Raw genomic sequence first — 72,089 nt, forward strand, 5'->3', positions numbered from 1 at the left:
ACTTGGTTGGCCATGTCGTCAGTCTCAAGCATGAGCAGAACTTGATTGGTCATGACGTCAGCTTCAGGCATGAGCAGAACATGGTTTTCCTTGTCAGCAGACTCAGGCATGAGCAAAACTTGGTTGTCCGTGTCAGCGACCTTGGACTGGAACTTAGCATGGAAGGTCACATCGTCGATCTCAGACTGGAACTTGGCATGGAAGGTCACCTCGTCAATCTCAGACTGGAACTTGGAGTGGAAGGTCACCTTGTCAACCTTTAGCTGGAACTTGGCATGGAAGGTCACATCGTTGATCTCAGACTGGAACTTGGCGGGGAAGGTCACATCATCGATCTCAGACTGGACCTTGGCATGGAAGGTCACCTCATCGATCTCAGACTGGAACTTGGCGTGGGAGGCAGTATCCTTGACCTCAGACAGGAATTTGGCTTGGGAGGCCGTTTCTTCGACCTCAGACAGGAACTTGGCTTGGGAGGCCGTTTCGTCGACCTCAGACAGGAACTGGGCTTGAGAGGCCATCTTTTCGACTTCGGACAGGAACTTGGCTTGAGAGGCCATTTCTGCAACCTCGGGCAGGAATTTGGCTTGAGAGGTCATCTCGTCGACCTTGGACATGAAATTGAGTTTATGCTGGAGCTCTGGAGATGAGACAACTTTATGGGTCTCGAGCTGGGGCTCTGGGGAGAAGGTCGTCATGTTGACCTTTGACTGAGGCTCTGGAGCTGAAACTACCTCATGGGTCTCGTGCTTGAGCTCTGGAGATGAAGTCCCCATGTTGACCTCCAACTGGGGCTCTGGAGCTGAGATTACTTTGTGAGTCTTGTGCTGGAACTCTGCAGATGAAACCACCTTGTGGCTCTCAGGTTGGAGCTCTGGAGATGAGGTCACCACATTGACCTCTGGCCGGAGTTCTGTAGATGAGACCAACTCATGGAATTCATGCTGGAGCTCTGTGGAGGAGGTCACCACGTTGACCTCCGGCTGGAGTGCTGCAGGTGATACCACCTCGTGGGTCTCAGGTTGGAGCTCTGGAGATGAGGTCACCATGTTGACCTCTGGCTGGAGACCTGCAGGGGAGACCACCTCGTGGATCTCAGACTGGAGCTCGGGGGCCGAGGTCACCACGTTGACCTCTGACTGCCACCCTGTTTGTCTGCATAGTGAATGGCAGGGCAGGTTTATCTGCCAGGCTGTCACCCCCCAAAAAAAGATGTTCCAGGTGGGCCTTGGATTCTGGACTCCCGAACACTGTCACAAATAATCCCACAAACTGAGTTTCATTTTCAAGTCCACTGGATCCCGTGGCCACTAAAATCTGCACCCACTGGCAGGCTGGGCTGAAGAACCAGGACAACATGAACCTTATCCATTGCTTCTCATTGGGCTTTGGGTCTTCTAGGCTCGCAAAATAGAACTGGCATGAAAATATTCCGGATAGCCAAAAAAAACATTATACAGATCCGGGAGATCTATGCCAGTCCACTGGGGAAACTTGGATCGAAACCAAAGCTGGGACAGTTGCTTGGTTTCCCTAGTGTGACATCTCCTCTGTCTTCCTGCTGCATCCATGGTGAGGTGAAGCATTCTGTCACGTAATTCGCGTAATGGAGGTTAGGACAGATGCAATTGCAAATAAGAGCTTTATTTAAAAAGAGACAGGCAGACAAATCCAAATCATGAGACAAAAACATGGTCAAAAAACAGGCAATGGGTCAGACGATCTGCAAATGGGCATAAAACAGGCAAGGCAAAAGCATTTAACGAGAAACAAGAAACAAGATCAAAGACTATGAAACAAACCGCAAACAGGGTACAAATTTTTGGTATGGTGATAACACTCGATACTTCACAAAGAGTGAATGCCTCGAAAATCCTTTTTAACTGTGATGTGACTGTGTGTGAAATTGGAGGCAGGTGTGCATGATTAGAATGAAAGTCAGTGTTCTAGGAATTGCGGTGAATGGTGCCATGTTTGTAGGCCACAGTGCAGGATGGGAAATGTAGTCACTGGTTTGCTGTGATATGACAGCTGGTATATGCTGGGTGAATATGATAGATACCACCTGTGCTGGATGGATTCTTTTGGTGGCTGGATTGTTGGAGGTCTTCAGTCTCATCTGGTTATATGATCAATATAAATTTTTTTTAATGATTTGTTGTTTAAAAGAACTTATGACTTTGCACTGATCAGTTTAATTCAGAGCTGATATACTGCTTTCAGGTGGAAACCGGTTCATCCAAGACATTGAAATGATGATTGGGACCAAGAGCACCCGCTTCTGGATGTGGTAGAGGACTTGCTGGTTTTTCATCACTCCTGCCGTTCTCCTTGTGTGTATAATATGCAACCTATAGAAAGTATTATTCAAATGTTAATAATAATAATGTTTTAGAAGATTGTCAAGTTTGCCTGAGATAAAACATGTACTGCTTCATATCCTCCAGGTCATTCTAGTCCAGTCAGTGTACACATTCACTGCTCCCACATATGGCTCAGTGGAATATCCACAGTGGGGCATTGCTCTGCACTGGTGTATGACTGCCTTCTGCCTCATGTGGATCCCAATTGTGGCTGTCTGTAAGATAATGAAATCCAGTGTCAGCTTTTGGCAGGTAGGACAGGAACTTCTTGTGTGTGTTTGAAAATGAGGATGCAAGAGTACTCCAAATAGTATTAATAACAACAACAACAACAACAACAATAATAATAATAATAATTATAATAATAATAATAATAATAATAATAATAAAACTGTATCACTTTAAAAGCCATATGTGGTAGCTCTAGTACTAAACTATATCTGATAAATATAATACACTAGAATACTATTGTCAACATCATGTAAAGCAGTACAACTGAGCTCTATCTTAGATACCAGAAAGATATTTGAAGTATAAGAGTATTTCCTTACAGTGGCTCAAATTAACATCCTCACCCACTGAAGACTGGGATCCTTACCTGGAATGCCACAGGACTGACCGCTATGTTCGCAGACAGATAAAAGACACAAATGTCTTTGTAATCTCAAACCAAAACACAACCAGATTATAAGATAGTTAAATTTTGCATGTTTTTCAGTCAGTTACATCTATATGTTAACGTTAAATTGGCAATGCTTTGTGGATGGTACAGTATCATTAGACCTTAAAGCACAGTAGTGCTCACTGCCAATTTATCACAGCCACATCTACACATGTCCATCAGTGGAATGGGACCGCCACAGGACCATCTTTAGCCCTTCATCAATGTTCAGTTTATGACATCAGGACTGTTGTCAGGTGGATATTTTTGTTTGGCAGGTTATGCTGCATCGCCTGATCGACACCAACATCCACTAACATGCCACCACCATTTTAACGTCTGTGCTATGTTGAGGGTGCTCCACCACCCACATAATATCTGCTCATCAGAAACAAATCTGTACATCAGAAACAAATCTTTACCTAATATATACCCCTACAGTATATGGTAGTCTTATCTAATAAACTGACAAGTGAGTGTATTCATCATTAATAATTCCTCTAATTTGGGACTATAATTGTGTTAGTAAGGAATCAAATACAACAGCTTTACCTCTGTTAAACACTGATACTGGAGACTCCTTCCATAAATGTTGAATAAATGTCTCCAAGCTTAATCTTAGCAATGATGAGACTTTTTCTTTGATAAATAGCAACACATCTTTTCAGTACACAAATCAGTGTGACAAATCAGAAACTGTTACTTTAGAAACAATCTGTGAGTTGCTTTTCAGATGGAAATACTGTCAGAGCCATGTTTTTATTAAGTTAATCAAAACCTTCTGAACAAGCTGATCAGATTCAAGAATAAAGTTTTATCATGTTTAAGTACAATTAATCATAAAAACATCCGATATTCATTAATGAGTTTTAGTTCTGGAATTGAATGTTTTCATGGTGTTAAATCTGTTTAGTGTCATTTCTGTTTTGAATCATTAGCATAAAAACACTATAATTTGCCTTTTGTAATAAAATTGTAACAAATTTGTTTCTTTCATTTGCATTGGATATGACCTATATGAAATCAAGTCCTATAGTCTCCTTCAGAATCTGAACTCTAGACTCATTAGTGTATGTGTACAAGTATTCATTTTGGTGACAAGCATGTTTGATCACAATTAAAAGCTTTGGTGGAAGAAATGTTATTGCAAGCTCCTTGAGGATCCTTTTCTAATGTGGGCTATGCTGCATCACTCTTCACTGCATAGATTAATCTGATGGCTGTGAATGGCAAGTAATACACATGCCATTAGAAATCAGGGCTTCATCCCAAAACACACTGTACACACTTTGTTCTGACATACTATTTAGTATGGTAATACATGGCATGTGAATCGTTATACCAGTCGCTGATGCGATGATCTGCAAGATCAAAACACAGTACAAAGGGGATGATAGAGAGCTAGCTGTCTAATAGCTATGACACAAGGCTCTGTTGAAGTGTAAAGGTGCATCTTTGCTATTATCTGTCAGCATGCTGATCACTCAGGCCTGCTCTGTTCATCTCTAAGACCGATAGTAGCTAATAACAGGATTTTCATTCTGACTCATAGCAGCTTTTTTCCTTTCTTTTTTTTTTGACCAAACAGATGAAACCACAAGTGCAGTTTATTTTGCTGGTTTATTTTTTATTTCAGAATATCAATGAACATGACTAAAGACCACTCAGATCAATCAAGACAAGAGCAGTTCATAGGCACTCAGATTTATGAACTTGGATTTAAGACCAGTTGCAGCAAGAGCAGCTAGCATCAAAGACCAGGCCAGTGGCACAATGCTCCAAGTAGGCCTTGCCACTGTCGCAGTTGTAGAACTGGTTCGTATTGCTGGGGTCGGGGTAAAGTCCATTAGCCTTGCCAGCACAGAAGCCGCTGCCACTGCTTGAGCCACTGCTGCTACCACCACTGCTACCCCCACTAGGAGGAGCAGGGGCAGCAGTAGCTGGGGCAGGAGTGACAGGGGGTAGAGGCTGGGCAGGAGCTGAGCAACCTAGAAGAGGAAGAGCATCAGATAAATTAATGAGATTGCATGTCGGCTAGTGTGTGTGTGTGTGTGTGTGTGTGTGTGTGTGTGTGTGTGTGTGTGTGTGTGTGAGAGAGAGAGAGAGAGAGAGAGAGAGAGAGAAAGAGAGAGAGACAGAGAGAGAGAGAGAGAGAGAGAGAGAGAGAGAGAGAGAGAGAGAGAGAGAGAGAGAGAGAGAGAGAGAGAGATTCAGTATTCTTTACTAGATTTTAGTAGTAATATATGTAGAGCCCAGGTTGGGGGTACAGGATGTGCAGAAACAGGGTTACTGCATGAGTTAAATTGACTCTAATTAGAAAAATAGTTAGACTTGTTCAACTCACTCTGTCCAGTTCCCAGGCCACTCTTGATAGTGTTGATCAGAGGGTATTTTCCCTGGTTGCAGAAGGTGCCACTGAAGTCATCCAGGTCCAGAGACCACACCATAGCACCTCCAAAGTTGTTTTTCTTCAACCAGTCAATCTATAGGATTTTGAAAATGTATTCACCAACCATGTATGATCCAAAACTTCCTTTGACAACTCTGTCGACGTTTAGAGCCATGTGAATAGAAAATACCTTGATCTGGAAACTCTTGATGTTGTCATAGCCAACCCAAACGTTCTGGCTGTTGTAGGCATATGGCACATCCTGAGGGGTATCCCAAGCCTGAGTGGCTCCTTGAGACAGGAAGGTACAGATCTGGAAATAGAGGATTAGATTAAAATCTGAGATCAAGCCAAATCTGTAATTGTAGGATAGAATGTCAAAGCACTTTACAAGATTTCTTGATTCTCACCTCATAGTAAGCCCAGAATCCACTTTGCCTGGAGTAAGGTCCAGCAGGTCCAGGTCCAGCAGTGGGGGCTCCCACACCAGTATTGGCAGAGCTAGCCAGCATGAAGGTGTGTCCATAGGTGGGGAATCCAACCAGCAGCTTCTCGGCAGGAGCACCATTGCTCTTCCAGTAGTTCATAGCATAGTCCTGAAGTGGTAGAAAAAGGAATTTAGATCTCACCAGAAATCAGACATATTACTATTTAATGGGTTCGGTATTGAGGTACACTTACCACATTGAAGTAGATGTAAGATCCCTGGTCAGCTGGTCCACTGTACAGAGGGCTGTTCTCTCCAGTCTGCTGCTCCCAAGACCCATGGAAGTCATAGGTCATGACATGGAAGTAGTCCAGGACCCTGTGGAAGACAGATATAGAGGTCAACATCCATGAGAAACTGTTGATTCTCTGTCAAAATAACTAAAAGAACTGTATACGAACTGGCCAATCTGGGCAATCTGGTATCCAGAGTCGATGGTACCCTTGCCAGCGGAGACAGCAGCAGTCAACAAAAGACGAGGACGGTTGGTCTTTGTGCCCTCAGCCACAAAGGCAGCCATCATTTCCTATTGAAAACAGATTTGGCAATGTCAGTAAACAGCAAGGAGAAAGGAGAGCAAAAACAGTCTCATATGAGATTGGTAAGATAACAGAAATCTATTGGCCGGAAACTAATCCAAAACGACTATAACTTTTAAATAGAGCAATATAAATAGATTTATATGAATCTGTCTGGTTAAAGCCCAAGAGCTTCTCACATTGAAACCTACATGTTTGTGGGCTGTATTACATGCCAGTGAATACCTGAACCAGGGTGGTGTAGAGCTGTTTGTCCTGAGGAGGACTACCACGGGAACCAGGATACTCCCAGTCAATGTCCAGACCATCAAACTCATACTGCCTCAGGAAGGTAATCACAGAGCTGATGAAAGTCTGACGGGTAGCAGAGGTGGCCACCATAGCAGAGAACCTAAAATAATAAAGAATTGAGTAAGTGACCGAGCTGCCTTTTACATTGTTTGAATTGTGTCACAAGACTTTACATACTTGGCAGTGCCAAAGTTCCAGCCGCCGATAGCCAGAAGGGTTTTCAGGTTGCTATTCCTGTTGAGAACATAAGGAACATTTAAGTTTCCTATCTTAAGCAAAACATGTATGTACACAGCAGGGGAAAAAATGCTTTAACTTTTAGAATTAGAAATACTTAAGTTTAACCAAACAGCCCAGCTGGATATCAAATCAAAATAAATCAACATACTGGTTCTTCAAAGCCTGGAACTCTCCGTAAAGCTTCACATCATCCCACTCATAGGTTGCAATCTCGTTGTTGTTCATACCAGCAAAAGCATAGATCAGATGGTCACACAGGCATGGGTCAACGTTGGTGGGGAAGTACTTTCCTGCTCCAGGTCTGTACTGTCCCCAATTGGTGAAGTAACATGACAGGATGTAGGAGGATCCTAGGTAAAAATAATAATACTACTACTACTACTACTACTAATAATAATAATAATAATAATAATAATAATAATAATAATTAGATGGTAAGGGATTTTTGGAGTTGTTAGATTTACCATATATAAAGAGAAAATTACGTATCTGGATGCTTACCTAGCTGCACGTGCAGCAGGAGAGCCAGTCCTGGAAATAAAATTAAGACACTTTACATCTCAACATATTCTATAATTCTTCCACATATTGTATGCTGTGAAATATATCAATAGGGTAAAAACATAGGTAGCAATAAATTGACACTAGAGTAAGGGTAATATTATAATTTTCTTTATTTGTCTATGTTGTACTGTATAATTGTGAGCAATATTCAAGCCTACTATCTCTAAATAAGAAAATACAGAGATATAATATAAATATATTATATAGAGATATACTATAGATACAGCATAAATCTTGCATCTGAGTATATATGTTAGGTTTGACAACATTAGAAGCAACAAAAAGTTTTATATCTGTGCCATTTATTTTTCTAGATATTTCAATCATAAATATTCTATTTTAAAATGTTGTGGTAAAGAAAGAAAAGGCATGCTGAGGGTCCAACTCACCAACACAAATCAGAAGCTTGCCCATGGTGCCTATGTACAGTTCACAAGAAGGATCTACTCCTTTATATACCCCCAACCAACACTACTTTACTCATTTCAATCTCTTTGACTTGTTTGCCTAGACTGAAATGTAATAGCCGTCAGCACTTTGGTAGAGATTAAACAAAGATAAGTTGTTCAAAATTTCTTTATCTGCCTTTTTGTTCAAGTACTGTGTATTAAATGTTAACTGTTTTAATATAGCCACTCATGAGTACATAGAAGGTCACAAATACATTCTAATGTAGTTTATTTTCCATGTCATACAGAAAGAAAATTAACCTACCCTGACTAGATTCTGTTCTACTACTTCGCAGTCATAATTATCTTTTTTCTCCCTCTCTCCTTTCGCCGAGCTCCACACGAATTTATGGAGATATTAGAGATCCAGATCCTTTCTGCCTCTGGATGGAGCTCAAATCTTCTTTAATTCCAGACTGCTGGGACTACAGCTGCTCCTAACGCCATACAGATTTCATATAAGTCAATAATGAACTTTTTCACATTATCTGTTGTTGCCCAGATGAGGATGGGTTCCCTTCTGAGTTGGGTTGCTCTCAAGGTTTCTTCCTCTTAAAACATCTTAGGGAGTTTTTCCTTACCACCGTCGCCACTCAGTGGCTTGCTCAGTTGGGATAAATTCACAACTTTAATATCTGTATACCATGTTGATATTTCTGTAAAGCTGCTTTGAGACAATGTCTATTGTAAAAAGCATTATACAAATAAAATTAAATTGAATTGAATTGAACCTGCAATTCAAATGTGTATTTGTGCAATTCAAAGTTCTTTACCAGCACTGATTTTAAAAAGCAAAAAAAAACTTTATTGTCAAAACTAACTGATATACTGTAAGACAATATGAGGACTTAAAAAAAATCTATGTTTTGATTTTGGGTGTTAAATATTGATTTACTTCTTTAAAAATACTGAAAGTAAAAAAAGACCATGAAAAACACATTTTAAAGTCTCTTCTATATAAAACAGACATTAATTATAAAGATGCTAGGTCACGATTTATACATTGTCATACTATTCTCATTTTATGATGAGAATTCTTACTTGCATGTACAATATTTTGCTCATTGCGTTCCTCTTTCTCTTCCCTTCTTTGTTTCATATCTGTTCAAATAATCTTATTTATTTACAGTGATTTCAGAAAGTATTCAGACATTTACATGTTTTAAACTTTATTGTGTTATGGATTTGATAATTGACATTTTTACCCATCAGTACACATACTGTAGTCTCTCCTAATGATGAAGGGAAAACATGTTTTTAGTGATTTTCAAAAATGTATTAAAAATATCAAACACTGAATTCTCTTATTCACAAAAGAATTCAGACCCTTTATTCAATACTTTGTAGAAGCTCGTTTGAAAGCAACGACAGCTACAGGTCTTCGTGGATACATCTCTACAAGCCTGGATTTGGTCAGTTCTTTGAGATCCTCTCAAGCTTCATCAGATTGGATGGCGAGTGTCTGTGAACTGCCCTTCAGGTCTCTCCACAGATGGTAGATGGAATTTAACTCTGGGCTTTGGCTGGGCTACTCAAGGGCATTCAGAGACTTGCCCCAAAGGCACTTCAGTGTTGCTTTTCTGTATGCTTAGGGTCATTGTTTTGTTGAAAGGTAAACTGTTGCCCCAGTCTGAGTTTGCGTGTGATCTGGAGGAGGTTTTCTTCAAGGATGTTCCTGCATTTGGCCGCATTGATCTGTCCCTCAATTGTTACCAGAATCCCTGTCCCTGCCATTGAGAAGCACCCTCATAGCATGATGCTGCCACAACCATGTTTCACTCTAGGGATGGTATTATCCAGGTGATGTGTCGTGCTTGTTCTTCACCAGACATAGTTTGGTGTTCTGCCCAAAGAGTTTAATTTTCATTTTATCAGACCAGAGAATCTTTTTCCACAGGTTGCATGTCCTTTATCCTGTCATATGCCTTTTACTCAACAGTGGCTTCTGTCTTGCCATGCTGCCATGAACACCCAATTTATGGAGTGCTACAGAGATGGTTGTTTGTCCAACAGGTTCTCCCATCTCTGCACAAGACTTTTGGCACTCTTTTAGAGTGATTGTTGGGTTCTTTCTTATCTCTCTGACCAAGACCCTTCTTTCCTAGATGCCCAATTTTCACCTCTAGAAAGGTTCAAGGTTATGCCACACTTCTTCGATTTCAAAATTATTGAGGCCACTGTGGTCCTGGGAACACTCAAAGCCTTAGAAATTGATTTATTTCCTTTCCCTGGTTATGCCTTGCCCCAATTTGATTGCGGCGATCCACAGACAGTTTGTTGGACTTCATAGGTTGGTTTTTGTCCCAACAGTACAGTGTATATTGTGGACCCTTTTAGACTCTGGTGTATGCCTTTCCAAACGATGTCAAATCAATTCATATTGCATCAGCTGGATTCCACTTGGGTTCTAGACACATATCAAGGATAATTACAGCAAACAGGACGTTTTTTACACCATGCATGCATTTAATGTAAACTAAGTAGAAATACATTTAATTTAATTTAAATTAATACATAAATTTAATGCAAATAAAGTAAATTTAGAACTACTACTTATTTGTACTTTGTGTACACTACGACATTTTGTATATTAAAGGTCATTGTGCTGTAAAACCACACATGTATAAACCCGGAAATGATAAACTGATCCATTAAAGATTAAGTGTTTTAAATATCAGCTTATCAAATTATGAAAGTGCTTAAAATTATACAGCAGGTCTGACTTATGCACTGAGTAAATAAAAGGTAAATGTGTAATCTAAAATGATAAAATGCATATCTAAATATGGAAAAGTATAGTCACTAAAAATGTAAAGTAAATGCAAGCAGATTTGTATCCAAAATGTATATATTTATATAACGTTGCTTTGTGATAATGTCCACTGTTAAAGTGCTATACAGTACAAATAAAATGTAATTGAATTGAATCAGATTTAATTTAAGAAAATACAGAGACTTAAAAAAAAAAGTCTGTCACACATACTGGGCTCTGAGGACTACAGGTTTTGATGTAAACAAATGCATGGTTATTTTTATTTTATAAATTACCTAAGGATAAAAGGTTCATGAGAAGTATAATTATTTAGGAAATAAAAATACAGACAGGTGAAAAATTAAAGCAAAAAACAGTGGCTCTGTTATGCTTTGGGAGATATTTTGCTGGTATGGTTTGGGTTCACTTAGAGAGAAGAATTACTAAAAATCAATACAAAGTTCTTCTGATTACATTTATTCTGTGATGAAACAGTTCTGTCCTGATGGGAGTCATCACTTCCAGCATGACTCCACCCCCATTCACAATACATGAGGGTTCATTAAATGGTTTAATGAGGATGAAAATGATTCAAATCATATGTTATAGCCTTCACAATAACCAGATTACAACCATATTGAACACGTATTGGAGATTTCCAGCTGAACTGTTAGACTGCAATCTATACCTCCATCATCAAAATATCACTTGAGGGAATATCTTTTGGAAGAATGGTGTTCATCACACCAGTATTGTTCCAGACATTTGTAGAATACACGGCAAGGATCATGAAGCTCTGCTGGTTGCTTGTGGTGGCCCAAACACTTTAATAAGACACTTTATGTTGGTTTCCCTTTAATTTGTCTAGTTTTTGTTGTTGTTGTTGTTGGTTGGGTTTTTTGCTTGGCTAAAAATGAATGTTCAATTGCCATAGCAAATGTACTGTGGTATTTATTATTTTTTTAAATTTAGAGGGAACAGAGGGAAGGAACCAGATATTTAAATAAATCTTGGTCTATGACTGGAGCTCTACTCTTTGTGTATACTGTAGCTACATAATTTTACCCTGGAAAACAATTATGGCTTAGGAATGTCCAGTCATGTCCATAAGTATTCGGACATTGACTACATTCTTTCATTTTTGTCTCTGTACACCACCACAATGTATTTGAAATGAAGAAATTAAGATGTGCTTGAAGTGTATATTTTTAGTTTTAATTCAAGGGGTTTAACAAAAAAAAAATGCATTAACCCTTTAGGAATTACTGCCTTTTTTTTTTTTACAGAGTCCCTCCATTTTCATATGCTCAAAATATTTGAACAGTTGTCATGTTTCCTTGTTATTTCATGACAAATTAAGGAGATAAAAGGTCTGGAGTTGGTTCCAAGCATTGAATTTGCATTTCGTAGCTGTTCATGGGAACTCTCAATATGCAGTCCAAAGAGTTGTTGATGCGAGTGAAGGAGGCCATCATTAGGTTGAAAAAACAAAGCAGGCCCATCAGAGACATAGAAACTTTAGGAGTGGCCAAATCAACAATTTGGAACATTCTTAAAAAGAAGGAATGCATTGGCGAGCTCAGCAACACCAAAAGGTCTGGAAGACCACAAAAGACAACAAGTGGATGATCGCAGAATTCTTTCCTTGTTGAAGAAAAACCCCTTCACAACATCCAGCCAAGTCAAGAACACACTTTGTTCAATTACTTTTGAGCCTGTAAAAATGTAGGGACTCTAAAACAATGGCTTGCATGCATACATGCTCTCCTCATGTCCACTTGAGTTTCCTCTGGGATCTCTGTTTCCTCCCACCTCCCAAAACATGCTGATAGATATAGTGACTGAGCTAAATTTCTTTAGGTATGAATGAGTGTGTGAATCTATGAGGGTGTATTCCCACCTCATGCAGAGTGTTCCCAGGATTGCTTTGGATCCACCTCAACCATGACTTGGATAAAGCAGTAACCGAAGAGTTACATTCATGAATGAATGAATGAATGAATGAATGAATGAATTATAACTTGACCCATGCTATGGGTTTGTAGAAAATAAAGTGGCATCATTTTGTAGTTTCAGTGACTCGCTCCACACTGTATGATGAACTCAACTTGAAATATCTGTTTAGCGTTATCCAAACATTTGATGAAAATGTGTGTCTACTTTACTATGTTTAAAACAATTATTTTCTTTTTAATTTTATCATGCTTTGGAGAAAAATGTCAAAGCAAATATAATGGTCATTTAAAATGGATAGTAATGGCAAAGCCATATGTTCTTATGTTCGGGTCAAACTCTAAAGTCCAATTTAGTGGAAATAATACTTTTTTTCCTTGCAACTTTATTTGCTTTACTCAATTTTTCTAAAGAACTTGAAAATGTATACATTTATAATAAAGTTTCATTTCAGTCAAGAGCCAAAACTGCATCCAAAATGATTGGACTTTGCACTATGGCTACCAAACTGTAAGCAATCTTATGATTTGTCAGTGAACAATGTGAACATTCAGCAAAAGATTTTCACTGATATTCAGTAAGCAGCTCTAGTGTTGTAAGGAACTTCCAGAACAGGGAGCCAAGCCAGTTTTCCTCTTGCCCAAGTTAACGTAATTATAAACTGCAGACTGAAATCACTAATGAACTGAACTCAAGAAAAAAGATGTGAGCATTTGTGAAATTCACATCTGTAATGATCCGGCATATTAGGATTTCTGTATGGAAACAGGAAATCACATGTGACTCAATAATTGTTACTTAGGTGGATGTGGCAAATGCTGCATTAAGGCCTACAGAATAAATATATCCTGGATGTCTAACTGAATCTACAATTCTGTTAGACTATTGGGAACCACTAAAATCATTCAATCCTTTTCTGAAAATGTTGAAGCCATTAGTTCAATGCAACTTTTTTCCCACCAGGTAGATGAAAAGGACTAAATAAATGAAATGTTCAAACAGACCATTTTAATTAAAAGCATTTTCACATGTAGCTGCCAATTTACCAGACTCTACCTAATGATGATTCTTCCATACTTCATACAACTACACAGGCATACAGTACTACTACAAGATTTGGTTTCCAAAAGATAACTCACTGAAAAGCTATAAAGTATGTTTTCCACAAGATGGCAATGAGGACCAGTCACCTACTCATAACCTACTGTACTGTAGATAGAAAGCAGAAAGGAAAGAATTCCTTTTAAAAGTTTGAGAGAACATGTTATTACATAAAATACATTTTACAGAGAAGTTTAGGAGAACAGTGTGTCTCGTGTAGCTGGTATATTCCGGTATCTAAAATGTAGTAAGTTGTTTGATGTTTTTTTTTTAAATCAACTATTTATAATTTGTTTTTGTTTTTTATCCAGCAAGTGGTGGTAATACACCAATCTGGTGTTTACCAACCTCCGGAAAACTTGAAAAGAAGAAGAAAAAGAAGAGGAAGAAGAAGAAGATGATGATGATGATGATGATGATCCCATAGAGTCCAAATATATGGATTATCCATAATTTCATTCTGCATTGTAGATTCTACCCAGTTAACCACTTCCTCAAAAAAACTACAGTAATGGCATTGACATAAAGTGTTCTTTCTCTGATTCACACCCTGAAACTATTACTTGTCAGTACACACATAAACTGTGGGAAGACATTAACACATTCATAGACTTCTCCCTTTACTTCAAATGCATTACATTTGGTTACTACTCATATCACAATACAAAATATAATACTGTTTCCTTATAAATTTGATTCTATACATAAGTAAATTGAATATCCATAAATGTAAATTCACAAACAACAAACAAACATTTTTTATGAAAGAAATAGTAATTTACATTCATAAAACATCTATAAAAAAAATTTTTTTTAAAAACTTTACACATACCTCACCATGTCACAGCCAGTAGCTGCATTGGCTTCCCAGCCATGCTCGTATTGATCTTAAAACTCTCATTTTAACATATAAAGCAGTTCATGGCATTGCACCAGAGTATATATTCAGTGTTGTTGTACCCTACACTCTTTGTTCTTCCAATTCATTTGCACTTCACCAACCCTCCTGCAAACTTAAGTCTATGGGGGAAAGAGCTTTCTCTTTCAGAGGCCCTAAGCTATGGAATGCTGTTCTTTTACTATTAGAAATGCCCCAGCCTTGGATTGTTTTAAGAAGTTACCTAAGACCCATTTATTTAAGGTAGTTTTAAAATATTTATTAATATTAGTTTTATCTGTGGTTGCTGTTGTATGTTGTATTTTGTGTTAAATCTTTTATTTTTTACATTTTTGGTATGGTGGTTGCTGTTGTATGTTATGTGTTTATTAAATCTTATAGCACTTTGAGTGTAATAAAAGCACATTATAAATAAAATGTATTATTAAAACTTTAGCAGTCTACATGTGTTTTCTTTTTTTATAAATACAATTTTTTCTGTGTGTATTTATTGTGTGTTTGATTAATGAATGGAATGCATCACTCTGGACTGTCCTTGTTGCATAAATGATAATAATAATAATAATAATAATAATAATAATAATAATAATAATAATAATTAGTAGTAGTAGTAGTAGTAGTAGAAGAAGAAGAAGAAGAAGAAGAAGAAGAAGAAGAAGAAGAAGAAGAAGAAATTCAGAAAGGAAATTTCATTTTAAAACTTTAACAGAACAACGTATGCTACACTATATGCCCAAACATTTATGGACACCTGAGAATCACACCTGTATTTGCTTGTTGAACATCCTATTCAACATTTAATACCCACTTTGCTGTAATAACCTCCACTCTTCTGGTAGGTTTTCCACTAGATTTTGGAACTTGGCTGTGGGGATTTGTGATCATTCAGACACAAGAGCATTAGTGAGATCAGGCACTGATGTTGGGCGTGGAGGTCTGGTGTGCAGTCAGCATTCAAATTCATCCCAAAGGTATTCAGTGAGGTCGACGTCCTAGCTCTGTGCAGGCCGCTCAAGCTTTTCCATTACGACCTTGGCAAACCATGTCTTGTCTTGTCTTGGACTTCGCTTTGTGCTCAAGGGCACTGTCTTGCTGGAACAGGTTTGGTCCTCTTAGTTCCAGTGAAGTGAAATTGTAATGCTTCAGCATACAAAGACATCCTATCTTCCCTAATAATGTGCTTCCAACTTTCCGACTACAGTTTGGGTAAGAACCACGTACGGGTGTGATGGTCAGGTGGTTTCGCCACATAGTGTACACCAGTGGTCACCAACCCTGTTCCTGGAGATCTACCTTCCTGAAGACTTTAGCTCCAACCATAATCGTGCCCATCTAACCATTGCTTGAAGAAGTTCTTGATCAACTAAAACAGGTATGTTAGATTTTGATTGGAGATTAAATTTTGAGGAAGGTAGATCTCAAGGAAGAATGTTGGTGTACATTATAACATGAAAGATATTTTACAGAGAATGGCAAGAGAACAAAAAGTCCCGGATATACTCCAATAGCCTATCTTGGAGAAATTTTGTTATGTAGGTAGTTAGTTAGTTTCACTTTTCCGTTTGTTTTTTTTAGTTAAAAAAAAATGCTTGGTCACTCTCTACACTAGGTGGCGGTAATGAGCGAATCTAGTGTTTGCTAACCGCCTTGAAACTAGAAGAAGGAGAAGCAGAAGAAAAGATTCAGTCGTCAGCAAAGTGACTCGGTCTAAAATGAACAATTTGGACAGTTTGAATACGTTTTTGACAGATCGCTTAATGACAGTCGCTGGAGAGATATTCCAAGTGTTTAAAGACGCGTTTAGTGAATATCAGTGTGAAATAGAGCGAATGAAAGAGGAGAACCGGTGTCTAAGAGAAGCGCTGGCTGAAATATACAACAGTGTTCAAGAGCGAGCAGGTACACACTTATTATAACTAATTATAGTGATATACAACACGAGGCAGGATTTTAACATTTGTTCATAAAACCCATAATTCACCTTAAACATCTTTAATAACTAAATGAATCTGTATTTACCTTCTATATCAACTCTTTGCTCATGTTCATCTTGCCTGTTAATAGTAAATGATCTCTGTTTGTATGCAGAGAAGCACAGTTTAAACCAGAGAGCCCTGAACACTGACACCTGCGACATACAAGTGAAACTGGAAGTAGAAGCTAGTCCATCTGATCCACAACAGTCTCAGAGTCACCCACCCAGAGGCACACCAAAGCATGATCATACTGTTCATGATCTGGACCCAGAATCGAGTTTTTCAGAGAAAACTGGGCTCAGGGATGAAAACGAGGACAGCAGCAGCAGCAGCAGCAGCAGCCTACACACAGGCTCATCGGTCACGGTCAAGGCAGAGCCGTGTGCATCTCAAAATGTCTGCTTTGCAGAAGTTAAAAACGAAGCTGAAGGCGATCAGGCAAGAGACCAAGAAGAACCTCTTTCCTGCACTTATTGCGACCAAACATTCACTGAGGTTCCTCAGCTAGCGTCACACGTGCAGAGTCACATGGCGTTGTTTACCTGTGAGGTCTGCAGAAAGTCCTTCAAGCAGAAAGGAACGCTGAAAACGCACATGATCGTGCACCAGAAAGAAAGACCTTTTGCCTGTGGGTATTGTATAAAGCGGTTCAAGCTGAAAAGTCACCTGAAAGAGCACGAGAGGATACACACGGGTGAAAAACCTTTCAGCTGCCCGGTGTGCATGATGTCTTTTACTCGCTCCAATCCTATGAAGATACACCTTCGGAATCATCATCGGGAACAGATATTACTCGATCAGTAGTGCAAGAATCAAGGCTGGAAAATATTAGACGTGTGGATAAATTCCACTGTTAGTTCATCTGTTGTTTCTTTTGTTACATTGACGGCCTTTACTAAGGCACCTCAGTGGCTAAATTTAATATCCTCATAGTTCTGCTGAATATAACAGAAGTACTAATTATTTGTTCTACAAGCTTAACTACTGGTTATTCGTTCATTATTCTGATTATTGTCTGCTTTCCCCCACACTAAATAAATACCAGTCTTATTTACTATCTGAGTCTGAATTCTACTGATCAACATATTTTATCCTGGAGACTGAACTTTTACACATTTTGTATTGTTTTTATAGAGAATTGAAAGTGGATGATGTACATTAGTGGTCACTAACCCTGTTCCTGGAGATCTGCCTTCCTGAAGACTTTAGATCCAACCATAATCGTGTCCAGCTGACCATCTGAACATTGCCTTAAGAAGTTCTTGATCAACTAAAACAGGTTTGTTTGATTTTGGTTGGAGATGAAACCTGCAGGAAGGTAGATCTCAAGGAAGAGGGTTGGTGACCATGGGTGTACACTTTATTAAATATTAAACCAATGTGTGATTTTTTTAATTTATTATTTTTAGTAATGAATAGAGGATTTTATTTTAAATGTGATTTCTGTTGCTTTAGTAAGTACATTCTTTTCATTGGTGACAATGGAGTATGATGCTCCAAAAGTACAAATACAAAATGTATGCAGTTCGCATGATGTATGTAAAATAGAGGGTATGATTTAAAAACAAATATGAAAAAAGGAAGCATTTAACCATTATTTAAACTGAAATAAATCATTCAACAAGTCAAATCTTTGTGTTTCATTACAAATGAATTTACTATGCTGAGTCATTGGGATCAAGAAAACAGCTATCCACTGTCAAATATTCACAGGCATGAAAAAGGATAGCAATAGATATCAAAGTGGTTAATAAATACATACTCAGACCAACTGTACAAACAGAGATTTGAAAAAGTTGGGGAGAAAATCTGAAACGATCATCTGGATTCATCCTTGAAATAAAAACGGATTCAAGTCCAAATTTATTGTAGTCACAAATGTAATTTTGACTGTTTCACTGTTTATATCTACAATATTTGTGTGCATTTTTTGTTTAACTGTGATAATAAAGCAGCTTCTACAAAACCCAGTTCAGATTAAATGTAGTTATTTTCTTGACTGGTAAGAGGATTTTAAATTAATGATTTACTGTACACTTCACTGAATGAACCCCATGTGCGCTGCTTCGCGTTTCCGACAGGTGGCGATCTAACGACGCCTTCTACTGTTTATTATCACTAAAGGGGCGAAAAACAGAAGAAGACGCAAAGTAGCACTTTTATACGAGTCTACACTGGAAAAATGGCTCATTTGGAGACGCTGAATTCGTTTTTCTGTGATCGTTTAATGGCTGCAGCAGCAGAAATATTCCAAGTAGTTAAGGACACTGTTTCTCAGTATCAGGAAGAAATAGACCGCTCCACACAGGAGAATATTTATCTGAGGAAAATGCTAGCGGAAGTTAGCATCAACAATGGACCAGGTGAATGAGCCGCTCAGTTTCTGATGCAACGTTGGCATAGTTTGTTTCATCTATGCAACTGTTGATGTGCTCTTGGTTGTTTATTACGGATTACGTTTTTAATAAATAAAATAATAATAATATTAATGTGTGACCACGACTTAGTAACCCGAGATAACGAGCTCATTAAGTCGTGACTACAGCTTCACAAGTTGTGATCACTGTGTTGTGTATAATTGCCTAAATATCAATAGAATTATAGTGATATCAATTATAATTATTAGTAGTATTATTTATTTGGCATTGTCCAACTGTGTGGTTTATAGCCATAAAAATAACGAACGAATCCTGTTAAAACAGCAACAAAAACATTAGTAGTTAAATGTCACTAAATCAAATGAAAATAATTATACAAGTTAATACAATATACAAGTTAAATTAAGAGTACATGATAATTTATAAATGAATAAATAAATGTAGATAAATATTTTTTTGCCAAGCACTGTGGTATGGTAAGAGTAGGTATAGATTTTAAGGAGCATATGGACTAATGATGACGTTTACATGCACATCAGTATTCTGATATTAATTGGAATGATATTGGCAGTGTTGTAATTAGTACTGAGTCATGTAAACGACGCAATCTGATTGCCCGATTCAGATTAAGACGATATTCGGATTCCCCAAATTCTGATTCTCACCCCAGTAATATACCTGTTTTAATTGGAAATTTGTTGCATGTCGACACATTCAGAAAATCCACTGAAAGGAGATCTATGCGCATGCTCAGTTTGCAAGGAATTGTGGGTGCTAACACATGCTTAGCTGTAGGCTTGGTATTTAAGAATGGCAACTCAGGAATACTTACAATAACCATGTATAGAGGAATATTCCGATGCCTGTACACATATAAACACTGTATTCAGAACATGGCTGCAACCCAAATATAGACCTTAAACATAATGTACATGTAGTCACGGATTCCATGAACAACACATTGTGTTGTCCTTGAAGCGATCTCCTTGTGAGCGACCGATCGCTCACACATGATCTGTGACTAGCCCAATCTGTGGCTATTACTTATTGATCTCAGGTGAATAAGTCATGGCCATACCTTAATTATCACATTCTCTTCACTTCATGATCTAGTTCCCATGCTTTGTGACAGGGTTTCCAAACCAGGAGGTTCAGGAGACTGATGGAAATGACTGACAATTTACGTTCCATTTTAATAATACTTTTTTTTTTTTTACAAGTTAAAAAAAATTAAATGAATTAAACCCATTCATATATAATGGTAACCTTATACGTAAAATGCGATAGAAGTTCATTGAATAACTCATGGGCCATGTCACGAGATAATAGGTCATACTCTATGAGAGTTAAGCGTAAATCATTCCTGATGGTTAAAAGCGTTTTAGCCTTTTACAACTCCTTAAACCCGCTTAAATGGACAGGTATGAAAGGCAATGTCAGCAACCGAAAATCACAAAAGGATGAAAATCCAAGCACAAGTTAGATGACAAAATCTCCAAAGCACGAAACGATCTGTAAGTACTAGCGATGAATATTTAAAGTTTGGGTTCACGTGCATGGCCAAACTGTTCTGTATGTGTGTGATCTGTTCGAAGCGGCTTTCATAAAAAGACATTTGGAAACAACACATGAAAACCTGGCTACAAAACCCTATTTTAAAGCAATCTTGCTGAGATTAAAACAGCAAGAAAAAAACTGTAAATAAGTAAAACAAACTTTTTCAACAAGAAGTTTCACTGCTTAACACCATGCTTAACATCTCCTGGGGTATTTCAGTCCATCCAGGATTTTGCAATTGGGATTGGGCCAAGACACGTCATGTGACATCATCACAACGCGTTGAACACAAATACAGCTAAAAGGTCTCATTCACCAACAAAATGAAAGACCCTGCAGAACCATTTTGTGCAATTGCAATTTTGGCAATTCAAGTAGTTTTCCACAAAAAAAAGCACAAAAAACTCCACAAATTGCATTGTAAATTTTGGAAAAATCTGCAACAAAATCAAACATTTTTTAGCCGCAACAATACCTCCCCCCCAAAAAAACTCTGTAAAAGCCTGTACGGACTCGTATTTGGTACAAATAATTTAGGTTGAAGGGTTTCAGTTTCTAAAAAAAAAAGTTGGGAATCCCTGCTTTACTAAGTCATGGTGATGCATTAGTATACTGTTCCTAGTTGTTAATAAGGCATAGCCACTTATTAATTATAAGAATGGCTGTCACGGGTAGCTTCTAATACTTAATAACACAATGAATTAAATGAATGGAGATAATCCTTGCTGCAGAACTAAATGTCCAGTGGGTGGAGCAGGACCTGATCCAACTCCTTCTAACTCTAACCCACAAGATGCTATGCAACACACCCTGGATATTTGGTTTGACTCTGCCCAGGTAGGAGGAGCTGGATCAGGTCTGACTCCACCCACTGGACCTTTAGCTCTGCAACAAGGGGTATTTGAATGTTCCTCACATATCATGAGCACCATCCAGGATTTCCAGTTGTTTACCTGAGCTCTGGGTTGAAATGGGATATCTTCTTTTTCAAGCTGTTTTCTCTGATGTGTTTCATAGTCATGCTTTGCTGCAGTTTCTACAGGTGCACAGACTAGCCGGACAGTTGGATTTCCTCCAGATCAGCAGAGCAGTAATGAAGAGGTGGTGGACTCGGAAACCTCACTAATACAGGTGAAGCTGGAGCTTAGCACCATGCAGCAGGATCTCAGCATCGAAGAGCAGGATGTCGAAGCCCAGCAGCCGGCGAGGAATGCACCTACATGCCATGTCCCTTCAGACCCTGCTGAGGACGTGACGGTCAAGCTCGAGGACGGTGACGCAGAGGTGGATTGCAGTGACGAGTTAACCACTGAAAGTCAGTTCGAACCAAACCCCCAGTCATTCTCTCAGCATGACTTCTCGAACCTACCATTTCACTTGCAAAGCCCGGCTGCGGAAAGACTCTTTCGTTCCAAGGTGCGCCGCAAACCTCTCAGGAGCGATGGGAATTCGAAGGGGCGCAAGCTTGCGCGCTGCAAAGAGAAAAAACTCCGCTGCGATCTGTGCGGGAAGTGGTACAGCACTCCTCACTCACTCAAAATCCACCTGAGGACGCATACGGGAGAGAGGCCGTTTCCCTGCAAGTTCTGCGTGAAGACTTTCCACCAGAAAGCGCACTTAAAGGAACACGAGAGGACACACACTGGGGAAAAACCTTACAGCTGTTCAGCTTGTGCGAAACGTTTCAGTCGGGCTCAGCAGGTCAGAGTACACATACACTATCATCATCAACACCAAGCGGCTACGATTATTAAAAACCAACAGTGTACGTGATCATTTTTAGGAGATTAGAACAGTTCTCTGATTTTTTTCTTTTTGCTTGTGAAATATTTATAGCTTGCCTTTACATGCCGTGTGTGTGTGTGCGCAAATAACATTTTATTCCTGTTAGCAGAATGTGTATTCTACCAGATTTTCACTGCTGAAATTATTAACAGAGAGATTAGACTTTTTAAAGTTGTTTTATGTTTTTTTTGTAAGTTGGTGTGAGTTATTACGGTTACTGACTGCTACATAACTGAAAAAAGACATACAGTATTTTGTACTGACTAGACATTCAAGAACAAAAATCCACTCTGAACAAGTTAAATATTATTATTGCCAAATAACATGATCATCTTCATTTATTTTATTTGAAAATTGTTCATCGACGTGGCAGTTTTCACTTTGGTCATCAATGCCGTTCAACTACCTGCTGGTCCTAGTGCCAGTTGGATTTAGCCCTCGTTCATCTCGACTTAAAGAGAGTGATGCAGCAGCGCTTTAGTCCTTTAATTTATCCAGGTCTCGCACATTCTCATCTGTACTTTCTGCTCAAACAGATCAACTACCAAAGCTTCGAGTTATAATGCGGTGTCTAAATGATGGCACGTCAGAACAACACCTCTCCGTCTATCTGGTGTCCAAGTTAAACTGTACATTTCATGCTCAGCGATGCTAAATACACTGGCGAGCTCCGTTTCTCTTTAAAACTTCCTGCCGTCGGTGTGATCACTGTCATGGTTGGTGTCTCGAATAAAAATCCCTCACAGTACATTCAAAAATATTTACTAATCTAGAAAATCCTGAAGGTTCGCAAAACAGACCCTTCGGTGGGTTTAAGAGGTTTCTAAAATCCAAACACTAACTGTAATTAATTAGTGTTTATAGTACTAATACTAACGGTTAATTAATTAACCGTTAGCGTTAGTACTAAATAGCAGTCTAGAATAGTGCATAAGTGTGTGATTTGAGACTCTGTGTTAGTTTATTTAATTGCGGACACAGTGTCACATGGTGCTATACTGCCTCCGCTATTTACGTTGGACTTCGTGGATGTGTCACATTAATTTGGGCAGTGGTAGCTTCAGTGTTGAAGTCATTGGGTTACTGATCGAAAGGTCATGAGTTCAGTCCCCAAGCTGCCACTCTTGGGCCCTTGAGCAACCCTGAACTGCTCAGACGTATGAATGAAATAAAAATGTACACCGCTCTTGATAAGGGTGTCTGCCAAATGGCGTAAATCTAATTTGTGAGTATGCACACAAGCGATGTGCCAAACGGCCAGAGGATACGCACGGCAGCCATCTTGCGTACAGTCTAGCGTTTAGCCGAGTCTCTGCTGAACATCAGCACAAATGCGTTCTCTAACTCTGAGTCCAGCGTTTGCTCTCTCCACTACATCTACATTGGATTTCTCCAATGGAAAATGGTGTGCGAGAAAGGAAGCTCTTTTATTGATTAATCCTCTCATAATAATAAAAAATACAGCACCATCCAACCGCTTAGCACCAGAATCACTAAGCATCTCAGTTATTTCAATATAAACATGTCAGGTTGTTTCAGGGTGAAATTTCCCTTTCAGTGTGTTAGGATGTTCCCTGAGCGTTAAGATAACTTGTCTTAAGTTCGGATTGTTGTCTTGTTGCAAGATATACCAACGTTTTATTTTTAAACATTTTGAAATGAAGTTCAAATGACCCATTCACAAATAAGAGGATGCAAAATTTTGCTCTCAACTGTATATTTAGATGTGCACTGCTGATAAGGAAATTGTTTATATGGAAGCTACATAACCACATCAGTTTCATTCTTATAACAGTTTTTTTTTTTTTTGCTTACCATCCGCTTTGTAAATCACATTCGTTCTGGATGATCGTTTTGTGAAATACAAAATAAACTAAATGTTCGAGGTCTACAGTGCATTGTGGTCTGCTTGTCCTGACTCATCATCTTTAATACCATTTCTCAGAAGTAATAGGGGCTGTCAACATTTTACAGTTCCTCAGAAAATATCTGTCTAGAACATGTTATTCAGACACCAAACAAAATGGAGGCTCTTCACAAATGCAGCACAGCGCTGATTGTTTCTACGTTACTACTTAAGGGAGACCTTATAGTTAATAGTACATGATTGCGGGGGTGTCTTAGTGACACTTATGAGCTCTGTATTCAGCAACCAAAAATTTTAACCCAGTCACTTAAATGCATTAACTTCTCATTCAGGCAACATCTCTTCAAGGAGACGGTCCTCCCTGCTCATCAGTTCTTCATCTGCACAAGCAGCCCATAAAAGATTATACTAGACATAAGCAGGAAGCAAGGCACTAGCCTGATGGGACAGGAGATAAGTCTAGCATTATGACAGAGTTATGGTTATATCCGAGTGAATTCGATAAACGTCTGACCACACAAGGAAATATTTGCCTTTAATTATTAGCCTCTGACTTTATGAACTAGCATTATGCTTCTTTATATTTATCTCTGACTCTTTAACAGTGTTAAATATGATTCACATCTCTGAATATGTCCTATTTCTCATTCCCTTGTGTCTCAGTATGTTGTGTCTCAGGTCAAAGGTTTGAAGATCAAACCTGTCTCCTGACTGGTCTCCCAACTGAATTCCTAACACCAGGGTCCCAGTTCCACTGTTGCTTAGCATGCGTTACACTACAAAACAGTCTAAGAAATTAGATATATAGAAAGGAAATGGGGCTAACCAAGAGCGAAGTGGCTTTTCAGCTCTGCAAAGAATTTTAGATGGCTTGAAAATGATGTGGAGTTTGCTTTGCTTCGGCTTGAGAAGTAATTATATTCTTCGGTAAGTTCTGGTGTCATTTAATAAATCAAACCAAGCTTTTTCCAGATTAAAGTCTAGAATAAACCACTATATCACTACTACTACTACTAGTACTATTACTAATAATAAGGTAAGAAGCTATATATATATATATATATATATATATATATATATATATATATATATATATATATATATAACAAGAATGTTGTAGCAGCCATAGACGTTTTATGAACATTAACTCCAACAAACCATATTCCTGTTGTCATGCCGTTTTTTCAGAGTCCTTTTGTGTCATAATTACTGCTAGAAGTAATAAGCAAGCAGTAGTGACTATGAGTCTGTATTCAGAAAAATGGGTAAAACCATGAAAAATTAAGAAAAGAAGTCAGTCTTCACAACCCCAGTGATCAAATGGTGTTTGATGGCATCAGTTGTTTTCCTGTAATTCAGGACCAAAATTTGTATATTTCCTCATTTATCCTGGTGTACATCACTACCAGGTACCTTAAAGAAGCTTGTATAGAGGGGTCTGAAAGAGTGCAAAAAATAAAGTGCACTGTTACTAAAGCGTCTATTAAAGTTGTTTATTTATTTTTTTGTTTTTTTTTAAATAAAAGCTTCAATGAGGTAAACAAACAAGTATACAAATAAAGCACAAAATTATCCTAACAAAAAACAGATGCAATGCTGCAATGGCGGTCCTGTGCGCAATTCTCAAAACGCCCACAAGAGGGCGCCATTCATAGATGGATCCGATTCTGGAAAGATGCTTAAATATTGGGAAAAATATCGGTAAAACGATTATCGATCGATCTCTACTATCAACTAAACTTAGCTACACTAGTAAAGAAATTTTACTTTGTCTAGATTTAGATATTACAATAAGACAAGGTTTTGAACAATTAGTTGTCCTTTAAAACAGTAAACTTGTCTGCAGAACTACTGCTTGCCACATTCGAGACTCTGTGAAGGTAACTGTAATACTTTTACCACACAAAGTGAATCCTGTCACACTGAACACTGCATTTCAGCAGGGCACGACTGCAACGTACTGATGAATAGTGCGAAAAAAAAGCCATCAAGCGCCTCAGGGGCCTACTACAGGCCGCTCTGTTCTGCACTACATTTCGTCACGGGTCTTTTATTTTGAAATCCGATGTGACGAGCGGCTCTGTACACACACACACACATACACACATATAGCAGAATCTAAAGGTTATTTCGACATGGCGTCTACTACTCAAAAGCCTAAAATTGACTCGCTGAATGCTTTTATCCACCAGCGTTTGACGAACATCGCAGGAGAGATCTGTCAGCTTTTTCAGGAGACTCTGGCCGCGTACCAGGAGGAAATAAACCACTCCAAACAGGAAAATGTTTATCTCAGGAAAATGCTGGCTGAAATCACACTCGACAGAACAGACAGGCTGGGTGTGTAGCTTAGCTTAGCTTAGCTTAGCTTAGCTTAGCTTAGCTTAGTTTACTGATGACTAACATAACATGCGGTTTTATGTTTTCAAACCTGATTAATAAGCTATTTATAAACAGATGATCAACAGTTGAGCTTCTATCACTGGGCTTTACCTAGCAGGCTAAGAACGCGCTGGGTTGCTAGCTAATGCTGTCGATAAGCGTAATGTTGCATTCAAGCGCCACCTTAATTAATAAAGTAAATACGAGTTTCCGACCTAAAACGTATTAATCATCATGAATATGGAGGGTATGTTTTAGTGCTCGGTGGTTAATCATTCTTTTAATGAATAGATAGATATGTAAGACGACATTACAATAGATCAGACTTGCTAGCTAGCAGACAATAACAGCGCATTTGAGTAATTGGTACTTCATAATGACTGCCTCCCAAGTGGGAAACACTAGAACTGAAGAAGAATTTGACGGCAGCATTAATCTCTCTCTCTCTGTCGCTCTCCTTATTTTGTCATTGTGGTTTTATGTATACTCTTCTTTGGTTTTATCCATACCACTGAAATTACATGAACAGATTCCTTTACATACAAATGTATCAAGTTAGATATATCTGGAAAACTTGCACTTGGTGCTGTTGTGACAATCAGGAAGCTTTCTTGAACTGGGTTTTGGGTAAGGAAATGAACAAAACACTTAGGCCCTGATCACAGGGAAATCCTTTTCCAGTTTAGGAAGTTTTACAGCTGAAATTAAAAACTGTAACCTTGGTGTTTTTTTTATTTTTTTTTATTAAATCTATACAGATCTATTTGCATTTCCATTGTATTTGCAGATGCACAGACCAGCCAAGCAGATGGATTTCCTCCAGAGAAGCAGAACTCCAGCCAAGCACCAATGGACCCCGAGACGTCAGTAATACAAGTGAAACTGGAGCTTAGTACCACGCAGCAGGATCTTGAACTACCAAAAGAGTCATGTGCTACTCATGCTTGCAGCCCTGAACAGTCTCACAGAGCTGAAGAACCACATCACGATATCTCAGGTAAAAGATTGAGGTGCTTGCATACATTCATATATACTCATGTAGTACAGTCAAATTAGAGCAAGGTGAGTTACGTTTGACCCAGGCATGTCTACAAATTGCATTGTAAGAGAGAAACATGAGCTCCCTTCTTTTCCAGACAACACCTGACATGGTTTCACTCATCATGCGTATTTGAAAACTTCATTACAGGAACCTCGTTCGTTTACAAGGTTCGTGTTAAGTGATTCTCAAATGTGCTATTGAAAATCCACGTTGAAGCACAAACAAATTCCAACAGAAACAGTTGTGAATTTTGTGGAAACTGTTCAAGCCACAAACATTTTTAACATTCACCTCGGAGCTCTTACAGTGGAGAGACGAAAGACTCACTGCTGCATGGCATGTAGAGAGAATTTCCATCAGATGTACCTAGTCAAACTTTTCTTTAAGCAGTATCACCCTCGGCTGCTCAGCTTATGGACTGAGATGATTTTTTTCATTCACTATGATCAGCTTTGTCAAACAAAACCCCTTTCATTTTAAAATCAGTTTTATTTAAAAAGTTCAAAACATATTAACATGCACATCTTTTACGATAAGGACCAGCAGATCGTTTCCATGAAGAAACAAAGCATGAATATTTCTGTTTCTTTATTATGGCTTGGAAGTTAAGGCTACTCTTTCTCTCTCTCTCTATCTCTCTCTATCTATCTATCTATCTCTCTCCAAGATACGTTCTTTTCATTTTAATTCATGATGTTAAAACAGTTCTGAGAGCCTAGTTACATGGAATTAGCTTTGAGTGGTTTTGTCCATTTAATGTAAATGAGTAACCAGAGTATCCCCTGGTTTAGTAGTACATCTTTTTACATTGCAGAGTATTTAGAAAGCGAATATCCATATCATCTTACCCCAAGCTTGTTGTAAATGTTTAGTGGGGAAATTTGTCTGTTTTACTTTTAGAATTGAAATCTTAATCTGCAGCATTTGATATCATGCATGTAATAAATTCAGATCTGGAAAAAATGGAAATGTATCCCATTTTATTTTTGTTTCACGTTGAGATCTCTGAGAACTCCACTTATTATGTCTGTGTCACTCACTCGCAGTGTCTCTGCTTAGGAAAGTTTCACGATTCACATGTGGGGAAAATATTAGCTCATATTGGAGCCAATGACCTCAACCATCCTGACCATGCGGGCAAAACTTGACCATACCCACATTGAAAGTTCACATAGAGATGCTCACAAACAAACAAAAGCAGACAGAGAGGAAACACTTTCCCACAAAAAAACCTAATGTATTCAATTCACAGAGACTAATGCTTGTGTATTCACAGATTGCAGTTCACAAGTTGGTGTGAAACAAAAGTAACCACTCCCAGACACAAGTGCACCTCTTTCACATTCTGTGTACATTCCCCTTCAGTGAATTGGCTGTTTTTGTCAGGCAAATTTTGTTCTCGTTTGGTCTAACTGCTGCCTTCGCTAAAAACGGAGCAAAACAGAACACACAGTAGTAAGGGCCCAAAAGCTGTTAAACTATAGATGTTGGAGATCTCTGAGAGAGTTCTGCTTGGATATTAGTCTCTAGAGGACTTTATGACTATAATATTAATGCAGTGAGCATTAATAGATGTCCATGAAGGATCATTTGGATGAGGACCTCCTCATCCAAATGAAATAATGTGAAATAACGTGATGTCTAGTACTGTAGAATCTACATGTCATTAAAAAATGTATTCTGTGCTCCTGACAGATGAACAGCGAAGTCACACTGATGGAGTTCCTGTTCCTCTTAAACAGCCAAACTTCACCCAGGAGCCACAAGATTGCAATCCCTCACAAATCCAAGTGAAGCTGGAACCTTTGACGGGACATGAGAAGGCTGAGTCACAAGAGCAACTGCGTGATGCTTCTTCATTCAGTTCCTCCCCTGTAAGGACTGCCAGTAGACAGGGGCAGTCTCACGCTTTCTCTGTTAAAATGGTGAATGTTCTGGCAAAAAAGGGTCATTGTTCAAACACAGCCTCACCCATAGCAGTCTCAAGCAAACCAGAAACGTGGAACTGTACAGGATTGTCCTCCGATATCTCATCTACACCTGGGAAAAGTGAAATTCTGTTAGAGCCTTCTATAAAAGACGAGCCCGTTTCCCAGCCCTCTTCTCAATACGAGAAACCGCCGAATGACTTCTCTCGTCTGAAATCTCGCTTGCAGAGTCACGTTCCTTACAGGCCGCTCTACTGTGACGTGTGCAGAAAGACTTTTCAGAACGAATGGCAATTGAAAAGGCATTTGCTCAAGCACCAGAACAAGAGACCGAACTGCTGCGAGTTGTGCGGGAAGTGCTACAGTACACCACACGTGCTCAAAATCCACCTCCGAACTCACACGGGAGAGAGACCGTATCACTGCAAGTTCTGCGAAAAGACTTTTAGTCAGATAGGTCACTTGAAGGGGCATGAAAGGATTCACACTGGAGAAAAAATTTACAGCTGCTCAGTATGTGGGAAATGTTTCACTTGGTTGAGTCAAGCCAAAGAGCACATTCGGAGCCATCCTGGTCAGCCGGCTAGAGTTCAGAGAAAAATCAACCAGTGATGGAAAAAATGCGGAATACATATTGCCGATGCTTAACTGTGAATGGAAACAGGAATGATTATGAGAGAGAAAACTGGTTAAAAGTCCTGTAGCTCAAAAGAGATTAAAGTTAAAAGATTATTAAGAAAATACCTCTGCTCATGTATCTCAGCTTCCAATCAGTCCATACAGGATTTCACAGACTTTTTTGTGATAATTGCGGCCAAAAATGCTTGATTTTGCTGTGTCTTTTTCTTTCTTTTTTTTTTTTTTAATTTGAGATGCAGCTTCCCGAGTATTTTGAGCTTTTTTAAGCGGAAAACTACTTGAATTGGCGAAATTCCAATTGCATGAATAGTCTTTCGCAGTGATGTTTGTTGGTAAATGAGACCTTTTAGCTGTACTCATGTTCCACACACACATGAACCAAAGAGGGCTTTGACTGAATGTGCGTCGTGATGTCACACGACACAGCTTGGACCAAATCTGAGGTAATTTTAGAAAAATCTCAAGATCCTCTGAGTTTTGCGGAGTTTGTTTGATTTTGCGTTAATTTACGCGATCATGAAATCCAGGCGAGAATGTCCGATGGTTTATTCGTTATAAGTATAACGAATAAAAGACAGCAGGGCATGCTGTTATATCAAAGTGATCAACAGAGGGCTGGTGTTGTGGAAGCGGGGTTACTGTTACCATCCCGAAGCTGATTATTTTCCACATAACAACTCGTCCTGAAGTATTTTGTTCCTCTTATACCACACTGATTGAAAAATTGTATAATTTCTAATTTGTTAGTCATAGTGTCATAATTTTTACCCGTTCATAGTTACATTAAGTGTTGTGTAACATCTGCAAGACAAATTCATTCTTGTTATCATGACCTGCATTATAGCAGCTATAAACAACCATTCTGTCACCAGGTAGTAAGACAAAAAAAATGTAGAGAAAGCAGAAAGAGTAAACCGCTGAAAGACTTTATGGTTTATTGTTGCATCTGATTTAACTATGCTGTTTTGGAAATAAGGACACAGTGCTTCCCGAATATTTTAATTGATCAGTCTGCACAGGATTTGGCAGCTTTTATCGTGATTGTTGCAGCCAGAAATTATTGATATTGCTGCAGCTTTTTTTCAAAGTTTGTGATGCAACTTGCAAAAAAAGCACAACTTGTGCTTTTTTTTTTTAGGTGGAAAACTACTTGAATTGGCAAAAATGCAATTGCAGAAAATTGTTTTGCACGTCCTTTCACAGTGGTTTGTTGGTGAATGGGACCTTTTAGCTGTACTCCTGTTCGGTGCACGTGATTCGAAGAGGGCTTTGCCTGAATGTGCGTCGTGATGACGTTACATGCCACGTCTTGACCCGAACCTGCAGAAAATCTGCAATAATTTTGAGAAATTGCAAGCTCCGCCGAATATTGCGGAGTTTGTTTGATTTTGCGTTCATTTCTGTAATCGTGAAATCCTGGAGGGACTGACTGATGTATAATTGACTCATCAATGCTATGTCCTTAAGCCTGTGACCTGGAAATCAAATATAATGTCCACCATCTTTAAGGTTGTATCACTTTGTTAAAAGCACTCAGAGGAATGGAGAGAGATGAGGATTTCTGGGACAGAATAAATAAGTGCTTTCGGATGAGGAGTTTATTTATTTATTTATTTATTACACTGTCATGTAAACCTATGTTGTAACTTTTCCACTTCTTCCAAATAATAGTCTTACCAATAGGAAGAAGAGGAAGAATTAACAGTAGGTACAAAAAAAAGTCACGTGATAAGTAGAATCTTGTATTCCCTAAAACTAAAAGTCTCCCTTTATGCATGTGGTGTACACATGCATAAATATTTTGATTGTTAATTGAGTGTGTAATAAGACTCTTATGTATGTGCTATGCTCTGTCAGTTGAGATGCCTGTGGAAGTCACTGATGAGTGAGAAATTGATGGGTCTCGTTTAGCAACACTAAAATTGACAACACTAAACTTGTGATCATATGAACATCTTTATCAGAATATAATGCCAAACTATGACTTTTAACATGCATAATACTTTATTCATTAAGATGATGATAATAAATTTATTTTCCTTATTAGTATATTGGCTATTTTCCTTTTTGTTTGTTTGTTTTTGCTTGCGTTATTAAGTCATGATATTAAGTAATTATGAGTCATAGAAAATTATGTGGCAATAGAAAGTGTTTTGCTATCAGACAGTAATAAGTGCATGTATAACATCATGTCAGAATCAGCAAGTGTGAAGACACAGCTAGATGTTAGTACTTGAATGGATCTGCTTCTCGCTTAAGGTAGGTATCACTCGAACATCTCTTCAGATCTACAGTGACAGCAATGGCACATTGAACCGATTCTGCAGGTCTGGAAGATTTGCTGAATATAAATAAACCGTGGTAATAAGACAAAAGGAATGAGTAGCTGGATTAGGACTGAAGCCCATCAAGGAGGACAGACAAGTTACAGTTAAATTAAAGGGGACAAAACCACGGATGTCAAAATGAATTACTATTAACAGCCTATGAATATTATTGTATTCCTTTTAATTTTTCTAAAAAAGGTAATTATGTAATCAATGTCACCCTTTGTCAAAACCCATCTCTCCTGCTTAATCCTGTTAGGTCCTGTGTATTCAAGCATCAGTATGAGAGAATAAAATAAAATGTGACAAAGCACAAGAATTCATAACATACTAGAAAGAAAATGCTACTAAAACAAACATTTTTAAAAAAATAAAAATAAAATGTTCATTCTTTCCTGCATATTGGAGAGCAAGAAACAAAGTCCCATCTGTATCTCTTTGTTGCAAGAAAAGCATCTCACTACAAGAAAAAGATATTATGAGATAATAAAAAGTTATGAGAAAACCATCTTGGTAGTATGAAAACCTTTATAAAACATTTATATTAACTTAATTACTACAGTAACTGGCAGTTATCTTTGGATTGATTTTAAGTGAGTATACAAATGATCACTGGTGAAGATCCATGATGAATGGCACCATTTAATGCAGATATGCAGATGGTTTTTTTTGTTCTTGCTGAAAAAAACAATAGAAACCCTCATAGAATTTGTATTGGTTTTAATGGAAACTAATGGTCCCTGTGGGTCTCTACTGGTAATTTATTGCCTTCTACTGGTGGCATGTTATGTCTAGTGGTTACCATTAAGGACCAGTAATGATGATGGTAATGGTTTTAGTGGTTCTAATGGGAACTGGATTGGTTTTAATGGAAACTCTAATATTCCCTGTGGATCTCTACTGGTAATTTATTGCCTTCTGCTGGTGGTATGTTATGTCTTGTGGATACCATTAAGGACCAGTAAGGATGATGGTAATGGTTTTAGTGGTTCTAATGGGAATTGGATTGGTTTTAATGGAAACTCTAATATTCCCTGTGGGTCTCTACTGGTAATTTATTGCCTTCTACTGGTGGAATGTTATGTCTAGTGGATACCATTAAGAACCAGTTAGGATAATGGTAATGGTTTTAATGGTTAGCTAAAGGTTTGTAATGGTATTTGTAGTGAAAACCATTAGAATTTCTGATGACAGCGTGTATTGTTTTCCCCCGCATTGTTGTCTTGTGATCTCCAGACAAATTCAGAAACGCTGTTTTGCCCTACCACTAGGTGTCAGTAATGTGTCAGATAAAGTGTTGTTGTTGTTCTTCACAAGCTTTAAACGAAGAAGAGACTGTTCAGTTGAGAGCTGTGGATTTTGCCGCAAAAAAAAACAAAATGGCAAAGTTTGAGTATTTAAATACGTTTTTTACTGAGCGTCTGTTAGCTGTCGCGGGAGAATTATTTCAAGTAGTTACGGACATTATTACCGAGTACCAGGAGGAAACAGACCGAACCAAACAGGAAAACATGTACCTGAAGAAAATGCTAACAGCAGAGCGATTGGCTAACGGACGAGGTGAGATGTCAAGATAAGAGCTATGTCTCAATACAGCACATACCGTGCATCCTATGTAGTGCACTAGATATATTTAAGATTCAGTTTGTGTACATTCTAGTCTTAGTTTGTTTCTACAGCATCACACCGGTCCACTGCGAAAGTATTGAGTCAGAAGGAATTTTACTGGCCAAGTACACAAGGAATTTGAGTCTGTTGATGTTCTTGTGGTTCTTCCAGACAGCACGCCTTACAATAAGATAACAAACAAAAACATATCCCAAGAAAACACAATGCTGTCATTGATACAGTCAGTTAAGTGTTTATAAGTCTATGGTTTATATGGTCGCCTGGGTGCAAGGGGTCAGTGATGAGATCTTCTCGCTTCCTGTCTCTGGAGGAGAAGAGATCTTTCAGGAAGGCCCTGGATTCTTCCTATGAGCTTTTCATCTGACCTGACAAACAATATGCTGTAGTCTGTTCAATTTATTACTGGTTGCACAGCCAACCAGACTGTTATTGAGGTCCAAAGACTGTGTGGAACTGGGCCAACAAGTCATGAGGACGTGTGGTAAATAAGCAGGAAGTACATCCTCTGCTGGGCCTTCAAGTTTGCTTCTCACTCCCAAATCCTGAGAGATTACAGAACCCCTGTGCAAAAAATAAATAAATAAATAAATAAATCACAGAGATTGCCATCGTTCATTTACACGTTAAACAAAAAAAAAAACAGAGCATGGATGCACATGAGTTTTACAGAGATATATTTTAAAATGGCCTTCAATAAAAAGGTATTTCTTCTGTTACTTCCTGACATTGGTACGTAATCACGATCTCATCCCTATCACATCCTCCTTGGCAATGAGGCAAACGGAAGAGAGCTATACACACACCGGTCACTGTAACTGTAAAGGTTCTCATGAGCATGAAAAAGTCTCTGTGATTTTTATTTTTGAACAGGTCACTTCAGGTGCTCTTTAAGAGACAGTAGTTTAAAAAAAAACCCTCAAGGTCATACTAAAGGTCATTTTGACATACACTAACGCTCCGATTAGATTTGGGTTTCCACTTAACAGATTAGTGTTTGGAAATGTTAACCGATGTGGCAATAAAGCTTGGATAAGTCAAAGTCTCATTAATTGGACAGCTAATTATTATTGAAAATGTGATCTCTCGGTACATGTCCAGGAATTCAAAATATGTATGTGCAATTTATATTATTATTATTATATATTTTTTTATAAACAGATGGTTCAACTAATCAAGCAGTTCCCCAGGAGCTGCCAAACATCTCCCATGGACCCCTGGATTCAAATTCCTCAGTAATACAAGTAAAGGTGGAGCTGTCTACCACGAAGCAGGACAACATGTCACCGGAACCAGTAAATGATCCGTCCTCAGTGACTACACCACACCATTTCTCAGGGAAGACTACAAATGAGGAAATAAACGATGACTATCTCCATAATAACTCGGAAGTCCCTATAAAATCTGAGCCAAGGGACTCCCAGATCGTCATATCTGATGACTCAAACCCTGCCATGCAAAGTGAGAGTATAATTGAATATAATTTGGTAGGTTTAAGAGACGATCAAGGTCCTGATCCCTCTTCACATGATGCACTGCAAAGCGAGACAGCTGATAGAATTGTTTACTGTCAATATTGTGGAAAGCCTTTCGGAAACCGTGGCCAGATGAAAAGGCATATGGTTGTGCATCAGAAAGACAGGCCAAGGCCGTATCGCTGTGACTTGTGCGGAAAGTGCTACTCCTATGCACAGGTGCTTGAGGTCCACCGTAGGACTCATACAGGGGAAAGGCCGTATCACTGTAAATTTTGTGGAAGGCGTTTTAATCAGAAAGGACACTTAAAGGAGCATGAAAGAATTCACACTGGTGAAAAGCCTTTTGGCTGCCCAATTTGTGGAAAACGATTCATTCAGTCCAGCCAAGTCAGAAAACATGTCAATTACCATCATCCTACAGTGCAGCTGTCATAAAAGCAGTAAGGTAGCAGAAGGAAATTGTCAAAATATTCATTGGTAGCCCCTGAACATGCTAAGCGATAAGGCCTGTGATTGGAGCATTCATTTGTAAGAGAATAACCAAAACCTTAAGCAGAACGTATGCTTCACTTTTTACGCGGACGCAAGGAACAGCGTACAGTACGCGTGACGTAAATTTCGTCATGTACGCGCGCCGCCCGATTTTTCTTGGTATTCACACGTTGCACATGCGCATTTTATTCTTTTGCACTACTTAGTTGTTCCACAAGGTGGCAGCAGTGACCCGGGGCCGTTGATTCTCAATTGTTGAAGAAAAAACGGACGACACGGAAACGAGTGCAGGTTATAAAGTACATTTACATTTATTCATTTAGCAGACACTTTTATCCAAAGCGACTTACAAATGAGAAAATACAAGCAAAGTACCCGCATTGGTATAATTTTAGCCTTAAAGTGTATTTGTATATGGGTGCTAATCGTGGTGAGAGATTGCCCAAGTGTTGTTCCTCGTAGTATTGTTATTCTTCTTCGTTGTCATCCAAAAAGACCTGATTTACTGCTCTGTACTGACTCTTGCAGGCCAGGAGGGATAATGCAAGTTGTCGTACTGCGAATGCGTCGACCCCCTGCGTACGCGTACATGTCAAATGGAGTATACTTTGAAAGGCTATGCGTACGCGTAAAAAAACGAAGCATACCAGAGGATTTAGAGAGCATACAAGCTTGCAAATGTCTTGACTTCTCACAAACCTAGAGGACATTGTTTTGCTGAACGAACACCAGGGCATTTATCTTTCACTGAGTGACATAGCCTATTGAGTTAGTAGTGTGTCTACATAGTGGCATAGCAAATCAAGTGGTTAGACATCTTTTATTTTATTATTATTTTTAATTTTTTGTTACTTAGCCATAAAAAGATCCCCCACATATATCATCCTTTCTGCATTTAGTATCTTCTCATGCAAAGAAATACAAGAATCCAGATTAGAAACAACAGCTTATAACAAAATGAAATTTACATGAAAATTATGTCATTGTTGTTATTATACTAATTGCTTGTCAGAATTTCTTTGAACAAGTTTACCTCTGTCATGTCCATTGTGCCTTTGCTCTTTCTATATGAAATTAAATTAAAGGTTTTTTGTTTGTTTTGAGGTTTTATCTTTGTTAATTTTACGCTAAATGTTAGTATACTGTTTTCATTTGTGGGTAATTGTAATTGCAGGTCATTTTTAGCATGTTAAAAAACTGTTTTCAAAAATATTTGTATACATGGGCAAGTGTGACAAATCTAGTGACTTCCCTCTCAGAGAGAGAGAGGAGCAACACATTCAGTGTGAGAGAAAGAATAAGAAAGACATTCTGTCGCTTCTAACTTTCTCGCTGAGCGATCATTTTACACGTAAATATCAACAAAATCACTGCACAGCCGTTGTCTTTAACTGATGTGCCTGGTGATTTTGTCGGTTGTCGTCGTGGTTATAAATTTGGATTTTAGTAGTGCAGAGCAGCACATGTGAAGTGATTGCTGGTTAACATGTAGCCTCTTAATGGGTGGCATTTGTGTCACTATTTTATACTTGTTCCATTGGCTGACAACAGAAAAAAAAATATGTAAATGAGAACAGCTTTATTGGCAATTTGGCTGTATTAAAATACAGTACATGAGCACAGATAGTAGGAGAGAAGTAAAAAGATGCAAATCTGTGATGACATAATGAATATGCTAATTAGTGCATGACATCATCCAGCGACTTTCCATTGAAAGTTGTTGGCAACAGTGCTCCTGTAACTCACCTGGAGTATAGTGACGTTATAGTGAAAATGAAGCAATGTCTGAGAAATACAAATTTAGTCCATATGGCTGGAAAAGGCAGCAGAAAGAAATAGTGGGCTATTCCAGAAAGTCCTGGAATTTCAATAGGAAACATCTGTACGAATCCTGAAGCATTCATGTTATGAGATGCTTATGACACATTTATGGAAGGAGTTTCCAGTGTCTGCATTGTGTAAGGGTCATTTGTTTTTTCACTATGGAAGAGTCCTCTGCTGGATGGGGACTTTGTGCTTTCTGGTTTCTTAGTAACATGACAAGCATTTATAGCTTGTCGTGGGGTGGGGTGGAATATTTTCCTATAAGCTCACCTCTTTGTGTTTTATTCCTTACATATTGTTCACATATTGTGCACACTTTATGTGATTATCCTCTACACTGACATGTTGTGCTGTAGACACAATAGACTGACAATAGCCCTTGCAAGCCTGATGGCAACCCTTGCACTAAAAACACACCAAAACACACAGGAAGCTTTCAAAATGGCAAGCATGGAGAGCTTGAATTCTTTTTTCATCGAGTGATTGATGTCGGTGGCTGGAGAAATATTTGAAGCAGTTAAAGACCCTTTCTGAATACCAGGAGGAGATAAAGAGGACAAAACAAGAGAACCGCCATCTGAGGCAGAAACTGACTGAATTAAACATTAGTATTAGGTGTGAAAAACAAACACCAGGTAGTGTATTTTATTTACACAAGAGTCTATATAAGGGGTGTTTTTAATAATTTTTGTGTACGGTTTGTGTGTAAACCTTAAAATGCCTTGTGATTCAATTGTATACTTTGTAAAAGTGATTTTCAATCTTTCTCTTATTGAACCTGTCGCTAGCTACATAAATTGAAGTCCAGATGTAAGCTCTAGTAATGGTGGTGAAAATCTATGCATATTATTTCAGTTAAAATGGCGAGAGTAAGAGCAGATGAGAAGTCGAAACTTACCCTCTGTTTTGTCCAAAGTGTATAACATCCAGTTATTGTCAGTTAGCGACATGTTTTTTCCCTTTAATTTCTTTTAATTTCTTTTTTTTTTTTGCATCAGATGAAGTTATTGAAAAGAACTGAGGTTCTCAAATTAATACCTCCATGTATTTATTGATTATTTAATACCTCCAATTCCTCTACTACAAGTGTCTATATTTCCCCCTCTATTCTAATTATGTTGTACTTTTTTCTGTATTTAACTTCAGCTTCTAGTGATGATTCTCCAGAACAGCAGAATTTCACTCAGGCATCCTTGGACTCAGAGACCTCAGTAATACACATGAAGTTGGAGCTTGCTTCTGTAAAAAAAAAAAAAAAGGAGCTTTAACAAAATCTAACAACGGATGTATTTTCCCTCAGTGGAAATAATGCCCATGGTGATACGTTTTCCTCAGGTAAACCAGTTATCGAGAATGAAAATAAGGATGCTTTAAACAAGAACCAAATGACACTAGTCAAATTAGATAATCGTGACTCCGACACTGCGTACTAAGCCCTCGGGCCAAGTGATGATCCTGTGGGAAATGTTAATGAAGGCCCGTATCCTTGTCCTCATTGCAAAGAAACATTTGCTGACCTACATCATCAGACTTCTCACGTGGCGGGTCACGCAGATAAATTGTTCGACTGCAAGGTTTGCCATAAGCCTTTTGCAGATTGAGTACTTGGCGAAACATGAAACCATCTTGCATGAAAAAAGCAAACTGTACCGCTGCAAGTTGTGCGGGAAGTCTTTCACCATCCCCAGACCTCTCATGGTCCACCTCAGAACTCACACAGGCAAAAAGCTGTATTGTTGTTCTGTGGGAAAGGCTTCACTCAGAAAGCCACCGTACTGAACACGAGAGAATCCACACAGGAGAAAAACCTGTGGAAATAATGATAATAATATTGAATTTTTATTGGTCACATATACATTACAGCACAGTGAAATTCTTTTCTTCACATACTCCAGCATGTGAGGAAGCTGGGGTCAGAGCACAGGGTAAGCCTGATACAGCGCCCCTGAAGCAGACAGGTTTAAGGGCCTTGCTCAAGGGCCCAATAGAGGCAGCTTGGCAGCACTGGGGCGTGAACTCCCAACCTTCTGATCAGTAACCCAGAGCCTTAACCACCAAGCCACTGCTGCTCCCACTGCAGGGTTTTGCCCAGTCAACTCCCCTCAAGTCACACATTCACAGCCATCATTGTGGTCAGCTGCCATTCCTACAAGGAAGAAGAAATAATATTGAAAAAAAGTTAAAATAACGGCATTCATTTAAAAATAAAGACATATTTTCGGTTGAAATAAAGCATTAGACATTCCATCAGTTAACAATGGATTACTTTCAACTTTGTAAGTTTGTAACTTTCTGTCATCTGTTCAGTGATGGCAAATAGGAATTTTATCAATTTTAGTGTATAAGAACAAAAAAAACAAGAAGTTGACAATATCCTTTATGATTATTTGAATTTCAGTGGTAGTAAATAAAGATTCAGTGCTTCTGACCTACAGTTCTCTGCTAATTCATTGTGGGGCTGGGAGAGGGTTCTGCCTTGTAGAGAGATTGTATAATATGTCATAATTCTTTGGGGCATTATCAGAACTTTTTTTTTCCATTTTCAAGTTTGAGTAATTCCTTTACATTTGATATTTGTTATTCTTTTCTACCCCTGCATACCCTTACACAGCCTAGCCATGTAGACTGACGACTTCCTGTCCACCAAAACTCCAGCATGGAGCTGCAGGACTCCCAACCTCACTAACACAATTGAAATCATTTAGATACTATGAAATTGGAATCAGGTGTCTGGTGCATGGCAACAGCATGCTTACAAAACCTTTCAGCCACTAACTTGTTCCTGTGTGACAGATGTGTTAAGTTGTACAGAGGTGCCTGGTTATTAAAGAAGCACTTGGTGACACATCACGTGGAAACGCCCTATAGCTGTGACGTGTGTGAAAAGTGCTGCTGTCATGCACAAATGCTTAAAGCACATCTCAAAACCCAGAGCGCTGAGAGACCATTTTACTGCAGTGTCTGTAGTAGAACATGCAAAATGAAAAGTCATTTGAAAGATCACGTGAGGACACACACAGGTGACAAACGCTAAAGCTGGTCAGCGTGCAGGACGGGTTTTGTTTGGATGAAACAGGTCACGGTGCACATCCAAAATCATCATCGTGGTCAGATGACTACAGTTCTAAAGAAATCAGTAACAAACTAAGACTTTTGAAGGTTTAATTTGTATATACATTGTTTAAAAAATAACTAAAGGTTACTTTCATCTATAGTGTTATATCATCTAGTTTGGTTAAATGTTTTTCTGATTGGATATCAAGCAGTTTTATGTAAGACAAATAAAATCTAGGTCACATGTTAGATGTTAATTCAATTTGATTCTGTTTTGTTAAACTAGCTTATTGTCTTAACCACTTTATAGGTCTTAAATTGGATAATTTGTAACTTGTTGTATCTTTTATTTGTTGAAGCTCGGAATGATAAAAAAAAAGATTTCATTCCTGTCTCACTGGGTTTCAAACTTGAAACTTTTCATTTCACTGGTATGCTACAAGAATGACAAGCATGGTTTGCTTCAACTGATTATAGAAATTCTTGGACATCTAATTAGTAAATAAAGTTTAGTTGTTAATTGTTTGTTACTTTTTTAATGGTTGGTAAGCTATCAATCTCTTAGAAAAGAAACCAGTATGGATATTAAGCAAGATGGCAATATTGCCAGGTATAACTAGTATATTTTTACTTAGGTAGATAAGGAAAATACTCAGCTTTGAACTGACACTAAATAAAATAATAATAAATAAAACTGCCTTACCTGCATTTGCTTGCGTCTCAGCCTCCATTACGTGACCGCAGTCCAACCTGTTGTCATGTTAATCAAACTTTACACGGGACACTGCCAGCCCACAGAGCGGCTATTTAAAAGAAAATATGTGTATTATTATTATTATTATTATTATTATTATTATTATTATTATTATTATGGTCATGGTTTCTAACTTTTAACTAAACTACAACCTCCATGCTTGATTATTGCAGTGCATGCCTACCATCTAAACAGCACGCAGGTGATATTTCAGTCTGTAGCCTCTGCAGCACTGCACACTGCCATCAGTTAAAATCCAACCTTTGTGAGAGTCTAAACTACTACGGAGCATAGAAATTAAAATCTCATTTGATTAACAAACTTTATATTAATAATAATAATAAACATTATTATATAAAACATTCATTTTATAAAGCACCTTTAAAGCAGCTTCTCAAAGCGCTGTACATAAAATCACAGTCCACAGAAAAATAAAACAAATAAAAGTTAATATGAACAAAAACAACAACATTAATAATAAAAAATAATTATAAAACAATCTAAAAAGACATCAGCAGTCGAATGCAAGTTTTAAAAAGTTTGTCTTGAGAAGAGCTTTAAAAATGCCAAAAGTCTGGGCTTTCCTGAGTTCAGGAGGAAGAGAGTTCCAAAGTGAAGGAGCATAGACAGAAAAAGCCCTGTCACCCATAGATTTTAGGTGTGTTTGTGGAACAGTTAACAGATTACACTGTGAGGAGCGCAGTCTGCGATTTGGGGTGTAAGGGATTAATAAACCAGATAAGTATTGCGGAGCCAATCCATGTAATGCCTTGTATGTCATCATGATCTTGAAATCGACACGGGACCTGACCGGGAGCCAGTGTAAGGACTTCAAAACAAGAGTAATATGGTCACATTTCCTGGTTCCCGTCAGGATCCGGGCGGCAGAGTTCTGAACATATTGCAGTTTGTTTATTGTGGTTTTAGAAACTCTGGCTAAAACGGCATTACAGTAATCCAGCCGTGTGACAACAAATGAATTAATCAACTTTTCAGCGACAGATAAGTTTAGCATTGGGCGTAGTCTGGCTATATTTCTGAGATGTAAAAAGGATGCCTTCACAGTGCCCTGAACAAAAAAATCAAAAGTGAGGTTGGGGTTAAAAATTACACCAAGGTTCCTCATCTTACTTTGGGTCTCTAAAACAGAGCCATCAACAAACAGAGACAGTGGAGCCGCTTTGCGAATTTGATGACGGGAACCTATAAACATAACCTCAGTTTTCCCGCTGTTCAGGCACAGAAAGTTATTGTTCATCCATGTTTTTATCTCAGAAATACAGTCAGAAAGATAACAAGCATCAATGTTTTCACCAGATTTAGAGTGAATGTAGATTTGATTATCGTCGGCATAAAAGTGATAATGGAGGCCAAGCAATCGTAGCAGTTGCCCAAGTGGAGATAGATAAATATTGAAGAGTAGAGGGCCTAGAACTGAACCCTGAGGAACACCAGTGAGCACTGAGCAAGTGTCAGACCTAAAGCCACACATAGAAATAAACTGGGAACGGTCAGTAAAATAGGATTTAAACCAGTTTAAAATTGTCCCGGACACACCAAAAACACTTTCAAGGCGGGTAAGTAAAAGACCATGATCCACAGTATCGAAGGCGGCTCTGTCAAGAAGAATAAGAAGTGAGGTAGCTCCAGAATCAGAGGCCATCAACAAGTCATTGGTGACTTTGACTAATGCCGTTTCAGTGCTGTGAAATTTACGAAAACCTGACTGAAGGGGTTCAAAGAGGTTATTGGTTGTAAGATAAGTACAGAGTTGAGAGGCAACAACACGCTCAAGTATTTTTGCCAAAAACGGAAGATTTGAGATGGGATAAAAATTGTTAAAATCATCCACAGAAACATTTTCTCTCTTTGGTACAGGTGTAACAGCAGCAGTCTTTAGTACTGCTGGAACGACCCCAGTCTCCAGTGATTCATTTATAATGCTGAGGATAGTAGGGCACCACACAGCGAAGCACAATTTGAATAAATTCATAGGAATTGGATCCAGCAAGCAAGTGGTAGATTTCATGTTGGATACCTCCCTTGTGAGAGCCTCAGAATTAAGCAGTGAGAAATGAGTGAAAAAAGCACCAGTGAACCCAGATGGACGAAGGAGTGAAGTGGCACAGTCAGGGTTAACAGGAATTTCTTTACGAACATTAACAATCTTAGAATTAAAAAACTGTAAAAAAAAAAAAAAAAAAAAAAAAAAAATCACAAAGCTGCTGAGAAACAGGCAAAGTGGTAGTAGCATTAACTTGAAGCAATCTGTTTATGGTTTGGAACAAGTGTCTGGGGTTATTTTAATTATTTACAATAGCCTGAGAGAAGTAAGAGGATCTTTCAGTCTCCAGTAGTGCACGATAATCCCGCAGAAGATCCTTCCATGCTTGATAGTAGACATTCAGTCCAGTAAGGCGCCATTTTCATTCCATTTTCCGACATACAGCCTTTCTAGAGCGCAGATTGTCATACCAGGGAGCAGAGCAGGTGAATGTGACCTTACGTGACATTAGAGGAGCAAAAGTGTCAAGATTAGCAGCAAGAGTGGAATTTAGTTGCAGAACTTTCTCCTCCAGTGATGAGGGATGAAGATCGCTTAGGATGGAAACCACAGAATTGGAGAAAGCTGTGTGATCGATAGACTTCCACTTCCGGAAGGTTACCGTTCGGATGGTAGGGTCACTTGAATGATACAGTTCGAGGTTAAAAAAGACAGCTGAATGATCAGACAGTCCAATGTCAATAGATGAAAACTGCGATACAAATGAGCCATTAGCAATCACAAGATCCAGCATATGACCCTTGTTAGGAGTCGGGTCAGTTACAAACTGTGTGAAGTTAAAAAAATCAATTAGCGACAGAAATTCCTTAGCTGCCACAGAGTCACTACAGTCCACATGAATGATAAAATCTCCCACAATTACAATTCTGTCAAGCTTCATACTCAACATCGATAGGAAGTCCGCAAACTCTGACATAAAAGCTGCATGTGTCTTAGTCTTAGGTGGTTTATAGACTGTAGCGATGATGGTGGATACAGGAGCGGAAATACTCAAGACCAGGCATTCAAATGATGAAAACTGGGGAACGGACACAGCGCTTGTGTTGAACTTTAGGTTATAAACCACAATAATGCCTCCGCCTCTGCCAGATAGCCTCGGGAGATCTAAAACTCCAAAGCCCGCTGGAGTGATCTGGATAAACAGGAGCCCATCATTTTCTTTATTCCAGGTTTCAGTTAAAAACAAGTCCAGCTTTTTATCTGTAAGAAAATCCGACAAAAGCAGCGTTTTGTTATTCACAGACCGTGCACTGAATAATGCGGCATAAGCTTGGCTCTGAAGCGGAGACGACGGTGGTTTAATCTCCACTCGGGGAACTGATATTAAATTGCTGTGATCAACACCAGTATGGAGCAGTTTGTTGGTCTTACGGTGACAGATAGGGACACAGATGTTAGGAGAGGATGAGACAGCAAGACTGCGCCTCAAGCCCCGATGGATATATCGCTTATGATGTAGCAGACCAGCATCTCGACAGAGATTGTAAGAGTCTTTGGCTAGGCAATAACAGTTCTGTTTTAGATTCAATAGCTGGCGTGTAGTGTACCTTAGCGCCATGGTCGGTGAGTGCACACTTGCAAGGCCAGAGCGAGTGAAACTCCGGAGCACAAAGTTGTACAAAATCCCCAATATTATCATATACAGTGTTAATGCATGTTTAGAATATTTACAGGTATTTACTAAACTAATCCACAAAAGCACAGAAATGAATGCTCCATGTCTTAAAGCAAGCAGGCTGATTTTTATGCTCATGAAAATGTAGTGTGTCGTGCAATTTGCGACCCCAAATAATTTGACAATACTAACCGTTTGCTAACACAGTGCCCTTGTGTGCATCAAATCAAAATTGCAATCTAGGTTGAACAGAACAGCTGATCATAACAGATGCGTGCTTTCCACTGTGTCTCCTGACTTGGATAACCTGCAGTGCGACACACAAGCCCAGCCCTATCATCCGTTGTGGGCTGTTACAGTGATTCATAAAAGCATTGTTAAATGTGTAAATACAAAGAAACCATGAGCTATTATCCAGCCCATACAGGAGAGGGTTTTTTTGTGATTGTTGTGGCCAAAAAAATGCTTCATTTTGCTGCAGCTTTTTTAAAATTAAATTTGTGTGTGTGTGTGTGTGTGTGTGTGTGTGTGTGGAAAACTACTTGAATTACAGAAATTGCAAGTGCAAAAAAATGTTTTGCACGGTCTTTTGCAATGATGATTGTTGGTAAATATGACCATTTATTCATGTTCGACGCAAATTGATGCGGGGTTTGGCTGAGTGCGCGTTGTGATGACGTCAAATGATGCCTCTTGTCCAAATCTGTGGAAAATCTGCAGTAATTTTGAAACACTGAAAGCTCCTCCCAACTATTGCAGAGTTTGCTTGATTTTGCATTCATTTTTGCGATCACAAAATCCTGGAGGGTTTGATATGTGTCAAGGATAATAATTGATAAACACAAATTCCTACCTCTGGAAAGGTAGATTTAGAGCTTCATTGACAAATACGTAGCAAAGCTTTCTACAAAAGTTAGAATTTTCCTTTAAGCTCTGCATATTGATTCATGAGCTGACGTAATGGCTTGCTCAGCTGTGACAAAGAATGGCAAACAAAGAGCGAGAAACTGGCCGCTGAGAACAGGATCTGGACTTCTGTCTGATCAGGATAAAGTTAAAGCAAATTGATCCTGAAGCTAGACTGAACCCTTTAGTTTAGACGTGAACCTGAAGGGGAAAATACCTGCCACTAGGTGTGGAATGGCAGCAGGTCAGTAACATGACTCGCCTTTTTGACACTTCCTGGATTCGTGTTTCCAGTGCATGCCATGGCGAGGTTAATATACTTCCGGTGATAACAAGAGTCTAAGCTTAAGTGACGTTGTAGCTTGCCTCAGTGCAGCAATTCTAAACTACACCGGTACATTTCCTGAAGAAAATGTTAGTGGTGCTTGCCGTGGCGAAACCGGGACGGGGCGCCAATAGTTTTAGAGCCGAGCGCATAGGGCGCCAATACTTTCGAGAGCCGGACGGATAGGATGCCAATTAGTTAATAAATAAATAATAAAATACTATAAATTGTCATCCGTTAACTTGTGCATGTTTTGGCTCCTTTCTATGAACAAAATTTAGATGTATTTCCTTTCATTCTGAATAATTTATCTGATTAAATTACTAAACTGATTAACTGATTAATAATTTAACAAACAGATTAACTCTTTGAAAACGTACATGTATCCTATAAAAATTAAAAACCTTTCCAGCTATTAGGTCTAAAATAGCATGAAAAATGATTACAGATATTATGTAAACCAATATGATGGTATATTGTGGTATCTGCTTACAACACAATGAGAACACTAAATTGATGTAACACTGTAGCAGTAGTGTAAAATCACAATGATTTCATTACGGAAAGTGCTAGAATTTTTTTTTAAACAGATTGCCTGTTAGCTTTCACTAATTTATCCAAACCATAAAAATCATTTGTCCTTAGTAATACTTAGAAATGTAGGTCAATTTCGACACTAAAGTCATCATATGGCTTTATATATATATATATATATATATATATATATATATATATATATATATATATATATATATATATATATATATATATGATTATAGAGAAATGTAGTGGTGTAGTGTTTGAAAATGTAATAAAAAATGAAATGTACTAGGTGCAAGAATAAGTAAATTGCGGATAAGTGAATAATGCTCATTTTAATATCATGTTTATTTATGCAGTGCAGTGGACGCAATTTACTGACAGTTGTCATTGTGTAACCTGTGACACGGTGGGTTTATGTGCACAAACTTCAGCAGGCCAGAGGGTGGCGCCAAAGAGCAGCAGTTTTCGTGTTTTCATGGAGAGCGAGAGAAAGAGAGAGACCTCATCTTGTTTACTGATTAAATAAGGAAAGATAATAATTACGATGATAGATTTGCTGCACAGTAAATATCTCCTAGTTTGCAATCAAGATGTTTAATAATCATGATATTCCACATAATTAAGTAATGTCTACTGTTGGAAACTTACATTTTATGATGGCAGTATTTGGTTGACACCCTTTTCCAGAGAAATGCTTTGTAGTTTCCATCAAAAATAGTCTCATGCTATTCCACAATTACGTAAGTAATTAAGTAAATCTTTATTTGTACAGCACATTTCTAAACCATGCTTCACATACCTGACATATGGCAAATAATTCACAATAATTCACACACAAAAGCCTTACCAGTAAAAGTACACACTAAATAATACACATACACTACAATCCACCATATGGCTTACTAGATAAATATAAACATGTATAAAATGTCAATGAATGAAACTACATGTAGGACAGGTACAGCCAAGAACTACTAAAAGCAAGATAAAATAATAAAATAAAAATGGGTTTTATTGTATTTCTTAAAAATGGTCACTGAGTCAGATAACCTAATGTCACAAGGTTGACTGTTCCAACGCGTGGGGGCACGAACAGCAAATATACATTTTCCCTTTCATTTGAACTTTGGCTGAAAGGACTTAAGAGACTTTACGTTATTACATGTGGTCAACAATTCAGACATAAATTCAGGAACTTCTCCATGTAAATGGATCAGATTCTCCATATCCTGAAATGACAACACATGTCAATTCTTAGCAATGATGATGCAAAAGAGCCAAGGACTACATGCCCATGGCCTTATTCAATAACAACAATACAACCACTAACAAGGACTTGTGATTTTTCTTCATTTACCTCAAGAAATTTGCAAGACATCCAGTAATAGCTGAAAAACAATCTGCTAGACTGGGTAACCTACTGAAATTTTTACATTTTACAGACAACTATTTGTCATCAGCATAAAAATGAAATGGGACATTAAAATTCTGAATTAAAATAGAGTGAGAATAACTCTATTAGATCCCTGAGGCACTCCATGGGTACGGGCAGCAAAAGAGGACACCTTATCCCCAACAGTAGCAGATAATTTCCTATTAGATGAACAAAATTGACCAAATAATTAAGAGCAGTCTCAGAATAACCAACCCACAGACTAAGCCTATTAATCAACATGCCAAGATCAACTATATCAAAGGCTGCACTGTGGTCTAACAATACCAGAATAGACTATTCCCCTGTGTCAGCATTCATTTAAAAACCTTTATACTTTCATTCATTTAAATATCTTAATATTCGTAAGAGAACAGTCTCTGTGTTATGCTGTTTACAAAAACCAGATGAAATGTTCCAAAGATGCTATTAGCCTTTACCACATGCAAGAGCTGAACAACAGCCACTTTTTCTAAAATCTTAGAAATTAAGGGTAATTTAGAGATGAGTCTAAAATAATTGCATGTATTTGGATCAAGACAATTTTTATTTTTTTTTAAGAAGAGGTTGAACACATGCTATGTTAAAATAGTCTAGAACATAACCTGAGGTTAGAGACTAACCTCAGGTATAGCCTGCAGGTAGGGACCAACAGTTCCTAATATCTTCATGGCCATCATTCCTCTAGGGAACTTAGTTTCAATTGACTTGAGTTAAAAGTAGGGTGAGGTACACTACCTTTCGTGAAGCTGGCCCCCCACCCAACGCAAAACGTCGGCAAAATACTCTCAATCATTTGTGCTGGTTTGTGCTGTAAAAAAATTCATTTGTGCTGCTTCGGTTTTTGAGATATTAAAAGAATATCTATAGATTATTCTGACGTCACTCAGCCACCCACATGCTCCAAATTCATCGCAAATAGTCTCGTTTGTTTGTGCTTCGTTTGTGCCGATAAAAGATTCATTTTTGCGACTGTCTTTTTTTTTTTAAACAATTCAGTTGAAGTAACAAGGTGAAATCCAAACAGCAAAACAAATCACATTAAATAGTCACATTTACTTAATTGTTACCTATCCACTGTGCGTTTTCAGTTGTTAACGGACACAGCGGATTACAGGATGTGTGAAGTGTAACACGAACTCAAAGGTAAGTGTTTTTACTTGTTACTGTATATGTCATGTGAATAACAGTAGTAATATTAACATAATGTCATAAATAAATCACATAACATAATCTGTTTGCTGTAGCTCTGCGTTTATACATACATAGGCCGTGTGTCATTTCAATACATCAATATCAATTTCAACATATCAACACACACACACACACACACACACACACACACACACACACACACACACACACACACACACACACACACATATATATATATATATATATATATATATATATATATATAAATATATGTGTGTGTGTGTGTGTGTATGTAAACAAATGTGTGATATCTCGGGATATGCAGCTACATGTATTAGGTTTGTTGATATGTTGAAATTGATATTCCTACAGTGATCTACATCAGTCCCTTGGTTCTTCTTAAGTGTTCCTATTGGGTTAACCTTGTATGCGATGTTCCAGACAAAAGCCCTAATTTACTTTGTGAACCTAAGTTATGAGTAATAAGGTTTCGTCCGAAGCACATTGGACATGTCTAGACAAAATACAGAAACAGGGAGCATTTAGAAATTAAATCTACAGTGTGCAATGGGGAGAAAAACAGCTATTACCTGAATGTGAATTTGGATAAAATTGAGCAATGCAAAATATGCAAATCAACATTTCCACTAGTTCTCACCAGAGAAAATGTTTTGTCAAATTGTAAAAAAAAAAAAAAAAAAAAAATTTAAACAAATACCAGGACGGATATATGTTTGAATAAGACTTGCGGATGTGACTTAAAAATGGGACATCTAGATGAACCTGAGGCAAGAAAGAAAGCTCTGCACTGGAGGTACTCAGACAAGCAGTGAGAACCAGCCAGGTCCTAGAAACATAGTAACTTCTGGTGAAGCATCCTTAGAAAGTGGGTCTGTAATATCTATCTGTAAAGTCCAAAGAGATACCAGTCTGTGCAGACAGAGAGGCTTTGACATCCATAGTGGTGGCATAGTTGGTAATGTCCACAAATAGAGGGACTGAAAGTGTGAAGGTGTTATCTTGATGATCAAAAGAATTTAAGTGACCCTCAGGTGGAGGGTCTGGAGAGGAGGTGATGCCAACAGGAATGAGGGACTGGAGAAGACGTAACATCCATTAACAGAGTGTCCAGAGTGCATTTATATAAAGTAGCATACTCCCATCTGAAAGTGGAGCTGCACAGAATCGTAGGAAGCTGTCAGGTCTGCAAAATGTGCCAGAGACATAATGCAAAGTGTACCAATAGATCACAGACTCGTGTCCACCTAAGGGTCCTTGGTCTTCTAGTCTCACGACATGACATCTATGTGCCCTGCAGAGTAAACAGAGTGGGAAGGGATCAAAAAGTCTGACTTTTCTGAAAGTAAAAAGTGAAGTTAATTAAAGAGAAAATACTTTGGTGTTGGAGAACTACAAGATAAAATCTTTACAAGGGCCTTCTATACACTATGCCCTCTCTAAGAAATTGCAGGAAGATAATTTGTATAATAAACAAATGACTTCTTATTGCTATTTATTTTTCAACAGTACTTGATAGATGTTACTTGATAGAATCAATTCTAGTAAGAATTTTTTGTCACCCACTAGTTTTCAGTAGTCACCAGTATATTATTATACTGCCTAAAAGTGATATACCGTATCTATCACAGCCAGAATAAACATTTTGTAATGGCATTCTACACAATGCTATTGTTGGATAGTCAAATCCAGGCTATGTATTACATCCAATACAAAAATATTTTATGGCATCTCAACATGACCATAAATCAAACTGTTCAAAATCGTAGGCTATGTGTGGGTGCAGAGATCTGGGCTCGACAGCAGACCAGTCTCATGGGGCTAATAAACCATCCCAAATGCGAACAAAGCTATCTCAAGTTATAAACTTTTCCTGACAGCCTTATCTGCTTCTGGCCACCATATAATGAAATTCAATAATTTGTAGGAGGTCTGAATTCTTTGTGAGAGGTGTATTCCACCTCTGCGCTCAGAATGGTCATAATCATGTCCAAGAAGAAGTAGCTCTTATTTTAAGCTGTGCTGAGGAATATCTTTAGTGCTTTGCTCTGTGAATGTTGTGTGAAAAAATACAGGCTGGAATTAATTCATGACCACAAAAATAGCAGTAAATTATGCCTCTGTACACACAAAAAAAAGAGTTGCCACAGTTGACACATGTGAAATTGTTACTATTACCTTCATAATATTTCATGCACACCATGCATGTCTGACTGCCTATATTACTTTCCTGTCCTTGTAGATATCAATCAAAAATAAATAAATAAATAAATTCCTGCAGGATATGCTGTGAGTGATTTGTTTTTTTATTAAAGCTTCCTAATTTGTAATTTGTAATTCCTGTCCCCACTACAGACTGAATTATGATGTGCTGTCATATAAGAGGGACACAGACTTTCATAATGTTGCTATTACATGCAAAATAAAGCTGTAATGTCAGGAAAAGGCTGCCTGTGCTTGTTTGGCCCAATATAGTGAAAGATCGTGGGTTTGATAGGTTGATATTTTTGTAGGTAGGGGTCTGTATCCCTCACAGTTCACATCTGCTGCTAAATTTCTTCATTCATCTTCCTTAATGAATTGGTTTGACTAAATATACAAATGATTGACACAAAGTCAAATTATTTTTTTATTATTGTATTGTTTTCATTTAGCAAAATTAGCAGCATGTCTTCAATTAACATTAACTGAAGTCTTCCCGAAGAGAATAACAGCAATAAGCCTCTTTCTGTGATGTCTAACAAGGTTAGAGACACTTGAGGGATTTTGGCCCACTCATCCATGCAGGCCATTTAAAACTCCTTTATGTTATTAATTTTGTTTTAGTTTTTTAAATATTCCATCATTGCATTCAAACTGTATCTAACCAATGTTACACATTTTGCTACCACATCAGTATTAGTCACAGGGGCTAATTTTATTGACACTCCCAGATTTATTGGCAATGTTTTATATAATATTTTATATGAAGATGCAGGCCTGAAAGTTCACATAGTATCATAAAAATGATATGCTGATGTTGTTTCTCTGTTTCCCACTCACTATGGTTTGATGGCTGTGGAGTGGAGAAGTGCAGAGGGTGGCCTCATGAGGAAGCATAATCTCTCTTCGTTATTCTTTACACACGAACACTGACAACTTGTCCATGGAGGCAGGTGGTGAAGGGACATTCAACAAACCTTAATCTCAATAAAATCCTCATTTAGGATTAAAAACATTTTAAATTCCGTTGTAAATCTGAGATAAGACAAAGGCAACCTGAGTAAACACAAAATACAGTTTTTAAATGATAATGTTATTTATTGAAGCAAAAACGTTGTCCAATACCAACTGGGCCCGTGTGAAAATGTATTTGCCCCCATAGTAACTAATTCTCCAAATCTATGAAACTGCATTCATAATGGGGTTCAGCTGGACTAGACACAACCACACCTGATTACTGCAAACCCTGTTCAATCAAATCAACACTTAAATAGAGCTTTTTCAACAGCATGAAGTTGGTTAAAAGGTCTTACCCAGTAACACGCTATGCCAAAATTGAAAGAAATTCCTGAAATGGTGAGAAAGAAGGTGATTGAAATACATCAGTCTGGGAAGGGTTACAAAAAGGGTCCAAAGGACCACAGTGAGAGCAATTATCTCCAAATGGAAAAATTCAGCACAGTAGTGAACCTTCCCAGAAGTGTCTGACCTTCCAAAATTCCTCCAAGAGCACAGCAACTACTCATCCAGGAAGTCACAAAAGAGCCAAGGACAACATCAATGGACCTACAGGCCTCTCTTGCATCAATAAACGTCACTGTTCATGACTCCACTATCTGAAAGACACTAGGAAAAAATGGCATCCATGGAAGAGTGGCGAGGTGAAAACCACTGCTAACTCAGAACAACATTAAGGCTCATCTGAATTTTGTCAAAACACACCTTGATGTTCCTCAAACCTTATGTTCTGTGGACTGATGAGTCGAAAGAGGAACTTTTTGGAAGACAAGGTCCCGTTATATCTGGCATAAAATAAACAATGTATTCCACAAAATGAACATCATACCTATGGTCAAGCATGGTGGTGGAAGTGTGATGGTGTGGGGATGTTTTGCTGCTTCAGGGCAAACAGCATTGTATAAGCCAATGATCCATTGATTTGCTCACCTTTTTTCCTCAAACATGGGAAATGTGCTTATTGTCCAATTTATTTAGTTATTATTGCTATTTATTTATTATTTATTTAGATTTATTATTATGTATTATTTTATATTTATTAGGGAGCACGGTGGCCAGGGTTCGGGGTTCAATTCCCACCTCCACTCTGTGCGCATGGAGTTTATACGTTCTTCCCATGCTTTGGCGGTTTACTCCCCAGTCCAAAGACATGCGTTGTAGGCTGATTAGCATCTCTAAATTGTCCGGAGTGTCTGAATGTGTGTGCGATTATGCCCTGCAGTGGGCTGGCCCCCTGTCCCGAATGTTCTCCGCCTTGTGCCCCATGTTCCCTGGGAGAGGCTCAAGGCTCCCTGTGACCATGTGTAGGATAAGTGGTACAGAAAATGGATGGATGGAGAGACAGAGGACAGGACAGTTCATCAGGCTAGGGTCATGGTATATATGACAAATTAGGCTAGTGTAAAAATACTCAGTGGCAACCAAGGTTTTGTTTATAGCAAATAATTGGAATTAAATCAAAGTCAATTTAGGCAAACAAAGGCAAACAATGTGCAAACAAAAGTAAGTGCATAGAGCATGTCTATGATGTACAGAACCATTTCAATTATAAGATTTATTGCAAAGATTGGCAGAATGAAATGAAGATTATGGAGTTGATAATGTTTGCACATCGGAAATGCGGGTGCACCACAGTGACCTGGTTTCCCGTTCAATGGCTGACAAAGAGAAGAAAAAGGTGTCTCCATTTTCTAGCCCACAATTTATTTGGTTAGTTACCAGCCTTTTGTATGATTTTGGGCTGGATATTTTGATGAAACCTGGCAACCTTAGGTTAACAAAATTAACAAAGGGAAACACACCTACTGTATCAAACGCAGCTGAACAAAGATATATCTAAAACTGCTTAAAACATGCTGCTAGACTGTATGCTGAAGGAGTGTATGTTGTCGACTCAACATCGACAGCTCTTCTTGCATGATTTGGTCACAGAGCAAGTGTAGTCATTTTTCCTGTTCTGCTCCTTCACGAGACTTTAGTAAAGCTGTTAAGGGACTGGTGCTCTTTAACCTCAACAGAACACTCCAGAGATTTGAATCAATAGTCTGTCTCGCATGTCTCATGAATGTCTAATAATCATGGTTTCTAACCAGACCCATTTACTGTCCATGTGTCTATGTCTCATGTATCTGACATACTGTATACAATCAAATGCAATCTGTAGATGAAAAACTTGGCTAAATGGCTAAATAATCTATAGCCACCAGACCAGTGACCTTCAAATACACCAATGTGCTATAGTACACTCTAGATAATTCATACGGTACAGCGTTATGACCCCAGTCAATTTAAATGTTTCTGCTTTAAAAAAAAAAAAAAAGCAGCAGTATTACCAGACATGCATGCAATTTGCTGAAAAGCTAATACAACGAAGGGGACAGGATGTGGGACATGAAAGAAAGACACATTTTCTTCTGATTGTGGCTGCTTTCACTTCACCCTGATTTTTATCTGTGAATTCACAAGCCTCTGGTTTGTGAGCCAGTAAAAAAATGAAATAAATAGACAAGACTGTGGAGTCTTTGGTCGGTTAAAAACGTAGGGGCTACAAAGAAACATTTGCCTCACTGTTTTCTTACTGTTGAAAAAGATATGAGGGGTTTTGTGGTGAAATTCATTTTATCCTCCTACCCTACTAGGCTTTTCTTGCAAAGAATGTTGGCACCTCTGATCATAGCTTTTATGTTACTGTATCCACAGTAAGTTTTTTCATATAATAGCACATTCCTGCCCAAGTATTACTCAAGTAATTTAGGTATGGGCATCATTCATTAGTAAATGAATGACAATAACTAAAATATTTATTTACTGTTAAATCCAAGTACTGTTTGTTTTTCAAATGTACTGATAACGAACGTTATAATAACATTATAATATTAAAATTGATGAATCCCAGCATCATATGCAACTCTTCTTACTTGGTTAAGTTTTTAATTTCACTACTCCCTGTGTTTCCACTCTGGAGGTGGCATTATGATACAACCGTACACTCTTGCTCGTCATACGTGATGAGGGTGAGGTACCCACCTTAAATAAACTACACTGATTTGTTTAATAGTGAATAGTCACAACCACACCAATGACCAATGTACCTTATAAAGCTCTCTGCAGATAATAGGCAACAAATGCTTTTGCATTCACATAGACATTGTTTTCCTTTGTTTTGCTGCACTCAAGTCAACTTTGTCCCTGAGAAAATGTTCTCTTTCAGTTAATGTGGAACATTAATGACGATGGCTCAAGTAATGCAGAGGCCCAAGTCGATTGTCTATCTCATCTATAGCAGGTGCTGGCAGAAACTTATTCATTTGCTTATTCATCAGGGGTCTGAATTTATATAAGGCTACAAAGACCGCAGAACTGAACCGCAGAATTGAGCTAAATGAAACATTTAACATCTACTGACTGGCCTTAGTATTGAAAAACTTAGAACATAATTTGTTTACTTAACATGATTAAAGAGTATGTTTTGTTTGTAATTTTGAAATTTACATAATAATGCTTCAAAGAATAGATTAGTGGCGACACAGTGGTGCAGTGATTGATGCCACCACACAGCTCCAGATTCCCCGGTTCTCTCTGTGTCTCTGTGGAGATTTGCATGTTCTCCTCATGTCCATATGGGTTCTTTCTGGGTTCTCCCTGGTTTCCTACCAGTTCCCAAAAACATGCATGTAGGTGGACTGGTAATGCTAATTTTCCTCTAGGTGTGATTGAGTGTGTGCTTGTGTGTGTGCACATGGCACACTAAGATGGATTTTTGTCTCATTTGGGATGAATTCTCCCACATTTCAGACAGTGTTCACAGGATAGGCTTCGGATCCACTGCAGCCTTGCCGAGGAAACGTGGTTACTGAAGATGAATGAATAGATCGTGCTGAGAATATAAGGGCATGAGGAAGTAAAGCTGAAAAGGTAAGTTTGATAACTAACTCATAATCTCATCATGGATGGTAACTCATCACACAAGTCTTAAAAGTAGACAACAAGAACCCAATTAAACAAACGGGACAAAAATATCACACTTGGTCATTTATTTATTGAGGAAAATGATGCAATATTACATATCTGTGAGTGACAAAAGTATGTGAACCTCTAGATTTAGCAGTTAATGACAATTAGGTGTTAGTGAGTGCCCTGTTTTATTTAAAAAACAGTGGATCTATCAAAGTCTGATCTTCACAACTCATGTTTGTGAAAGTGTTTCATGGCATGAACAACAATGGTGTGCATGGTAGGGTTGCTAAGTCACTGCTCTCCAAAAAGAACATGCCCTTCTGTAGTTTATTTACTGCAGTCATCACAGACAAGCCAGAAAACTATTTGAAAAATGTTTTGTGGACAGATAAGACCAAAATTGAACTTTTTGGTTTAAATGAGAAGCGTTATGGTAGGAGAAAGTTAAATACTGCATTCCAGCATAAGAACCTTATCCCATCTGTGAAATATGGTGGTGGTAGTGTCATGGTTTGGGTCTGTTTTGCTGCATCTGGGCCAGGACCATTTGCCATCATTGATGGAACTGATGGATTGATGTTCTCGCCGTTCTGCGGGGGTTTCCTCTGAGTACTCCGGTTTCCTCCCCTAGTCCAACAACATGCATGGTAGGCTGACTGGCAGGTCCAAAGTGTCTGTAGTGTATGAATGGGTGTGTGAATGTGTATGTGATTGTGCCCTGCGATGGAGTACCCTGCCTTGTGCCCTATGCCTCCTGGAATATGGAATTTTTAATTCATTCACTTCACTGTAATACGGTGTGATGTGAGGGTCTTCTGAGTCTACATATCTATGTAATTGTTAATGACAACACCTACAGAATAACTTTTACACAACTTAACCAAACTGTAGGAATCATACACATTTCCACACTATGATTTATAAATGTTTATATCAGTAACCGACAGCTGTTTTCTCTTGAGATATAAAGTTCAGTTTATTTATTTATTTATTTATATAGTTATTTATTTTGTATTACTTATGATTTACAGTTGGAGCCTGATAATGCACAATAAATTTATGTGTGGCTTAAACAAATAATAAACTGATCAAGTACTTGAACACAAATTAGATTGTATTAATATACTGTAGTAGGCTATATTCCATCCACTGTTTAGCCCTCTTTTCAAATATGCATTAGGCAACTGCATCATACTGTCAATCAGATGGACAAAAAAAAGGTTTGGTTCATAACAGGTTAAAAAGTCTTGACATGCAGTTGCCATGGCCAGTTAATGGGCATCTGAGTCTGTGCAAAATTCAGAGCTGGACTCCACTTAGAACATTTAATGAAGTTAGGTCCATGCCAGAATTACATATTAATTTACAACAAGCTTTTAATTATGTCTAAAGAACACCATGCATTCAGTATTGGGTTCAATTATGCATTCAATTTCGTCAGTTTTTGGAAGATATTCTTTAAAGGGGCCACATCATCTCATCTGCCTTCATTTTCCCAAATTATAAAACCACAATCACAGATTTCAAACCATATAGTGATGACCACATCATTAGAGAGAGAGAAAGGATAATGGCCCAAAATGATAGAGTGCTGAATAAAAGAGTTGTCTTCAAAGATCACATTTAGAAATTCTCACTGGCTTTTATAATCCCTGGCTGCGCATAATATTTTGGCTTTCAGGCTGAATGGTTCAGATTTAGTTATAGGCAGTACAAATGGCCTATGATGAAATCTTTAATGCTAGCCTGACTACACTGAGGATTACTCTGAGGTCAGGTTATGTGTGTTACCATCATTAATTACAAATAATACAATCTTGGGAGAACTCTGGGAAAACCATTAAAGTTTCTATTTGTAAGTCTAAAAGAGGTGTGGCAGCAGATGAGTAGTTAAGCAGACTGTGAAAGAAGGGAGTGGTCTGGGGAAAGAGCAGATAACAAGTCAGAGTCTAAACCTGGGGATAGTTAACACCAGCCTACGTATGTGCCTGTTTTTATTCCTCGGTAAGCTTTTGGAAACTGGAGAGATAGAGAGTGCTGTTCCCAAATACATAGCGTGGTGGTTCTCCACCTCATACAGTGATACTGATTGGTGGTACAGGACCCCCTTGGCTTTTCCTTCTGGGAGGTCATGAACTGTTGTAGCGCCATATCAATAACCTCATTTGTGATCCAGTGCTGAGCCAAGGACTGCCTTTGATATGCATATTTGTGTTGCTGTGTGTAGCCAAACACTCAGCTGACCTCACTCTGCATCAGGGTCCAAAAACGTTGTTCCTAGGCCTGACTCCTCTTTGGATATTTCCTATTTGTCAGGGTGACGTAGGGCACAGCTGAATGGCTGGTGGGTTGTAGAAAGTGAACCTATCAATCTTTGGCATTGTTGTTTTTTCTGTTGAAGGTCAAGGAGGGCTTGGAGTTGTGTCTGGTGCAGGCTGACAAAGTACTTGATTACCCTCATTAAGCAGTCAGCTCTGTTAAAACAGACGCCGTGTTACACGGGGGGGTTATTATTTGGTATACTTTCAGTAAATAGTCACAAAAGGTCACTTAAAAATCTATAAAGTGTGTATTTTTCTTTTCTTATGCAAATTATTGTATGCACCTCATATATACAGGGAAAATACCAGCCCTCAGTAAAATCACCTCCCAGTTTGGCAGAACACTCCAAGGATATCTGAAGCTTATTTATTGAGCTGTTACAAGGTGTTTGCTTGGCTGTATAAAGGAAATGAATACTTCTGCCAAGTGTGATTTTCCAGGTGTTTTCATTCTGAAACCAAACTAACTAAAAGAGCAAAAGAGTTCAGAGTCAGGGTCAAGACTTCACCTTTTAAAATGATGTACAGTTTCTAAATAAAATCTGCACACATTCAAACGGTCAGTGGTAGATCTGAGTTCACAAACGCAGCAAAGATATTGTCTGGTTAGTCAGGTTAGCTCTTAGTGCTCTAAGGCCAAGGTTAATGTTGTCATATTGCCAATGTAAGTCATTTGTAGCTAAGATGTTTGTCTGTATACTTACAGCCAGACATATAGCCACAGATTAAGTGTCAATGGCTTCATTCCTTGCTTTCATTTGTAAGTCATTAAGCTGTTCAGCTCTTTAACCTAGAAATGATCCCAAAAATGTAAAAGTGCTATCTATGTCTGGTCCCATATAAAACTTCTGCGCTCTTAGGCTTAAACAGTGAATAATATCATTTTCTTTTTATTTTATGTTACAACGTATTACATTTGAAAACAAGAAAAACACGGCAACCAGAAAATGAACAAAAGCAGCTGCGTAACCTATTTCGAATACATGTTTTTCCCCTGCAAAAATATTTATGTAACTTTCAGACTTTGCCAACTCTGAATATGGCCCAAAGAATGTAGGTTATTGGAATCACTGTCAAAAGTGGATTAACATAATTCAAACAAAGCATGTAACTCATTGGGAAAAAACAACATTTTCAGTTGGACAATCTGAAGACAAAAATCATCAGTATGTAGGAAACCTGAAGCTCTAAATCTATGTTAAGCTCACACATTAAAATATCTGTAAAAGTTGGCGAGGTAACAGTAACATTTCGCCACCCCATCATTGATTATTTTCCCATAATAGCACCCCTTGTTGTGTTTTATTCCTTATATACTAAATAAATATAATGAAAGATGAAGGAGAGGTAACTAAGATTAGAGACGTACTGTATTCGTAAAGGGGTCAGTGTGGGAAAATGAGGGAGGTGAATGGGCACAAAAGAGTCAAACAAACAGCCTAATGGGCAAATCTGAAAAACCCTCATTAGGACCAGGTTTGGATGAGGACGCACACAACATACAGCTTTGATGAAAATTAAACAGCAGAGTTTTGAAAACACAAAGAAAGAGCTAGGCAAGAACAATAGTGAATGATTGAATGTCCACATTCATTTCTTTCAAGTGACCACTATGTGGCACAGGAAAAAACACACACACATAAATAATGATGTTGTAGAGCTGAACAGATTACAGCTAGTGATTCCAGAGAACTAACCTCTGATATTGTGTATGTGCATGCTGAAATTCCTTAAATGTCAAATATTCAGTCATGTTCACTATGCATGCAATAATAAGTATGCTTACATTTTATTTTCTGGTTTAAATGACTTCATGGACATGTATTTTAGATACTGTACCTGCAAACATTCTCCTCCAAAACTATTGGAACAGCTAGTCCATGAGAGTTTAGGATTTCAGATTTTATTCCCTGGTATTTAAATCTAGATGTGTTAAAATACATAAAACACAGAACATTTTGTATCAGACCACCCAATTTTTAGGCGAATAAAAGTATAGGAACAGTTAAGTCTTTAAGCCTTTAGGTTTATCATCAGCTTTTTCAAAACATGCACCCTTTATTTTTCCAACTGACACTTAGACGATTAGAGGGCCTCAGTCAGTGGGAGTAATAACCATTTGCCATGATATACAAGGCAAGTTTTATATGTTCATTTTGTGCATAACCGAGCATCATGACTCTTTGGGTCATGGAAAGTCATGTTCACTGAGATGACTTTGACTTCCCAGTTCATGCAGTGAATCAAGCCTGACTGATAGTGAAGCATGATTGGATTAGAGAGGCATGCCATCCTGTCACAAGCCAAGAGGATTCTGGGCACACAGCCCACAAAGGCTTCTAAAAAGCTCATAAATGGCAGAAACTGACAAAACATTGGGTCAAGGACACATCTATAAAATTTGTGGACTTAGCGAGCATAGTATATTTATTGTTTAGTCTTCTATTGTATATTTATAGTCAGAATTGTAGAATAACATGCCTGTACTCTCATTTCAGTATTTGAGTATATGGTTCACTGTAACAGTACTTTGTTTTACTCTTACTTGAGTAATTTTCTTGATCACTACTTTTACTTTTACTCCAGTGAATTATTACTTTATTTAATTATTACACTAAAATGCTCATAACACAATTCTTCTCATTGAGTCAAGTATTTTAATGTATCCACTTATGATTCCACTTATTTTATGGGTTAACGTGCATGTGACATCACTAAATACCCATTCTCCTCATTGAGCTGAGTGTTTTGACATGTCACATGTCTATGTTGCATGAGGAGCCCTGCCACAATGTAAAAATTGGTTCTGCAAGAATTCCCCAGATCTCAATCCAATCGAGCGTCTGTGGGATGTGTTAGACAAACAAATCCGATCCATGGAGGCCCCACATCACAATTTACAGGACGTTAAGGATCTGCTGGTAACGTTTTTGGTGGAGTCCATGCATCAATGGGTCAGAGCTGTTTTGGCAGAATAAGGGGGACCTACTCAGAATTAGGCAGGTGGTCTAAATGTTATGGCTGATCAGCTGATAACTAAAAACATACTGAAAATTCCAAAAATCATACAGACCTTTACAGCCAAATATTACATGCAATGGGCTTTGGTTGTACAGTAAATCAAAGCAGACTTTGAGAAGTAAAAATATTTGCCCCATCCTGATTTCTTTTGTTTTTGTGTATATCTCATACTAAATAGTTCTGATCTTCAAACAAAATACAACAGAAAACAAAGACAATCTGAGTAAACACACATTACAGTTATATTTATTTATATATTTTATTGAAGCAAAAAAGTTATCCAACACCTATCACCCATGTGAAAAACTAATTGCCCCCTTAAACTTAAAATCTGGTTGTGCCACCTTTAGCCGCAATAACTGCAACCAAACCCTTCTGATAACTGGAGATCAGCCTTTCCCTTACTTCTAGGACTAGGACTTACTCCTATGCTTTGTGTTGCTGCATAATCCTGTTGCGCTTGAGTTTCAACTTACAGACTGAAGACCAGACATTCTCTTTTAGGATTTTCTGGTGGAGAGCATTGTTCATGTTTCCATCAATTATTGCAAGTTGCCCAGTTTCCATCAATTATTGCAAGTTGCTCCAAAGCAAGTTGCCTTTGAAGCAGCAAAGCATCCCCACACCATCACACCTCCACCACCATGCTTGACCGTAGGTATGATGTTCCTTTTGTGGAATTCTGTGTTTGGTGTATGCCAGATGTAACGGGACCCCTGTCTTCTAAACAGTTCCACTTTCAGCTCATCAGTCCACAGTCTTTTGGCAAAATACAGACAAGCCTCAATGTTCTTCTGGGTTAGCAGTGGTTTTCACCTCACCACTCTTCCATAGATGCCATTTTTGTCCAGTGTCTTTCTGATAGCGGAGTCATGAACAGTGACCTTTATTGATTCAAGAGAGGCCTGTAGTTCCTTTGATGTTGTCTGTGGCTTTTTGTAACTTCCTGGATGAGTAGTTGCTGTGCTCTTGGAGGAATTTTGGAAGGTCAGACACTTCTGGGAAGGTTCACTACTGTGCAGAGTTTTTCCATTTGGAGATAATGGCTCTCACTGTGGTTCTTTGGAGTCTCAGAGCCTTTGAAAAAGCTTTGTAACCCTTCCCAGACTGATGTATTTCAATCACCTACTTCCTCATCATTTCTGGAATTTCTTTCAATTTTGGCATAGTGTGTTACTGGATAAGACCTTTTAACCAACTTCATGCTGTTGAAAAAGTTCGATTTAAGTGTTGATTTGAGTGAACAGGGTTTGCAGTAATCAGGTTGTTTCTAGTCCAACTGAACCCCATTATGAATTCAGTTTCAGTTGAAGATAATGTGCAGACATCTGTCTGAAAGTTGAATTTGAACCGAAAATAGAACTTTCAACAGGATAATGATCCTAAACACACTAGCAAATCCACCAAGGAAGGGATCAAAAAGAAGAAATGGAGGGTTATAGAATGGCCTAGTCAAAGCCCAGATTTGAATCCCATTGTAATGTTGCAGGGGGATTTGAAACGGGCAGTACATGCAAGAAAATCCACAAAAACATCTTGCAACTGAAAGAATATTGCAAGGAAGAGTGAAAAAGAATTCCAGCAAGCGGATGTCAGAGACTGGTGGACAATTATGCAAAACGCCTACAAGACGTTATTTCTTCTAAACGGAGAAATACTAGTTTCTGAGACCAAGGGTGTACTTACTTTTTATACAGAAAAATATCACATCCATTGATATTTCTGTTGAATAAGTGATTGAAAAGGCTATTTTTCTATATCAATTTTATGAATATGCACTGTTTCAAAGATGATCAAATGTTTGCTTGTCCAAAAAAACGATGCGGTATACATATTTTTTCACATGCCTGTATGATCAGATTCACATGTAGAAATGTTCCCAGATCAGATCAGAACAACGGATTTCCCGATCCCTTACCCTATTGGTAAAGGAGCAGTAAAAAGTTGTGACACACAAAATGAACAAGAAGGAAGTCCTGTTATAACAGATCTGTGTTATTTGGAGCAAGACCAGACATAACCTCTGGTAAAAAAAAAAGGTAAAACTTTACCACCAGCCACGTCCTAACATTGAATCTATACATGTAACAGGTAAGACCTTCCACCTGTCTAACTCGGAGAGTAATTGTACAATGGTACACTGACAGAGGTTAAGTTGATCCCACACACAACCATATATGTCCTACCAAATGTTTGTGCACTTAAATCACCCAACACCTTATTTGAAAGGAAAGATTGTGTTGCTCTAGGTTAATGCAGGCACCTGACAATCATTTAATTCAGACAATAAAACAAAACCACTCAACGTCAATGGGTGGACTGCAATATTGCATTTCCCTTGGGAGAGACTTATGCCGCCTTTTTACTCATTTGTATCAAATGCCACTTGATAGATAGGATGTCATTCCTTTTCAGTGGTGACTCTGATTTCTTTTCCTTTGTCCCTAATAACTGACTAAGAAAAATACATAAAAATCACAGCAGGAAAGACCATTTTGTGTGCTAGAACAAATTAGTTCATTAATACGGTCGCCTCTGAAAGTGTTGCTTCTTTTTCTTCACTCAAATGAACCACAAAATTTTATGGGCACACTTTAAAAAAATGTTTCTACAGTCTTTCAGTTGAAATCCAAGGATACTTTGGAAGCATTACGCAATTTTCCAAACAAACCTGTTTTCTCTGGGCATGTTTTCCAGAAAACATTGTTTTCCAGAAACCATTGTTTATATAACTTAGGTACTAATTCATACACCCACAGTATTTTGGCATTCACATTATCATAACCCAGGCTCTGCTATACATTTGAGCATACTTCTTGGACTACTAATGAGTTTATATTAGAAGAGTAAAGGCCACTTGACTTTGGGCTAAAGTAAGGTAGCTGCCACCTGCCTAGAAATGTTTACTTACATCAAAACCAGAAGACCGTGAAGCAGGCTGTCAAAAAGAAAACCTTTTGAGTGACTCCAGAGTGTGGAATCTATATAACTATATAACCATGGTCTGCACTCTAGCTTCTTGATGGATAGCTCCAGCTCTTTCAATTATTTAGCTATATGCAAATCAACTACAAGACCTTCTGCATGTGCAGGAGTAACCAGATATATGTCCATGGAGAATTCCCAGTGGCCTATACACCAGCAATCCCTAGGTCCGTACCAAATTGCATACTTGTGCACTATTCTACACCATTTTGTAGTATAAATAGTGTGAGTAGTGAAGTGGACTACCTGGATAATGCACTTCATGCAGTCAACAGTCACAGCTTTGCTTATGTATCAGAAGAGGGGAGGGGCTACCAGGTGCTGATCCTGGATCAAATTTGCTCAGAATAAAAATTTTTTAAAAGAGTATGAAAGCATCAGTAAATACACAATAAATGCTTGCTAGTTCGCTAAAAGGCAAGCTAGGCAATAACAACATTCATATCAAAATAGACTGAACAATTAGGCCTGTATGTTTTGCTTTCCACACTGTCTTTTAGCTAGCTATGATTAGCTGAGTACCTCACCACTGTCATCTACAGATGAGTTTCTGTGGAGAGAAACTCACACCACCCTGTATAGTGTGATGAGAGATCACAGCTTGTTCATTAAGCCAGTTATCTCACGCTTGATTTTGTTCTGATTTCACAAAAAAAAGCTGAGTTGTGCCGCAGTATCAGAGATCATGTCAAACGAGCTAGCTATCTAACATTAGCTTACTAGCTAAAGACAAGCTTGTTAATGGTGAGAGCTTTTTCTATTTTACCTAATATGCAGAAGACTGTCAGACCAGTGTACACAAAATGCTATATCCTGAATGAAGGCAAATTTATCTAATATTTCTTATTATTAGATTATTTTAAATAAAAATATAAGATAATTTAGCTTTAACTCATGCGTTTACTCATTTATAGCTTTACATTTGCTGATTCTATTTGCAGAAAATGTATGCTCCTTTCTAGACACAGTTGCTTGCTATTAGAAAAACTGCTTGCTGTTATAACAAGACTATTTCCAGCCTTAAATAATTAAATATGTCTAGAAATACTGTATGTTCAATAATCATATATTTGCTTTATTGTAATCTTATTGTAAACATGCAGTGACATATTTAGCAATTCTAAATATTTTTAACTATTTTCCTAGCATTTTTTTCTAACCACCAAATTCAAACATCCAATGTCCATCAGCCTAAATATCCCCACTCTCATCCTCTCAACACTCTCACTGTTTGTTTGTTTCCATTGTGTGGTTACAAATGGCAGGAAAAAATCATTTGCTCTAATCTGATTTGCAGGTCATTGGCCACAACATAGACCAATGGATTTAAATTTGACTCACAGTAGCACAAAGGTTCTGGCTAATTAAGTGTATGAACAGATCTCCGGTAAATAGGACCGCATTACTTCAATATATTTCCTCTGTCTGTTTCATTTCCCTCTGCTGGCACATTTCTTCTCTGAGGGGAAGGCTGCTTAAATAGGTGAAGCCAAATTTTTCCTCTCTCCCTGGCCCACTACTCACCTGTCAGGAATAACAATGAGCAAGAAGCAGTGTTTCAGACCTGCCTGCCCCGTCACTTTCATGAATTATGTAGTACTGAAGAGACACATTCAGGAGTCTCTAGTGTGCAGAGAAATCAACTGAGATTGAACGATTGTAAATCTGAAAAGGTGAAATTTGAGTTGAATTGACTTGGCACATAGGATGAATAGAGTTTTTATAGGGTGTCAGCCATTGTGACCATGTAACATTTACTACAATGTTTATATAATTGTAACCGATGCTGAAAACATGAAAGACCCTAGATTTAATGACAGATCATCTTCATGAGTCCCAACTTGCTCAATATGGTATGGCAGAATTTCTGAAGGACAAACATTACTTCAGATCAAGTCAAAACCTGAAGGAGTTTTTGTAGGGTGTCAGAGCCATTGTGCTCATGTAAAGTCATTAAGATGATGAGAGAGTTGCAACACCCCCACACTACATGTTGAGTCATATATATTTCTTTCATCCAAGTTTAGTAACTGCTTCAGGGCCACACAGAAATCCAGATGTATTCACTGGAAATGAGTGAGACTTCAGTGTGTCATAGGTCATTTCAGGGTGAAATTGAAGTTACAAAATTTTACGAGGAGCTAATGTAGTGTAGACTAAATAGTGTAGATAAAAAAAATGATAAAAATTTCTGTTTCTAGTAAGGACTCTGACAAATATGCCAGTCCATAATAGCACACCAAGCACACATACATTCACACTTAAGAGCAAGTTGGAGTCACCAGTCCAGTCATCAGCATGTTTTTGGGAGGTGGGGGAAAACCAGAGAACCTAGAGGAAACCCACATGGACATGATGAGAATGTGTGATATTCCATACAGACAGTAACCCAAGTTCAAAATACAACCAGGGACCCTGGAGATTAGAATTGATCACTGTCAGCTATGCCACCATGCCCCATCAAATAAATAATGAACATGTTTCGTATTTAAATTTTAAAATCAAGGCCATTCAATATTTGGCTCAATTATCCTCAAATGTGGCCAAGGCAGTAGTCCTAATTAATAGTAATACTATAATATAGCATCACTACCTTCTGTTATATTTTATATAAATATTGAATATTCAGGCTTATACCTGTATCTGTTTTACCTGGTCAGTTTCACTTTTTATCAGCATTAGATGATTAGATGATTTGTAAGGGGAAAAAAATCTTTATTCCATAACAGAAGTAATGGGGTAATTTAGAGACTTGTTTAAACTTGATTAGAACTACCATACGTGGGGTTCAATATAACACAAGTTTCAGTTACTTTAGAAACTAGCTTAAACTTAAATAGAACCATGGCATTTTGAGTTCACTACAACACATGTTTTAGTTATTTAGAAACTAGTTTAAACTTACATAATACCACAGTACATCAGGTTCACTATAAGAAGTTTCAGTTATTTTAGAAACTATATTAAACTTAAATAGAACCATGGCACGTCAGATTCACTACACCATAAGTTTCAGTTACTTTAGAAACTATATTAAACTTAAATAGAACCATGGCACGTCAGATTCACTACACCATAAGTTTCAGTTACTTTAGAAACTATATTAAACTTAAATAGAACCATGGCACGTCAGATTCACTACACCATAATTTTCAGTAACTTTAGAAATTGGGCGGGGGGGGGTGTTTGTATTTGTCCCCAGTTTGGTCTTGACAACTACCATCCTCTAGCTAACTCTCTTTATCACATGACAGCTACAAACCAGGGACGGTGGGGCAAACTCATACATCCTCCAAGATATGCGATGCTAACATCTGCAACTTTTTGAACTGCTGCTCATGCTACATCAAAGGACAACATATCACACCTAAAGTGCTACCAGTCCTGTTCTGCATACATTAGCTCACAGATTCCCAGGATTAGTGTCCCTCTGACTGACAGGAGAGAGATAGTAATGTCATCCCTCCTACCAGAGCACAGGCCGTTTTTGTCTGATAGCTGTTGCAATGCTGTGATTTGTGAAAAACACCTCAGATTCAGTGGGGTCAGAGTAAAGCCAGAGCATCTAAAATCTTTACAATTTATAACCCTTGAACAAGAATTATCTCCATATGTAAACAATGGTCTCATTTTGACTGAGATGGTCATTTATAATCTTCTGAAGGAAGTGTGAAAGATGTTCTTTGTAACTATGAAGAGTGGGATATTTGCTGTAACAGTATATTATAATTATGGCATGGGAGAGAGGAATGTGAGGTGTTTGGCTCAGCAGACACTGTAGAATCCTAAAATATATCCTCTTAAAGCAGCCTTTATTCATTTCCCTTTCAGAGACAGTTAGATTGGAAGAAAAAGCCCAAAGAGTCCTTGAGGAACCATTTTTCATCTAAGAGTGTATGCTATAGTTTAGTCAAATTTCTAAACTCTATTATTTACTTGGAGTAGTAGGAATTGCTCATTTGTGTTACTTGAAAGCTTCTTGTTTGTCATGTGATGTTTCAATTGTTCCTGTTTTCAGTGTTTGGCAGCAGCAGGCACCAGATGGTATTGCCTTCCTCCTCTCTCCAGTCCTCCCTGCTCAACAGTCAGGACAATACTCAAAGGGGATGTGTCATTCTTAATTACCCCAGCACATAGATGCTCTCAAATTGTTGTTTAATCAATTGACTGAAAGCAGGATTCTTCTTGATCATGTTCCATAAAATGAACAAAGATTCACAAGTACAGGTAAAGAAATAGCAGGAAAGAGCTTTTCATGTTTGGTACAGACACATAGATGCATAGACGCATATAAAAGCAAACATGTTCACAATGAGTTACCAAAACATATTTTGCATATTCAAAACTGCGGAGAGTCTCAATGTTCAGTACTGATACACAGTTTATACAGCAGAGCTGAACAATAAAAGGGCTTTGAATTATTATTAAACTTCACGAGAACCTGTTGATTTTCAATGTAACCTTTTATTTAGAAGTTCCCTTTGCCAAATAATATGATGAACTGTGTGTAAAGGTAGTGGTGGCTCAATGGTTAAAGCTCAATGGTTAAAGCTCTGGGTTACTGAGCAGAAGGTTGGTGGTTCAAGCCCCAGCACCGCCAAGCTGCCACTGTTGGGCCCTTGAACAAGGCCCGTAACCCTCTCTGTTCCAGGCACTGTAACATGGCTGGCCCTGTGCTCTGACCCCAACTTCCTAACAAGCTGGGATATGCAAAGAAAAGAATTTCACTGTGCTGTAATGTGTGACAAATAAAGTATAATATGTTGAATTGTGGGTCGGTAAGAAGCTCTAGGTGATGGTTATGTTAATGACACATTTCTACAAATCAGAAAATTTCTCCTTCCAAGTAAACATCTTTATTTATACCATATGGAGAATTACACCATATGGTATGCTCTCTCTCCAGAGAGCTCATCTCCACCTGTCAGCCTCTGTTTAATTTCTTTGGAAATAACAGACAGTTTGATGGCAATCTTTCCTGCTCAAAACCTGATTTATGAGACTATGAGCTAAGAGCAACAGAAAAACCTCAGGGGCTGTAAAGGTGAAAATGTGAGATAAAAATAGAAGGACCTCTTGAACACCGCAAGGAGAATGAGTCCAACCAGCAGATAGCCCTCTCCTAAAGGAAATCTTAATAGTGATGTCTTTATTGGTGTTTTTGATGAGAGTTGCTTCATTGCCTTATGACCCTATACAAATAGATCAAAGACCTATTGTGATGAACCAGTTTATATTTAACTGGAATGGAAAAATCATAAATCCAAGTTTGCCTACTGGGCAAGTGAAAACCTTAATGTGCTGCTCAGTTCTGTTACCTGGAAACCTAATTGACTAAGCTAAAAAGTGGCAGCTAATGTAATGTAGTAATGTATGGCGAGCTAGTCAGCTAATTAACTGCAAAAAATACAGACTAATGTAAACAAACGAGTATATGGTCATGTAGCATATCATGTTTGTGGCTTCAACAACGCGTTTTGGCTATTGGATGTTCTACGAGGTGTTCTGTCCTCATAAGCTTTATTGGTAAACGTAGCCCTGGTACTGTAGTTACTTTAGTATTACATTAGAATAACAAATCCATAGCCCAGAGTTGTTCCACCCATCTTCTTTATTATGTTAAACCATGTAAGGGTTAAACTAAGGGTTGATATAATTACTTCTAAATATAATTCACTGCTAAATATTCACTCTATCAATGGTAATTGTAGCTCAAAGTGAATGTTTGGCAGAGATCACACAACCTTAGCTTGATTGAGCTGAGCTTTGATTTGACACTTCTTTTGGATTCCCTGAACAACAAGGATGAAAGCGACATCCATCCATCACTCTGATAAAATCGTGTGGAAGGAACAAGGCGACGGAGCACTTTACACCAAATGGAATAGCAAAAAGTGCTATTAGTCTCCAGAGCAGTCCCATATTTTCCTAGTGTTTCTGATAAATTGTGTCAAGATGAATCAATATGATTTTTCTGCTTTATTTGTTACATTTCATGATATTAGTGAGATCGCATCAGAGGGGCATACATTATGGGTGCATTTTAGACCTGCATTTGTGTGCTTCAGTAATAGTTTTGTCTACATGCCCAATAGCTATCATTATATTGTGCGCTAGGGCATGTAATGCACTTTCAGATTCATGGTTCATGGCAATACAAAATTATTATTTATTGCATGTATTAGACATTTTTGAACAACTATGTATTCACTGGAAACTGTATATTCACAACAAACTTTACACAGTATGCAGGCTAAAGCTTAGACAAAACATAAGGATACATCTGATCAAATTACTGAATATTACACACAGGTGAAATTTAATTTAGAGCACCAAGTGTATTAAATGTTCCTTCATTATTACAAGTAACACAAAATGTTACTAGATTAATAGTAAAAATGTGAATGTAATATAAATATTTTTTAATACTCTTTAAACCTCTTTCATATCCACCAAACAGCTTTTGGATCATTTCATTTATAATATTAGCCCTACCACAATTCCTCCTGACATTTCTTTATTACCTCTGCCAGACTGCTTGGCCAAACCTGCTGGCATATTTTTCGAAACTCTGCCAAAAGTCAAACACTGCCTTCATCAAATCAGGTCTGGAGATTGAGAAGGTCATGGCAAAACGTCTTTCTTCTGTTGATTTTGCTTTGTTTTGTGTTAGAAGAAGTGCATTTATATAAACCTTGCAGCTGACATTATTATTAGAGCTGTACTGTACT

General features: G+C 38.1%; 4 protein-coding genes across 4 annotated transcripts; 3 read left to right on the forward strand and 1 right to left on the reverse strand.

Annotated features, from left to right (window-relative positions):
* Positions 1 to 4,625: 4,625 nt before the first annotated feature.
* On the reverse strand, positions 4,626 to 7,999 carry LOC108255197 (acidic mammalian chitinase). The gene is made up of 11 exons (XM_017450962.3): positions 7,924 to 7,999; positions 7,472 to 7,501; positions 7,119 to 7,320; positions 6,908 to 6,964; positions 6,665 to 6,830; positions 6,302 to 6,426; positions 6,095 to 6,218; positions 5,824 to 6,009; positions 5,604 to 5,726; positions 5,369 to 5,507; positions 4,626 to 5,012 (listed from the first exon to the last, which is right to left on the reverse strand). The coding sequence occupies exons 1-11, from the start codon at positions 7,946 to 7,948 to the stop codon at positions 4,744 to 4,746; spliced, it is 1,446 nt and encodes a 481-aa protein (XP_017306451.1). The 5' UTR covers positions 7,949 to 7,999; the 3' UTR covers positions 4,626 to 4,743.
* Positions 8,000 to 16,323: 8,324 nt separating this feature from the next.
* Positions 16,324 to 17,718, forward strand: LOC108280986 (protein glass). The gene is made up of 2 exons (XM_017496497.3): positions 16,324 to 16,586; positions 16,776 to 17,718. Exons 1-2 carry the CDS (start codon positions 16,400 to 16,402, stop codon positions 17,465 to 17,467), a joined length of 879 nt encoding a protein of 292 aa, XP_017351986.1. The 5' UTR covers positions 16,324 to 16,399; the 3' UTR covers positions 17,468 to 17,718.
* A 1,053-nt stretch (positions 17,719 to 18,771) lies between these two features.
* On the forward strand, positions 18,772 to 32,290 carry LOC108281052 (zinc finger protein 12). The gene is made up of 5 exons (XM_053673908.1): positions 18,772 to 19,026; positions 21,632 to 22,367; positions 26,220 to 26,590; positions 27,420 to 27,629; positions 29,370 to 32,290. Exons 1-5 carry the CDS (start codon positions 18,846 to 18,848, stop codon positions 30,212 to 30,214), a joined length of 2,343 nt encoding a protein of 780 aa, XP_053529883.1. The 5' UTR covers positions 18,772 to 18,845; the 3' UTR covers positions 30,215 to 32,290.
* A 1,594-nt stretch (positions 32,291 to 33,884) lies between these two features.
* Positions 33,885 to 37,267, forward strand: LOC108280969 (zinc finger protein 37). The gene is made up of 2 exons (XM_017496466.3): positions 33,885 to 34,128; positions 35,356 to 37,267. Exons 1-2 carry the CDS (start codon positions 33,948 to 33,950, stop codon positions 36,105 to 36,107), a joined length of 933 nt encoding a protein of 310 aa, XP_017351955.1. The 5' UTR covers positions 33,885 to 33,947; the 3' UTR covers positions 36,108 to 37,267.
* Positions 37,268 to 72,089: the final 34,822 nt, after the last annotated feature.

The sequence above is a fragment of the Ictalurus punctatus genome, chromosome 21, assembly GCF_001660625.3.
Source record: "Ictalurus punctatus breed USDA103 chromosome 21, Coco_2.0, whole genome shotgun sequence".
Lineage (NCBI taxonomy): Eukaryota > Metazoa > Chordata > Actinopteri > Siluriformes > Ictaluridae > Ictalurus > Ictalurus punctatus.

Excerpts from the sequence above, each read along its gene's own strand:
- LOC108281052 (XM_053673908.1), top strand. The coding sequence starts at position 18,846 with ATGGCTCATTTGGAGACGCTGAATTCGTTTTTCTGTGATCGTTTAATG. Across the intron at positions 22,368-26,219 it reads ATTAAAAACCAACAGTGTAC|AGTGCGAAAAAAAAGCCATC; the intron begins GTGATCATTTTT and ends GTACTGATGAAT. Across the intron at positions 27,630-29,369 it reads ACCACATCACGATATCTCAG|ATGAACAGCGAAGTCACACT; the intron begins GTAAAAGATTGA and ends TGCTCCTGACAG.
- LOC108280969 (XM_017496466.3), top strand. The coding sequence starts at position 33,948 with ATGGCAAAGTTTGAGTATTTAAATACGTTTTTTACTGAGCGTCTGTTA. Across the intron at positions 34,129-35,355 it reads GCGATTGGCTAACGGACGAG|ATGGTTCAACTAATCAAGCA; the intron begins GTGAGATGTCAA and ends TTTTATAAACAG.
- LOC108280986 (XM_017496497.3), top strand. The coding sequence starts at position 16,400 with ATGAACAATTTGGACAGTTTGAATACGTTTTTGACAGATCGCTTAATG. Across the intron at positions 16,587-16,775 it reads CAGTGTTCAAGAGCGAGCAG|AGAAGCACAGTTTAAACCAG; the intron begins GTACACACTTAT and ends GTTTGTATGCAG.
- LOC108255197 (XM_017450962.3), bottom strand. The coding sequence starts at position 7,948 with ATGGGCAAGCTTCTGATTTGTGTTG. Across the intron at positions 6,831-6,907 it reads TGGAACTTTGGCACTGCCAA|GTTCTCTGCTATGGTGGCCA; the intron begins GTATGTAAAGTC and ends TTATTATTTTAG. Across the intron at positions 5,727-5,823 it reads GATTCTGGGCTTACTATGAG|ATCTGTACCTTCCTGTCTCA; the intron begins GTGAGAATCAAG and ends CTCTATTTCCAG.